This window comes from Sodiomyces alkalinus, assembly GCF_003711515.1.
Source record: "Sodiomyces alkalinus F11 unplaced genomic scaffold SODALscaffold_8, whole genome shotgun sequence".
Taxonomy (NCBI): domain Eukaryota; kingdom Fungi; phylum Ascomycota; class Sordariomycetes; order Glomerellales; family Plectosphaerellaceae; genus Sodiomyces; species Sodiomyces alkalinus.
In genome coordinates, this window is record NW_021167086.1 from 1,951,884 (window position 1) to 2,023,972 (window position 72,089).

The 72,089-nt window shown below is 42.2% G+C and overlaps 3 protein-coding genes across 3 annotated transcripts; all 3 read right to left on the minus strand.

The window, feature by feature from the left end:
• Positions 1 to 6,816: 6,816 nt before the first annotated feature.
• Positions 6,817 to 7,624, minus strand: SODALDRAFT_380523 (Prefoldin; the record flags this gene model as incomplete). Its single annotated transcript, XM_028615112.1, has 3 exons — positions 7,358 to 7,624; positions 7,125 to 7,291; positions 6,817 to 6,982 (listed from the first exon to the last, which is right to left on the minus strand). The coding sequence occupies exons 1-3, from the start codon at positions 7,385 to 7,387 to the stop codon at positions 6,817 to 6,819; spliced, it is 363 nt and encodes a 120-aa protein (XP_028464847.1). The 5' UTR covers positions 7,388 to 7,624.
• A 17,647-nt stretch (positions 7,625 to 25,271) lies between these two features.
• On the minus strand, positions 25,272 to 25,472 carry SODALDRAFT_281511 (hypothetical protein; the record flags this gene model as incomplete). The annotated part of the gene is made up of 1 exon (XM_028608290.1): positions 25,272 to 25,472. A coding segment is annotated over one exon (201 nt), but the record flags the coding sequence as incomplete, so codon positions are not given.
• A 516-nt stretch (positions 25,473 to 25,988) lies between these two features.
• Positions 25,989 to 26,165, minus strand: SODALDRAFT_281668 (hypothetical protein; the record flags this gene model as incomplete). The annotated part of the gene is made up of 1 exon (XM_028608300.1): positions 25,989 to 26,165. A coding segment is annotated over one exon (177 nt), but the record flags the coding sequence as incomplete, so codon positions are not given.
• Positions 26,166 to 72,089: the final 45,924 nt, after the last annotated feature.

Here is a 72,089-nt window from a genome sequence, read left to right on the forward strand (position 1 = left end):
GGTAGCTTATTACCTTAATTAGTAGCTTCCTCTAAAACCGTATAGTCTAGCTATTACTTAATAGTAAAACGGCCCCCCTACGATACCTTTATATAGGTATACCGTAAGGCTCCCCGATCTCCCCTATCCTCTTTATTCTTTATATCTTTACCCTATACGAAGAACTAACAAAGGTCCCTAAAATAACGGTAATAGGCTTCGTCGATAATACGAATATTATTGCCTTTAGTAGGATAAAGGTATAAACACGGTAACGCCTCGCTACCGCGTAGCGGATATATCTAAACTAGGAGATAGCGAGCGGACTATAATTCGAACTAGCTAAGTATATCTATATCCCCTTCATAAAGTCACGCTAACCCTTACCTACCCCGCTCCCCCTTAATACTATTTCGGTGCTAGTAGCGGAGGTAATAAGACTCCTAAGTGTTTAGCTTAATAGGAAGCTTAACTTCCGATAAAATGCTAAAAAGGTAAAAAGCCGTTTAACTACCTAAATATACGCCCTCTTAAGGCTTAGCGCGGTAGCGTAGGGGTATAGCTTTGTAGACGTAAGGAGACTATACCTCGTAGTTATACGACTAGTAATCGCCTATTACGCCTTAACCGTCTATGAGATAGGGGCCGGCCCCCGGTATAGCCTTATAGCGGTACTTATAGCGGTATAAAACCGATACCTCTAACTAATAGCCGGAGCCTATAAAGCTATACCAGTTAGGGTCCTCGAAAAAAAGACCTTTATCCCCCCCCTTAACCTATACCTCTTAAGCCTAAATACCCGAAAGATCCTCCGGATATAAGAAGAAGGGACCGAAGATAAGATATTAGCCGGAGTATATACTGCGGGAAGAGCCCTAATAGTACCGAACTAGTATTATAGGACCTATACCGCCCTCGCGTGGATAGTATAGCTTACTGCCCTAATAACCTAGGCCGGAACCTCGCCCCCGCGGAAGGCCCTTATAAGGGAATAAGGCCGAGCCTAGGCGGAAGTATAGCGGCCCTATACCTATACCGTAATAGTACCAAGCCGCCCCCCGATACAACGCCCCCTCCGGAAATACAAAGGGCTCCTTAAGCTATAAAGCTCTGTACTTACTTAGATTAGATTTGAAAAACTAGGCCTACGGGTATTCCTAGCTAAAATAAGGGTGCTAGGCTTCTTATTACCGCGGTGCCTTTACGGGGATAAAGGGGCGGAAACGGCGGAGTACGTAGTACTTTAGTGCTAGGAGGTAATCGAGGAGGACTATAAGGACCTCTTCGGTGCTATAAGGAGGCCGCTCACGATTAAAGGAGACTTATACGATGCACTAGAATATAATACTAAAGCCGGGGTAGTTATAAGGTGGTTCCTATAACGGAAGAGGCTTAAGGACTTTCGCCTTACCTTAAAGTTATAAAGGCCTACGAAAATAAAGGTAATATTAAAGCAGGACCGGAGCGGAGGTAGTATAATACGGCGGATTAGTCAATTATTAATAGGGGCCCTATAAGCCAGGACCCCAGCGGTATTAGCTTAGCGTTAGGGGGTCTACTAATAGCTATTAGCTATTATCGTATTAGTTATTATCGTCCTTATCGTCCTTAGTAGCGCTAATACTACTCTCGATATATTCTAGGCCCTATTAGGATCGGTTAGCTAACTACCGCTATTATAGTACTATAGGGAGACTAAAAAGGGGCTACTTATAAGGTGCTTTAGAATAAGGTCTATCTTACCCTCTAAATATCTTATCTAATAAGATAAATCCTATACCTCCGCTAGCGCGGTGCCGCCGCGGCCACGACTAAAAGGCAGCGCCCGGTTTAGGGCCCGGCTAAAAGACCGGGACGCTATCCCTAGACGATTCTTAGCCTATAGTTTATTAGCAGGGACTACTTCGGCACCGAAAAGGGATATATATAGTAGCGATACCGTTATTACTAGCGGCCTTTACTACTATATACGCCCTATAAAGATCTATAAGACGCTACTGCTATTTTTTAGTAGCGGGGGGGACCTATAGAAAAATTAGTATATACTACCGCGATACACCTACGGCACTATAACGATATTAGCACGACTTATATTCTTACACGGACGCCGGCTATTAGTATACTAAAAATAAGCTACCCCTATACCCGTGGTATTAGAGTAGGCCTCCACGTTATCCGGGTATATACCTAGGCGCTTACTATAACGAATATAACTACCCTAGGTTAGCCACCGCGGCACCGCCCCGATACTACTAGGGAATATATACGGTATAACTCGGACTAAGCCCTTCTTATACCGGCTATAATTATCATTAGTATTATTATTATTACGAAACGATATCTATGACTATTAGCACGTTACTACTAAGGCACCGCTACGCTACAGGAGAATATATATTATACTATTACTACTAATTAATTATTTATATATATAAATTCATACTATACTACCTAGTTAACCCCACGCTACTACGCTACCGCGGCGTTACCTATAAAGCACTTATAGTTTAATTATAATAGAAAAATAAATCAGGAAAACTAAAGGGTTTTACTATTAGTATAGAGCCGTAACGATAAGCCGGCGGCACTATAAGTGGGAATAGAGTAGGAGGAAACCTATAACGAACTTATTAGTGTTATAGGAGGAAGAGAGAGGGAAAAGAGGTATAAAAACCTTATAGGATATTAACTATCTAATTTTATAATAGGGTAAAGCCTTAATCCCCTTACCTACTACCGGATATAGTAGGAACCTACCTAGGGGAGGCAGGAGGCGCCTACCCCCCCTACTCTCTTTATTAACCGAGTAGAAGGAATAAAAGGCACGATTCTCAGGGATATAGGGAGGTTAAGGCTAAAGGGCCGTAGCCTCTATACCGCGGAGGCGTGGCGGCACCCCCTCGGCCTTTACTCCGTTACTAACGATTAGCTTAGGCTAACCTACCTAACCACTAGCCTGCTATACTTCCCGTTAGCCACTAGCCTAAAGGTATAATCTAGATATAGAGTAGAGATAAACCGGGGCTATATCGGCCCCATAGCGGTATTACTCCACCTAAGAAAGTGTATAGGGGTTTTCCCCGGGTTTTCCCCCCTATAGCTACCCGAGAAGGACCGTATAGCCTAGAAAGGCTCCTATAGATTAGTTAGGATACCGGAGTAAGATTAATAAATAAATAAATAAATAAGGATATATCGGCTCCGTAGCGGTACCGTGTCGAATATATCTTCTGGGGCGTATTCTAGGGGTTCCTAGCTAATTAGTAGTTCTCTAAGTAAATCGACTAGATTATAAGGGTATTATCTCCGGTCCAGAATATAACCGCGTAGGTATCGTAGTAGGCCCGCCACGTCTATATATGTAGCGGGTATCTTTTATAGATATATAGGAGGGTATAGCCTCCTCCCTAGATTAGCCGGTATACCCTTTAGGAGGGGTATACAGGGCTTTTTATAAAGCGGTTAAGGCCGGGTTCCTAAATTACTATTATATCGTACTTAGCGCGGTACCGGAGCGGTAGCTCCCCCCGCGCCTAACTCCTCCCTATATTCCACGAAAAGATATAGATTTTTATTAATTAAAGGGGGGGGGGTTAAGATAATATACCCGGTTTAACCGGGGTTTAGCTTTAGGGTTCCTACTACGGTGCCTTATCGGCCCCGCGGGGGACTATATAGGCGCTTATCGGGCCTAGTATCGGGGAGCCCTCCTATCCCCTAGTCCTTTTCGGGGGCTAACCCCTATCTTTACGGAGGGGTCGGTCCTAGTCCTAGGCGATAATAATCGGGGGGGAAATCTACGGCTACCGCGGGTATACTGCTTTAGTCTAGCGGGTAATATTAAAGTCCCTAGCTTAGTACTTATACCCTTCACGGGTCTTCTCGGTCTCTTTCTTTAGTAATCGGTATAAATCGTTAAAGGTATTATAGTCTCCGGTATAGGCGGCGTAACGGCGGGGGTGCCCTAGTATTATAGCTTTATAATATCCTAGGCCTTAGGGGTACGCTAATTCGGGCTTAGCGTAGTAACGGTATACCCTCTCCGCTATAAGGTAGCTATTCGCTTAGTAGCTAAAGTATAGGTATTTATAGTACTTTAAGTGGCTAAGGTTAGGATTATATAATTTGTAGATATAGCTACCCCCCTTAAAGAGGAGGGTATTCCGGATAAGGCTTATTACCCCTTCCGGCGAAGCCGATTCGATAAGGAGGAGTATTACCCTAGTAGTACTATAACGGGGTACCCGTTATTATACTCGGATAATTTTTACCTTAGAGTTTATATCTTATAGGGATACTAATAAGTCTTTTTCGGATAGGGTATTAAGAACCTCCTAAGGGATAGCCTTAGCTAGTATAGAGTAAGTGCGTACGGCTAGGGTAGCTCCTTTACTAAAGGCCTTCTTAATCTATTATTTCTTATAGGTAGCCTATTATTATACCCTTTCGGTAAAGGTAAGGTAGATATCTCCGCTCTATAATTTCCGTGCCGTTACGGTATCGTGTCGGGTAATTATAGCGTTTATAGCTTAGATAATCTCCTTTAGGGTCTTATCTTTAAGGGGCTAGTCTTCGGGCAGGGTTCTTTAATAGATAATTAATTCCCGGTAATACTTAATACGGATCACTTTAAAGGGTATAGGGTCCCGCGGCGGTGCCGCTATAAGATCCTAGGCTACGATATTAGCCTAGGTCTTTTTCGTGCCGTTTATCCCTTTTCGGAGTTCCTCTCACATAATATAGCGAACGGTAGCGTATAGGTATACTAGCGGTATTATACCGGTATCCTTACGGGCGGTACGTATCGTAATTAGTTCTTTTACTAGCTCTATAACCTACTCGATCGTATTCCTATTAGCTAGTAAGGCCTGAATTTCTGCCTTAATCTTAGTTACTCTTAGTTCCGGGGGGCGTGGTAGTCCCCTTTCGGTCTCCTATTAGTTCCGCGCTATATCCCGCTACGGGTAAGGGGGGGAGCGCTTATATTACGAAAAGTGGGTCCGTTACGAATTCTATATAGACGAGATCGGGCCACTATCCCACGTCTCTTCTAGCTATACCGTAGCACTAGTATTACGGTGCCGCTACGATAGTATCCCGGGAGGGAGGCGGTAGTTATAATCACCGTCTTAGTGGTTTTATCGATTTTACTTCTATTACGTGCCCGTGGTTAATAGGCGTAAAACTGGTTAAGGACGCGATTATTAGATCGACGGATTATAACTATTTAACTATACCTATAAGACTAATCGCTTTAATATACTATTACTTAGTATCTACGGTATTACGCCTTTCCGAAAGTCGTTTTAGGTTACCTACGCTTTCCTAAACGGGGAAAAAGAGGCTTAATATAACTAGTTTTTAGAATACCTTTTCGTATTCTTAGGCGATTCTTACCCTATACCGTGTTATATTATTACGGACTATAAACTCGCCTTAATTAGAGCCTTTCGGAACCACCTAAAGTCGAGTAGTATTAACTTTATTTTATACTATTAGTATATTAACGCTAATATCCTAGCTAAGACTAAAAACGCCTTTCTAAAACTAACTCGAATAACTGACAGCCGGATTAAGCGTTACCCTTAGTTCGTTACTTTCCTTAAGGCCTAGAATACCTTAATTAATAGCACTATAAAGGAGGAGTTTAACCGGTAACTAAGAGAGTTCAAGCGTGATAGCGTTTACCTAAAGAACGCTATTAATTACACGGTGAATACCTGGATTATACTATTGCAAAAGAGGTTTATTATTTACTAGCTAAATAAAGTGCCTTACTTCGGGCACTTTATAATATCTATTATAGAATCTTTATACGTAAGCCTTAAGACCTTCCTATACTATTCGATTACGTATTTAGTCATAGTCTTTTATAAACTAAAGTTATACTAGAGACACTAAGAGGAGGAGATTTTACTTAAGAGGAATAGGCGAATAAATAAGGTAGCGTTTACTATATAAGGCTTTCTCTTTAGCCTAGTTCGCTATTAATTTATCCCCTAGGCTCTTTAGATTCTACGATATAATAAAATCCCTTACCTACCCTAAGAGAGATAAGGTTATAATTAATAGCCTTAAACCTAACCTCTTATAGCTTACTTACTCTACCCTATTTAGTAAACCTATAGCCTATCTTATTATCACGTACTTACCCGCTATATATATAATAATACGCTACTTAAGATCCGGTCTTTTAATCTATATTAGTGGTAGGATCGAGATTAGATTAACGCGTAGGATCGCGATAATAAAGGAAGCACTATTAAAGGCGGAGATACGCCTAGCCCCTCTACGCCTTAATTACCCTTAAATCCTATAATCGTTTATAGAAAAGGCCGCTTAAAAGGCGCTATTATAATATCGAGTTTAAGCTACGCGAGAGGTTATAGCGCGAGTAGCACACGGAGACTGCCCTCTGCTTTCAAGATAGTCTAGGCAGAAGAACGGAATAAGGTAATTACCCCTTTATCCACGGCGCCTCCGGCGCTCCCTACTATTAATACGTACGAGCCCGGGACCGTGGCTCTATATAGGAGCTATCGAATCCACGAAAAGGAGGCCGAGGCAGAGGTAAAGGAGGATACCCTTATTAACTCCCTCGAGCATCCATATATTATGATTTCGGCAGAGTTCAAGGGTTCTATCGATACGCTACTAAGATAGATTAAGGAAAAGGCACTGCAGGAGGCTCTTAAGGAGCTCGCGGAAATAGATTAGCTAGCTGCTTAGGTTATTATTATTATTATATTATCTTAGACATCATTAACGAAAATTGACTATAGTTTAATTAAGGGTGGTTGAATATAACGGTATATAACGGTATATACCTGGTCGTCTTTAGGACGACTGGGCCTTTAACATCCGGTCAATATGCTTCCGGCTGTTTTCGAAAGTCGTCTCCAAGTAGTGCAGACGTTGTCCAAGCTTCCCCACCTCCGCTTCTTTTTCTTTTATCTGCCCCTCGAGCTTCTCAATTAGTCGTGGAGCGGGCAATGACACGAACCTACCACCTGTCAGCTTCGCGATCAGGGGACAGGGTTACAGCTGGAAATTAATAGACACCAGGGGGGCAGGGAGGAGCAATAAAATGTCCTTGGGTCGGGAAATAGTGGGGTGCAAGGGAAGGGCGAGGGGTTGCGCTCTACATCTTGCCTACGCCCTCAAACACATTTGACCCAGCTGGTAAACCTGATATTTCATTCAGCGTTAACCGAAGCATACGCATGTCTCGCTGCTTCGATGTTGTCTGGGCACGGGTCTGTCCGATCTGTTGCTGTGCTGCTATTGCCTGGCCCTCGATCTCCTTCACCAGCTACCCGTGGAATAATTTGATTAGCATGACTACCATACCAACAGTAAGGTTGCATATAAGACATACCTTTTCGAGGGCCTGATTCGGGATCGACATTTTTCGACGCGGTGAGCAGTACCAGTCATAGATAGAATCAAGAACACAATGCTAGCCCGTGAATTGTTGTGTAGTATCTTAGTGAGAAAGCTGCGAGGGTGGACGACATAGGTACAAAAAATGTTGGGAAGGATTACGGCGCCCGGATATTTTACTATCAAGCCCTGAAATGTGGATCTGTCAGCATATAAATAAGGTACGTAAAAGATGTGTGTGTGTATTGAAGAAGAGTAAAAGATACTCTGCGGAAATGTCTAACTATAAAGTAAAAGGAGGGGAAATTGATGTGGATATATCGGTCGGAAGTACCCTATCCGTCTACAGAAATAGCGTAAATCACACCCCGATAAGGTGGCTATAGGCATCTAACACACCCCCTCAGACCTACAGGATTAATCCTAACTATTCTACTTAATTAAAGCCGTAAATCTAGGGTAAAATAGAGGCCTAGATATTAATTCAACGATTGAACGGCTTATTGAAAAGCGCGCTCTTTTTATGCCTAAAAACGTTAAAAACGTGTAAAAACAGGTGGTTAAATTAATCCTATAATAACATTAAAATATTAAAAACGGGTGCCTAAATAATAATGTAAAGGGCACTAAAATAACGGTTAATCTAGGCTATAGATTATAAACTTAGCACTGTGCCTTTTATGAATTGCCTTAAGCCCCCTGGCTTAGGACCTTTATCCCCAACAGATATAGGAACGCCTTATATTTCTGCGGGGAAAGTACTTTAGTCAGCCTATCGCTGATTATCTCTTAGGTCAAGATCCAGGCGATTAGGACCTTCTTCTATTAAATAACTTATCGGATCTAAAGGGCGTGGATATCTAATTACTTTAATCTAGATATAACCTAAGGGCGTGCAGCCTCTAATAGGATCCTTATTTAGTCGTTATCGTAGTATATCGTTAGTAGTTCCTCCTTAAAGGTTAAGGTTAGGTCCTTAATTAAACGCCTTATCGCGATATACTGCCTAGTAGTAGCAGAAAGTGCTATAAGGTCGGCTTTAGTACTAGAGGTTATAACGCTTATGTACTTATTTACCTTCTAATCTATAGGGCCACTAAATAATAGTATAGTATAGCCCTAGGAGCTATACTAAGTCTTACGGTCGTCCCTAAACGCCGCGTCGGAAGTATAGTAAAGTGCGTGCTATAGGTGGTTATCGCGTGGTCTAAAGTAAAGGTATAAGGACTTAGTTAAGGCCAGGTACTTTAAACACCTATCTACGGTATCGTGATACTATTTTAACGGGTTAGTATTAAATTCGGTAAGCCTCGAAGTAGCTTTAGATACGTTAGGCCGGGTCTAATAGGCCGCGTAATTAATAGAACCGACCTTCTATAGATATAGATGGATTAACTCTGTAGAGGCTTATTAGTCGGTAGTAGATAGTTCCAAAACGTTAGGAAAAGGAAGAGGGCTTTTAACCCTACGCCTACTAAAGGGGAAATCTATCCCTAAAGCCTTAATCTTTTCGGTGATATAGTTCTCGAGTAAAAGCTAAAGCCGATAATATTAGCGATCTCGAACCACTTTAATCCCTAGGAACCACCTAAGTAGGCTAAGGTCCCTTACTTAAAAGTGCTACTATATCCGTTATATAAGAGAATTAGTAGTAGATTAATATTCCTTCCTGTAGATTAGAATAAGATCGTCTATATAGAAGAAGACGATTAGTTCCTTGCTTTTAAAGACGTAATCGTCTTCGGTTAGTTACTTTAGGTTATACTTGCCTAAAACGGAAGAGAGCTATTTATGCTATAGCTTAAGGGAACGCCGAAGACTATATAACGCCCTGCGTAGGCGTTATATACCGCGTGAAGGTAGTCGTGATAGCTTTAAAATAGCCTCGAGGTCCTTATCGCTCTTCGTGCCTTTTACTGCTTAAAGTAACGGCTAGCCAGGCGGATCCTTAACGTAGATCTCCTTATTAAGGGTGGCGTTAGTAAAGGCGTTAACGGTATTAAGCTGACGTGTTTCTAGATTAAAATAGGCAGTAATTACTATTAACGACCTAAAAGTCCTTCCTGAAAGGGTAGAGGCGTAGGCGTTAAGGTGGTTTTTAGGCTATTAATCGCCTTATATGTATAACCTCGCCTTAAACTTACTAATATACCCCGATAGGTTAACCTTATACTTAAAGACCTATTTAAGGTCTAAGGCATATTACTCTCCCTAGGGCAGCTCTGCTGCTTTAAAGGTGCCTATTAACCTAAGTGTATCCACCTTTTATACGGCTGCCCTAACCTATTATAGCTTATATAGGCTCTTTAGTATCTAAGACTAATTTAACGGTTTTTTAGATATCTCACGGTGTAATAGCGGCTTTTTTAGCTTCTTAAAGGTGTTGTTATAGTGGGAGACGTAATCGTTGTACCTGGAGGGAGGTCGGCGATTATGAGTAGGCCTCCCTGCGGGGGCAGGCGTTAAAGCTAAAGCAGGCAAACGAGAGGTTAGTTCTTAGGCCGTAATAGTAGTAGTAGTAGTGGTATTAGACTTAGCTGCTTATAGAGTGGATTAAGGAGTAACGATAGTGGTAGTGGCCTCTTTAATAACGGATTAGTTAGGTAATAATAATCCTATTCCGACGGTATCGTCGGTAGCCTCTCCTATAGCCTCCTTTAAGGTGGAGGAAGAACTAGAGGAGGAATTACTGGTATTATTAGATTTCTCTTGATCGCTGCGTTTAACCGCCGTAGCTATAGATATCTGAGGATCGTTAGGAGGTGGCGAAAAGGGCGTATAAATAGGCCTTAACGAGGAAGAAGAGGTTATTGAAGAGGGTAAAATCGATGCCCTTATTGAAGAGGGTGGTAAAATAGTAGTTGAAGAGGAAGAACTAACGGCAGGAATAACGGCAGGCACTATTCCTGCCGCGGCCGTAGTAGCTGTTCCACGTGATGCCTTTTAGTTAGTAACCTATTAGTTTTTAGAGGCGTTTTTAGTGGTTTTTACATTAGTAGTAGTTTTTAATCCTTTACTACTACCGGCTATTACCCCCCTAGATCTCGACGATTAAGGTTATTATTAACGCCTTCTTCCCTTTTATAAAGCCTTTATCGTGGAGTTCTGCTGCGTTACTATAGGTATACCGAAATCGACGATATCGGTTATAACGCTAAAAGGATCGTGGATTTGCCCTTAATTTAACGCTAGATTAAGCTCTTTATATAGCTTTAAAGGTATGTTAGGCTCCTTTCCCCTATTTTTATAAAGGACTAACTCGTCGAATATAACGTCCCTTATACGTAGGATCCTCCTTTATTTTAGCACCTAAATCCGAAAAGTATTAGTGCCTTCGTAACCGATTAAATAACCGATATATACCCTTGGTGCGAGCTTTTTATTCTTATACCTTCCTTATAGGTAGTTAGCAGTTAACGCGTACGCCTTATAACTATACCTTTTTAGGTGTGTAATTAAGGGACTGGTTCCGGCTATGAAGCTAACGATACCCTCTTTTTGCAGCCACGCGTTTAGTGCTCCCTCGGGGGTTTACTAGCCTAGATCCCTGCGTGGAATCCGGTTATACAGGTACGTGGCTACTATAATAATCTCTGGCCATAAATCCTATTAGAAGCCTGATGCCTCTGCTAGTACCCTCGCGATAGTGAAAATTATACCCTTATACCGTTCGGCGTTAGCGTTCTGTGCGGCTATATAAGGAGCCGATCTTTCTAGCAGGATACCACAATCTAAAGACTAGTTATCTAGCTTTTTCTATAGCGCCCTCTCTCCGTTAAGTCTAATTATACTAATAAGTAGTTTATACTGCCTTTATAAGAAGAGTTCGAAGTTAGCTATCGAGGATAGTATATATGTATGCCCTGGTATCGTTCTTATCACATTTTTATGCGTTTAGGAATCGTGGAATAGGGTAATAGTATCGTCGCTATTAGCGGTAGGATCTATAGAAAACAGATCCACGTTAATCCTCTGAAAAGGCCTTATTAGCTTATAGGTAGTTGGATATCGCGATACTATCCTTTTAACCTTACTAATAGCGTAAGCCTCGTAGTCTACCACTAAAGGTGCCGCTCTTCCTTCTTTTAAAGCTATAATGCTTCCTACGTAGCCTTTTAATAACTACGCTAGTGCTTAAGGGTTTGCGTGCCCTAGCCTCTTATGCTATAAACGGGCATCGGCCACGCTTATAGGCTTTGGTTCCCTCGAGCTGTTGAAATAGCTCTGCTGTTACTGCTATAAGCGCTATAGCGTGCTGTCGGTCGGTTTAAGGGTATATTGGCCGTTGACGTTGATTAATGGTAGGCAGATATGTCGGTCTATTACTAAGATATCTTTGCCGGTTATAAAAATAGCGTTCTGATCCTTCTATAACCTGCGCGTTGCTAGTAGCGTTATAGGGTATCTATCTATAAACGCCACGTTTTTTAGTATAAGAGTATAAGGACGTCCTTTTGCATTTTTAACCTGAAGACGTAGGGTACCGTACCCCTTTACTGGATTAGAGGTGCCGCTACCTATCTAAAATCTGACGATAGTGGTAATAGGCTGGAAGTCCTTGAGCAGGTGGCGTTAATTGGTTATATGCCTTAGGGACCCCGAATCGATTAATAACTGATTGAATAGGTTATTGATAACTACCTGTTTAGTCTATAGGAGCGAGAAAACCGATGTCGTCCGCGAGGTTAACGAAGCCATCTTTTTACCTATAAAATTAAAGGTAAGATATATATTATAAGAGCTATCATTAGAATCCTTTTCCTTATTATTAACGAAATTAGATACTTCCTTAGACTAATCTTTCTCTAGTGACTTAGCTTTAGACTCTTTTACTATATATTTAGCCTTATCGATATCCTTTTTAATATACTCCCTGAATTTCTTTTACTTAGAAGCACTCTAGCTCTTAATAACGCGGTCGTAACGTTCTACTACCTCCTTTAAGGGCGTAAAGCCCTTTTAGCGGCACGTCGGATTAATATTCGGGTAGCTACTCCACGGATAGTAGTGGCGTTTAGCTCTTCCTATCTTAACGTAATCGTAGATAAATTCCCTTAACGAAGAATCCTCCTTTTTCTGTTACTGCTAACCTCCCTGATTAGTAGGCTGCTATCTGCTATCTTTATCCTTTCCTAGGAATATCGCCGTATAAAACGATAACGCTATAGGCTTCTTATTAAGCCTATAGGGATGCCTATGGCGTAACTAAACCGTATATTGGTTTATAACCTTTTCGATAGTAGGTTTATCTTCCTTATCTTCCCTTAAAATCTCTGTAAAACGCGCCTCTGACTACTCTAGAGCTATAGTACCAATAGCCCTAAAAGACGCGTTAAGTTAATCCTCTATAGTATTAGAAGATCTAACGCTATAGGTCTTCGAATCTCGGTATAATGATATAAAGTCCTAAAGCTAACGCTTATAGGGTATCCTCCGTATATTTTATATATATTCTTCCTATCTCTTCCTAACTAAGGATTTCTGGGTAGCGTTAGTAGGTTTAAGATAGTCCTTTAAGGCGATTAGGATATCTTTAACCTCCTTCTTCCCTACGTACTAATCTTTAAGGTTAGGATTAACTATCTTCGTGATATAGTCGTGAAGAGTAGCTAGACCTTATTACTATTACTGATATTTATTCTCTTTTACGTTCTATAGCTTAAACTTACGATTCCAGGTATTATCGTCGTTACCTTTTTCTGGAGGTTCCGAGGATTCGAGCTATTAAGGACGTTTAGATTCCTTAAGGTCTGGATTAACGAGGTTAGAGACCTGGTTAGTATAGGCTATCTATATAATAGCCTTAATCTAATAACGCTATTCTTTTAGTGAGGTGAGGATCGTATAGCCTATCGTGGGTAACGCCGTAGTTAAGGCTATCGTCTAACTAACTAGGACTATAGGGAAATAATCTGTCGAAACCGACTATAACGGACCGATTAAATAAGGAGCGTTTGAACGAGATAGGATTAAGCGATTTTATTAACGGAATAACGGAATAACGGTTAAAAATAAAGCAGGCAGACGTAGCTAATAATACTAAGCTAACCGCTATAGACTTGAGGCTATTTTGACAGCCTTAAAGCTGCAGGATCTATCGGAATAGCTTCGTTTGTTAGAACGCCGGGCTTATAACTATTAGTATATAAATAAGGTACGTAAAAGATGTGTGTATGTATTGAAGAAGAGTAAAAGATACTCTGCGGAAATATCTAACTATAAAGTAAAAGGAGGGGAAATTGATGTGGATACATCTGTCGGAAGTACCCCATCCGTCTACAGAAATGACGCAAGTCACACCCCGATAAGGTGGCTGTAGGCATCTGACAGGATCCATGATAATATAAGTCCCCTTATATGCAAACTCCCTATTTTATAGTACTAAAGCGAGGTCCGGCGGGGCTATAGTTGTTGGAGTGTGGTTATATATATATTGATATTAAGCTCCGAGGCTGGGCTAAGGGTTGTCAGATACAGCGTAATTGGAACCGTCAAAATAGGGTTAAAATTCCGGGGTTTCAATCGTAGATTGGTTGAGATAATTTTGTAACCTGCAGGACCGTTAGTGAACTGGTATTGAACGGAATATAGGTTTTACGGTTACGTAAAGGGCACGGACTTGACCGAAAGATTATAACCTTGGTAATCGGGGCGAATAGACAACTATAGATTTTTACTATATATAAAACGGCGGCAGTAGTTCCCTAATAGTCCTGCAACTAGAAACCTCTTAATTAATTAACCCTTTAATTTAACCCCGATTTCAACGGTTCCGGTTATACTATATCTAATAATTAAGAGTTAAACTCTATATAAAAATAATACGCCTACTAACTAGGGGCATATAATAGGAGTGAAATCGACGACACTACTAAGATAACGATTATAACTATCGACTCCTTTCCCGGATACTATTATAGAGGCACCGTAATACTAGCGCTATAGTATAACCGGAAGATTCGATAAATAGCGTTATCCTAACTTCGACTTAATAATTTTTTAATAGACTTAATTTTTATAAAATAGGCGTTCCCCACCTTTTTAGGGCAGAATATTACACGGAACCGATACTGGACTAAAAGGGAACCGCCACGCCCCCTAGACCCGAGGATAGCTAAAGTCAAGGTAGTAATTTAGGACCTATTAGCTAATAAGAATACGATTAAATAGGTTATTAAGCTAGTAAAGGAACTTATCACGCTATATAAACGGTTATTAAATAACCACAGGCGTGCAATAGGAGTAAAATCAATAAAATTACTAAGACAGAGATTATAATTACCGCCTCCCTCCCGGAATACTATTATAGCGGTACCGTAATACCGGCGCTACGGTATAACCGGAAGAATCGATAGATAGCGTCGTCCTAACCTTAACCACACAGAATTCGTAACGGACCCACTTTTCGTAATATAGGCGTTCCCCCCCCCTTAAGATAGGATATAGCGCGGAACCGATATAAGACCGAAAAGGGACTACTACGCCCCCTAGAACTAACAGTAGCTAAGATTAAGGCAGAAATTTAGGCCCTATTAGCTAATAGGAATACAATTAAGTAGGTTATAGAGCTAGTAAAGGAACTAATTATATTATATACCCGGAATACCACCAGTATAATAGTATTCAGATGCTTCGCCTATTAACCACAGGCGCGTAATAGGAGTAAAATCGACAAAACTATTAAGATAGAGATTATAACCACCGCCTCTCTCCCGGGATATTATCGTAGCGGCACCGTAATACTAGCGCTACGGTATAACCGGAAGAAATATAGGATAGCGTCGCCCCGACCTCGACTACGCAGAATTCGTAATAGACCTACTTTTCGTAATATAAGCGCTCTCCCCCCCCCCCCCCGTGGCAGAATGTAGGGCAGAACCGATATAAGACCGAAAAAGGACTATTATACCCCCCGAACCGAGAGTAACTAAGATTAAGGCAGAAATTCAGGCCTTACTAGTTAATAAAAATACGATTAAGTAGGTTATAAAGCTAATAGAGGAACTAATCACGATATATAATACCCGTAAGGGCGCCGGTATAATACCGCTAGTATACCTATACGCTTCCGTTTAATATAGTATCCGAGAGGAACTCCGAAATGGAATAAGCAGTATAAAAAAGACCTAGGCTAATATTATAGGCCGGGCTCCTATAATAGTATTATTATAGGACCCCGCCCCCCCTAAAATAATCCCTATTAGGTACTATCGGGAACTAATTATCCGCCAAAGAACCTTCCCCGAAGACTAGCCCCTTAAAGCCAGGACCCTAAAGGAAATTATCTAAGCTATAAACGCCACGATTACCCAATACGATACCGTAGCGGTATAAAAGCTACCGAGTAAGGATATATACCTTACCGTTACCGAAAGGGTATAATAATAGGCCATATATAAGGAATAATTAATTAAGAAGGCTTTTAGTAAAGGAGCTACCCTAGCCGTACGCACTTACTCTATACTAGCTAAGGCTATACCTTAGGAGGTCCTTAACGCCCTATCCAAAGAAGACCTACTAGTATCCCTATAAAACACGAACCCCGAGGCTAAAATTATCCGAGCACGATAATAAGTACCCCGCCGCGGTACCGGCAGGGTAACGCTTCTCCTTATCGAATCGGCTTCGCCGGAAAGGGTAATAAGCCTTATCCGGAATACCCTCTTCTTTAAGGAGGGTAGCTATATTTATAAGCTATATAATCCTAACCTTAGCCCCCTAAAGTACTATAAATACCTATACTTCGGCTATAAAGTAAACGGCTACCCTATAGCGGAGAGGGTATACCGCTACTATACTAAGCCCGAATCGGCGTACGTATAGGGCCTAGGATACTATAAAGCTACGGCGCCTAAGCGCCCCCGCCGTTACGCCGCCTATACCGGAGATCACGATACCTTTAATAATTTATACCGGTTATTAAAAAAAGAGGCTAAGAAGACCCGTAAAGCGTATAAGTACTAAGCTAAGGACTTCGATATTACCCGCTAGACTAAAGCGGTATACCCGCGGTAGCTATAGATCTTCCCCCCGATTATTATCGTCTAAGACTAGGACTAACCCCTTTATAGGGGTAGGGATTAGCCCCTAAAAAGGACTAAAGGATAAAAGGACTCCTTAATACTAGGCCCGATTATTATTATTATTATCGATCTTACTCCGCTATCCTAACTAATCTATAGGAGCCTCTCTAGACTATACAGTCCTTCTCAGGTCGCTATAGGGGGGAAAACCCGGGTAAAACCCGGGGAAAACCCCTATATACTTCCTTAGGTAGAGTAATACCGTTATGGGGCCGGCGTAGCCCCGGTTCGCCTCTACTATATATCTGGATTATACCTTTAGGCTAATAGCTAACGGGAAGTATAGCAGGCTAGTGGTTAGGTAGGTTAGCAATAGCCGATTATTAGTAACGGAGTAAGGGCTAAGGGGGTACCGCCGCGCCTCCGCGGTGCGGAGGCAACGGCCCTTTAGCCTCGGCCTCCCTACATCCCCGAGGATTATACCTTTTATTCCTTCTACTCGGTTAATAAAGAGAGTAAGGGAGGTAAGCGCCTCCTGCCTCCCCTAAGTAGGTTCCTGCTATATCCGGTGGTAAGTAGGGGGGATAGGGCTTTACCCTATTATAGAATTAGATAGTTAATATCCCTTAAGGTCTTTATGCCGTTTTTCCCTCTCTTTTCCTCCTATAACGCTAACGAGTTTATTATAGGTTTTCTCCCGATCTATTCCTGCTTATAGTACTATAGGCTTATCGTTATAGCTTTATACTAATAGTAAAACCCTTTAGTTTCCCTTATTTATTTTCCTATTATAACTAGACTATAAGTGCTTAGTGGGTAGCGCCGCGGTGGCGTGGTGGCGTGGGGTGAACTAGGTAGTATAGTATTAATTTATATATACGAATAATTAAGCGGTAGTGGCAGTATAATATAAGTTCTCCTAGTAGCGTAGCGGTGCCTCGTTGGTAGTATACTAATAGTTATAGATATCGTCTCCTAATAATAATTCTAATAATAATTATAACCAGTACGAGAAGGGCTTAGTTCGGGTTATACCGTATATATCCCCTAATAGTATCGGGGCGGTACCGCGGTGGCTAACCTAAGGCAGTTATATTCGTTATAGTAAGCCCCTAGGTATATACCCGGATAACGTAAAGGCCTGCTCTAATACTACGGGTATAGGGGCAGTTTATTTTTAGTATACTAATAGCCGGCGTCCGTGTAAGGATATAAGTCGTGTCGATATCGTCGTGGTGCCGTAGGTGTATTATAGTGGTATATACTAATTTTCCTTTAAGTCCCCCCCGCTACTAAAAAATAATAGTAACGTCTTATAAATCTTTATAGGGCGTATATAGTAGTAAAGGCCGTCGGTAATAACGGTATCGCTACTATACGTCTCCCCTTTCGGTGCCGAAATAGTCCCCTACTAATAAGCTATAGGCTAAGGAGCGTCTAGGGAGAGTATCCCGGTCTTTTAGCCGGGCCCTAAACCGGGCGCTACCTTCCGGTTATAGCCGCGACGGCCCCGCGTTAGCGGAGGTATACGAATTATCTTATTAGATAAGACGTCTGGAGGGTAAGATAGACCTTATTCTAGAGCACCTTATAAGTGGCCCCTTTTCGGTCTCCTTATAGTATTATAGTAACGGTGGTTAGCTAACCGGTCTTAGTAAGGCCTAGAATATATTAAGAGTGGTATTAACGCTACTAAGGACGATAAGGATAAAAATAACTAAGCCGATAATAGCTAATAGCTATTAATAGCCCCCCTTAGCGCCGAGCTAATACCGTTAGGGTCCCGGCTTATAGGACTCCTATTAATAATTAATAGATCCGCCGCGTCGTGCTACCTCCGCTCTAGTCCCGCTTCGGTATTACCTCTATTTTCGTAGGCCTTTATAACTTTAAGGGCGAGGCGAAAGTCCTTAAGCCTCTTCCGTTATAGGAACCACCTTATAACTACCCCGGCTTCGGTATTATATTCTAGTGCGTTATATAAGTCTCCTCTAGTCGTGAGCGGCCTCCTTACGATACCGAAAAGGCCCCTATAGTCCTCCGCGGCTACCTCCTAGTATTAGAGTACTATATACTCCGCCGTTTCCGCCCCTCTGTCCCCGTAAGGGCACCGCGGTAAAAAGAAGCCCGGCACCCTCGCTTTAGCTAGGAATACCCGTAGGCCTAGTTTTTCTAATTTAATCTAGGTAAGTACGGAGCTTTATAGTTTAAGGAGCCCTCTATATTTCCGGAGGGAGGGTTATATTAGGGGGCAGCTCGGTGCCGTTACGGTATAGGTATAGGGCCGTTATGCTTCCGCCTAGGCTTAACCTTATTCCCTTATAAGGGCCTTCCGCGGGGGCGAGGTTCCGGCCTAGGCTATTAGGGCGGTAAGCTATACCGTCCACGCGAGGGTGGCGTGGGTCCTATAATACCGGTTTAGTGCCGCTAAGGCTCTCGCCGCGGCGTATACTCCGGCTAATATCTTATCTTCTATCCCTTCTTCTTATATCCGAAGGATCTTTCGGGCACTTAGGCTTAAGAGGTATAGGTTAAGGGGGGGGATAAAGGTCTTTTTTTCGAGGACCCTAACCGGCGTGGTTTTATAGGCTCCGGCTATTAATCGGAGGTATCGGTTTTATACCGCTATAAGTGCCGCTATAGGGCTATACCGGGGGCTAGCCCTTATCTTATAAACGGTTAAGGCGTAATAGGCGATTACTAGTTATATAACTATAAGGTATAGTCTCCTTATATCTACGAAGCTATACCCCCACGCTACCGCGCTAAGCCTTAAGAGGGCGTATATTTAGGTGGCTAGGCGGCTTTTTACCTTTTTAGTATTTCGCCGGAAGTTAAGCTTCCTATTAAGCTAAACGCCTAAGAGCCTTATCGCCTCCGCCGCCAGTACTAAAATAGTATTTAGGGGGAGCGGGGTAAGTAAGGGTTAGCGTGACTTTATAAAGGGGATATAGACGTATTTAGCTAGTTTAAATTATAGTCCGCTCGCTATCTCTTAATTTAAGTATATCCGCTACGCGGTAGCGAGGCGTTACCGTGTTTATACCTCCGTCCTGCTAAAGGCGATAATATTCGTGTTATCGGCGAAGCCTATTATTATCGTTTTAGGAACCCTTTCTAATTCTTTATATAGGGTAAAGATATAAAGGATAAAGAGGATAGGGGAGATCGGGGAGCTTTACGGTACGCCTCTACGGAGGTATTATAGGGGGGCTATTTTGCTATTAAGTAATAACTAGGCTATATAGTCTTTAAGGAAGCTACTAACTAAGGTAGTAAGCTACCGGGGGAAGCCTTTCCTTTTAAGTACCTCGAGGAGGCGAGAATAAAGAATAGTATCAAAAACGCCTTTAAAATCTAGTTAGAGTATCGAAACAGTGCTATTATAGACCTAGCTCGCCTTTACGGCCTCCGTGGCTTTTTATACTACTATGTTCATACTTCGCCCTATCCGGTTATCTATTTATCCCTCTAGGAGGAGCCGATACTCCTCCGCTACGGTCGCGATCCGGTCGGCTAGTATCCCCTTAAGGACCTTACCTATCATGCTAAGGAGTAATATCGGTTATTAGCCCTTTACTATCCCGTAGTCGGCCGGCGGCTAGCCTTCTTTCTTAAGGACTACTATAGTAGTATAGCGGTACCTCTTCGGGTAATAGCTTATTTCGAGGTATACTATAAAGATAGCACTAAGTCTTTAGTATAAGGGGGGTCTATATACTTTTAGGAGCCCTGTTAGGAGGCTGTCGGGGCCTAGTACCGCCTAGGGTTTTATCTTCTTAAAGCGCCCTTGCACGTCCGCTACGGTAACGTCTTAGCGGACGTCTTACCCCGGGGGGAATTCCGCGCCTAAAGGCCTAGGGGCGGTAGGGAGGGGGGGGGGAAGAACTTCCGGTTTAGGACTTCGGCTTTCTCTACGTGTATAGTTACCGGGTAATCGCTATTATCTTAGTGTAGTAGTAGCACTATTAAGGGGTCCGGTAATACGCCCCCTTTAACTTATACCTATTTCTATAGCCACTAGAGAAGGCTATCGTCCTTTCCGGTCGAGTAGAGTAGGTGCTATTAGTATATCCGCTTCGTTACCGCCACGGCCTTATCTCGGCGCCTCTCCGCTTCTTAGAACTTATCCTATCGGTTCCAGGACTTCCTGGATATATATCTACGGTGGAGGCGCCTTATTTCCTAGGTAAAGGCGGTTAGCTCCGCGTTCTATTAGGGGGTGGATAGGCGTCTAGGGGTGCCCCTATAACGGCGCGGCGCGGCCTTATCGGCTATATTCGTGAGGTCTATTATTAGGTTATCTAGTGCTAAGTCGATATCTTCTAGTGATATAAGCGGGCCGGTCTACTATAGCCGCGTAGCGAGCTAGGGGACCTATAAGGGGTCGAAGTCTTTCTAGACCTAGCGGGGCCCGGCTAGGTCCCGCGGTAGTATCGTCGCGGTAGTTGGCGAGGTGTACTAGGCTCGATAAGCGCCTATATAGTCCCCCGTGGGGCTAATAAGGCACCGTAGTAGGAACCCTAAAGCTAGACCCCGGTTATACCGGGTATATTATCTAAACCCCCCTCCTACTAATTAATAGAAATCTATATCCTTTTATAGAATATAGGGAGGAGTTAGGCGTAGCGGGAGCTACCGCTCCGGTACCGCGCCGAGTATAATATAATAGTAATCCAGGAACCCGGCCTTAACCCTTTCACGAAAAGCCCCGCCTACCCCTTTTAAGGGTATACCGGCTAATCTAAGGAGGACGCCGCGCCCTTTTATATATCTATAAAAGATACCTGCTATATATATAAACGTAGCGGGCCTACCACGATACCTATACGGTTATATTCGGGACCGGAGATAGTACCCTTATAATCTAGTTAATTTACTTAGAGAACTACTAGTCAGCTAGGATTACCTAGACTATACTCCTATAAGATATATTCGATATAGCACCGCTACGGGGCCGATACGTCCTCATAAGGGACTTTAACCTATACTACCCCCTATAGTTATAGCCACCACGGTACTACCCCTAGGCCGATACCCTACTTACCCTTATAACCCGGTAAAACCTAGACCTAATAACCCCCCCTAGAATAACTATATAATACCGCTTAGGCCGGCGTGCTAGTACTATTAACCTTATATAGGTAATATAAGGGCTTCGCTATAACTTTAGCGGCCCTAATAAGACTATTATCGGGTTAGACTACTACTTACAGATAGCCTAAATCCTTATAAAGATAGATATCACGCCGATTACCGCGATAACACTACCGCGGGACTAAGTTAAGCCCCGCTAAGTCTAGAAAGACTTTAACCTCTCCTAGGTCCCCTAGCTTGCCGCTATATAACTATAATAGACCGGCCCCTTTATAATATTAGGAGATATTAACTTAGTATTAAATAAACTAATAGAAGACCTTATAACCTTAGCCGATAAAGCCGTACCTCGCCGCCGCGGGGGCACCCCTAAACGCCTACCTACCCTTTAATAAAACGCGGAGCTTACCGCCCTTACTTAGGAAATAAGGCGCCTCTACCGTAGATATATATCCAGGAAGTCCTAGAACTAATAGGATAAGTTCTAGGAAGCGGAGAGGTCCTAAGATAAGGCCGTGGCGGTAACGAAGCGCCTATACTAGCGGCACCTACTTTACTCGACCGGGAAAAACGATAACCTCCTTTAACGGCTATAGAAATAAGTATAACCTAAAAGGGGAATACCGCCGGACCTCCTATTAATATTACTACTATACTAAGACGATAACGATAACCCGGTAACTATACACGTAGAGAAGGCCGAAATCCTTAACCGGAAATTCTTCCCCCCCCCCTTCAGTACCGCCCCTAGGCCCTTAGGCGCGGAATTCCCCCCGGGGTAGAATATCCGCCGCGATATTATTATAGCAGATATATATAGGGGCGCCTTAAAAAGACTAAATCCTAAGCAGTACTAGGACCCGATAGACTCTTAGCAGGACTCCTAAAAGTATATAGACCCCCCTTATACTAAAGACTAAGTACTATCTTTATAGCGTGCCTTAAAATAGGCTATTATACGAAAAGATACCGCCACGCTATTATAGTAGTCCTTAAGAAAGAAAGTCGGCTATTAGCCGACTATAAAATAGTAAAGGGCTAATAACTAATATTACTCTTTGGTATAATAAGTAAGGTCCTTAAAGGGATACTAGCTAACCGGATCGTTACCGTAATAGAGGAGTATCGGCTCCTCCCAAAAGGATAAATAGGTAACCGGATAGGGCGAAGTATAAAGATAATAGTATAAAGAGTTACGGAGGCCGTAAAAGCGAGTTAGGCCTATAACGGCACCGCTTTAATACTCTAACTAGATATTAAAGGAGTATTCGATACTATCCCTTACTCTCGCCTCCTTAAAGTACTTAAAAGGAAAGGTTTCCCTTAGTAACTTACTACCCTAATTAGTAGCTTTCTCTAAGACCGTACGGCCTAGCTTCTACTTAATAGCGAAATAGCCCCCCCGCGGTACCTCCGCGGGGGTATACCGTAAGGCTCCCCGATCTCCCCTATCCTCTTTATCCTCTATATCTCTACCCTTTATAAGGAATTAAAAAAGGTCCTTAAAACGATAGTAGTAGGTTTTACCGATAATACGAATATTATCGCCTTTAGCAGAATAAAGGTATAAATATAATACCGCCTCGCCGCCGCGTAGCGGATATACCTAGACTAGGAGATAGTAAGCGGGCTATAATTTAAACTAGCTAAGTATATCTATATCCCCTTTATAAAGTTATACTAACCCTTACCCACCCCGCTCCCCCTTAACGCTATTTCGGTACCGGTAGCGGAGGCGATAAAGCTCCTGGGCGTCTAGCTTAATAGGAAGCTCGACTTCCGATAATATACTAAAAAGGTAAAGAGCTATCTAGCCACCTAAATATACGCCCTCTTAAGACTTAGCGCGATAGCATAGGGGTATAGCTTTATAGACGTAAAAAGACTATACCTCGTAGTAATACGACTAATAATCGCCTATTACGCCTTAACCGTCTATAAGATAAAGGCCGGCCCCCGGTATAACCCTATAGCGGCACTTATAATAGTATAGAATTAATACCTCCGATTAATAGCCGGAGCCTATAAAGCTACGCCGGTTAGAGTCCTCGAAAAAAAGACCTTTATCCCCCCCCTTAACCTATATCTCTTAGGCCTAAGTGCCTAGAAGGTCCGCCGGATATAAAAGGAGGAGACTAAAGATAAGATATTAGCCGGATTATATACTGTAGCGAGAGCCTTAGCGGTACCGAATCGGCACTATAGGACTTATATAGCCCTCGCGTAGATAGCCTAAATTAACGCCTTAATAACCTAGACCGGAAACACGGCCCCGAGGAAAAACCCTTATAAGGAAATAGGGTTAAACCTAGGTAGAGGCACGGAGGCCCTATACCTATACCGTAGCGGTATTAAGCCGCCCCCTATTATAACGCGCCCTCCGGAAATATAAAGGACTCCTAAAGCTATAGAGTACCGTACATACCTAAATTAGATTAGAAAAGCTAGGCCTATAAGCCTTCCTAGCTAAAATAAGGGTACCGGGATTCCTAATAACGCGGTGCCCCTATAGTAATAGGGGGGCAGAAATAACGGAGCACGTAATACTCTTATACTAGGACATAACTAAGAAAGAGCGTGGGGAGCTCTTCGGTACTATAAGGAGACCACTTATAACTAAAGGGGATCTATATAACGTACTAGATTATAATATAGTAGTAGTAGTAGTAGTATTCTTTAACGTCTGGATATCTCTGGAAAGAGCAAAGGACGCCTAATGCTACTACCTATTATTTTCATACGCTGGATACAGTGTGCCTATAGTGCAGCAGAATAAAAACCAAAACGGAACCAGAAAACTCATACTATGCAATATAGACTTACGGCATATAGAATAAGAGGTAGGGTGATTAGGGAGTATAAGAGAGGGTGTGGTATATGGGGCCACGAGGCGTTAAACACCTACCAGCCTTAATTTCAGGTAACGAGGTCGCTATTGCAGGTATCTATAAGGATATCTCGGTTCTTATTATATTAAGTAAGAGTAAGAGTAAGAGTAAACCTGCCAGGGCTCTATATAGGCCTTCCTTATATAGGGTCCTTTACCCGCCGTAGGGGGGCAGGGAGAGTAAGATTCCTTAAGTGTTATCTACTAGTGGTTCGCGTGGGTCGCGTAATAGCCCTCTAATTGATGAGAGAGGAGATATCTTTTTAGGTGGTTCCCTCTATTTAGAGGGGGAACCGGGTATATATCCGATTAAAGAAATTCGTCGTTATTACTAGTTAGATAAAGGAGGGCTATTCTGGTCCGAGTTATTACGCTATATACTAGCGGCGGCCTAACTATAGGATTATCCGTCCTCGGACTTTCTTGTAGAATAAGAGGTAGGCTAGGGTTTTATTTTTACTATATAAGCAAGTCGTGTATACGTCTTCGTGGTTAAATCGGTTATAGTACTTAGCGAAGTCTCTATAGCCAGATCGGGCTACTAGGAGCTAGTATAATATACGGTATTCTAGTATAAGGAGTTCGCCGGTAGGCTAAAGGGAGGTTTTAAGGGATAGTCCTTTATAGCTATTAGGCTGGTTTTCCCTCTACTAGTTCCTGAACGCCTTTTTCCTGAGTCCGTTAAGCTTCCTGCGGGCGTGGCTATAGGTGGCCGGGGGCTTAAAGTAGGGGACTATCTCGGTCCCGCCCTTCGCGAGTTTATCAGCGAGTTTATTGCCTAGGATTCCTATATATCCTAGGGCCTAGCGTGTGTCCACTCGTATATTAATAAGGTTACTCGAGTGCCTAAAGTCCAGGAATACCTCCCTAGAGGATAGTAGGGTGCTAGGACCGTCGAGTCCCTAGATTACCGTAGTGTTATCGAGGCAGATAGTGATATTCTTTATAGAGGGGGAGGTCCTTACTAGCGCGGCGTTTAGTCCTGCCCTAGCTCCTACGATCTCCGCGTTAAAGACTTCGGCGTTTACGAGGGGTCTTTTACCGGAGTATATAAGAGTAGTGCCCTTATACACTGTATAGCCGAATCCTATCCCGGCGCCTTTTAGGGTGTCGGTCTAGGATTTATCGGTGAAGACGGTGATATCGTCGTGCTATCGGTTACGGTTTTACTAGAGGAAGGTTTTAGTGGCTATCTTCTTATCTAAGAACTATCGTGGGGTTATAGGCGTCCTGCTAAAGTCGGGGGGAGCGAGGGTCGGCCGGGGGAAGGCCGGGGAGAGGTTCCTAGTCTTAACCGGAATAGTAGGCCGGGCAGGGTTTCCTCTATCGTGTAGGGGGCCGTGGCTCTTAATACGGGAGCATGATAGGTGGGTCTTATCTAATATCCCTAGTCTTAGTGCGTGTCTTTATCGCGACGCCTCTAGGAGGAGTTATACGGGGGGCGTGCTAGTTTCCCTAAGTATAGCAGGGATAGGGGTTATCTTCTATACTAGGAGGTAGCCTCTAAGTACGAAGTTAATCGAGATTTAGATCTTCGAGATTTAATCTATAAGTCTAGTTTAGACCCTCGGGTAGCCGCTATTCCTGCGTTTAACGCCGGGGCGTGTTTCCCTTAAGTACTATATCTCCGCGCCGAAAAGGGCTTTAGGGATCACGATTATATAGGTGGCCTTACGTATAGCTACGGGTGGTGCACCGCGGTAAACTCGGTTTAGGCCTCGGATATATCCGGCTATAGATCGGGCTTTTACGGCCCTGTTTTCGATATAGGCTTTAAAGGAGAGGGTTTTATCGAGCTATACGTCTAACCAGCGTATAGACTAGTTAGGGTGTATCTAACGGTCGTCGTGCGAGATCGGGGGGAGGGTAGTCTCCTTTTATTTAGAGAAGTGTATAACCTTAGTCTTACTAGGGTTAAAGGTGACTCCGTTCTAAAGCCCCTATTACACTATCTTATCTAGTAGTGCCTAGGCAGTACTCGAGGTCTCTTCGAGGGAGTCCCATATATAGAGTATACCGTAGTCGTCTGCGTAACCGAACCTGGATAGCTACGGTCCGATTCGGTGAATCGGTTCTATATAAAGGAGGAAAAGGATAGGGGTCTAGTTAGTATTAAATAGGGCCTTACTAGCCAGAACCCCGGCGGTATTAAAGCGTTATCGGGCCGGAGCCCCCCCCCCCCCCTCCCCCCCCCTTCTTTACTCCTCGCTGGTTTTATCCTTACCCCCCTTAAAGGCGCTAATACTACTCTTGATATACTTAAGGTCCTAGAACCGGTTAGCTATACTATTGCTACGGGGGCGCCGTAGCGAAACCGAAAAAAGACTACGTATATAGTTATCTATTAGGATACCCACTATACCCTTTATATAGCGAGTTTGGCGGAGGATATTATACAGGAGCGCCTCTACTAATAAGGTACCGTTATAGCTATAACCAGAAGGTAGCGCCTAAGAGACAGCCCGTCTAAAAGATAAAGCCGCCGTCTTTAGGCGCTCCTTAGCCTGATAGGTTATTAGTATAGCGCTACCGCGATATTAAAAGGAGGCTACTTACCGTAGTAATACTATCGCTATTAATAGCCTTTACCGATAAATAAAGACTATAAACGTCTATAAGATATTATTACTACTTTTTTATAGCGGGGGGGGGACCTATTAACTAATTAGATTACCTTAATATACCGGCGGCACTACTATAGTATAGAGACGGCTTATATTCTTATAGGGATATCGACTCTTAGCGTACTAAAAGCATATAGCGCTAATACCCGTAGTATTAGTATAAGCGGAAACGTTATCGGGGTAGCTACTTAAGCGCTTACTATAATAAAGATAATTACTATAGGTTAGCCGCTATAATACTATACTAGGACTACTAGGGTATATATACGGTATAACTCGAACAGTACCTTATTTATAACGATTATTATTACTAGAAGGAGGTATTTACAGCTATTAGTATACTACTACTATAGCGCCGCCACGATATAGAGATACTTATAATATAACTTCATTTACGGTTAATATTATAATTATTATTACTACTACTATTATACTACCTAGTTAACCCTATACTACTATAACGCTTCCTATAAACCACTACATACTAGATTAATCGGGAAAATTATTAATTAAGAATAGAAAAACTAGAAAATACGATAAATTAGCACGATACCGCGATAGCAGGCCTTTAAGGCTATAAGCGGGAACGTAATAAAGGATACCTATAATATAATCTATAGCGTTATAGGAAGGTAAAAAGGAAAAGGAAAAGGACCTTAATTTCTATTATCTATCTACTATTTTTCGGGTATAGGCAGAGCCTTACCCTTCCTACTTACCGCCGGATATAGAAAGCACCCCCCCCTCCTCCCCTAAGGGAGGCAGGAACGCCTACCTCGCCTTTTCTTTATTAATTAAATAAAAGGAATAATAGGCATAGCCCCGGGGATATAAGGAGGCCGAAGTTAGTATACCGCGGCCGCTATATAGCGGAGACGCCGTGGCACCCTTTCGGCCCCCGCCCCTTACTAATAACCGGCCTAGGCTAACCCGAACTATAGCCTACTACCCTACCCTTCCCGTTAACTACTAGCCTAAAGGTACGATCCAGATATATAGACGGGGCGAACCGGGGCTATATCGGCCCCGTAGCGGCATTACGCTAACTAAGGACGAGTATAGAGGTTTTCCCCGGGATCCCGGGATTTCCCCCCTATAGCTACCCGAGAAGGACCGTATAGTCTAAACTAGGCTCCTATAGATTAGATAGGATAGCGGAGTAAGAATAAGAATAAGAATAATAATTAATATACTTATACGCCTTTATCCGCTAAGTTATTTATAAGGAATACCGAAAAGGTATTAATAATACTAAGGAGATTTAGGTTAATATCGTTACCTAGGCTCCCGGTATTACCGTGTAACCCTGCCCTACCTAAAATAATCCCCGCTAAGTATTACCGAGAACTAATTATCCGCTAAGGAACCTCCCCCGAAAACTAACCTCTTAAAACTAGGACCCTAAAAGAAATTAAGCCGTAAACGCTATAACTATCTAATATAACGCTATAGCGGTATAGAAGCTACTTAGCGGACATATCTGCTTTACTTTTACTAAAGGGGTATAGTAATAGGCTACCTATAAAGAGTAATAGGTTAAGAAAGCCTTTAGTAAAATAGCTACCCTAGCCGTATAAACCTATCCCGCGCTAGCTAAGGCTATCCCCTAAAAGATATTAATCGCCCTATCAGGAAAGGACTTATTAGTATCCCTATAAGAGATAAACTCTAAGGCTAAAATACTCTAAGTATAATTAATAAGCCCAGTCCAGGAAAATCCCTGGCCAGCTAGTACTATTAGACCTAGGGCTTCTAGGGTTTAAAAGGGCGACCTTTACTCCAGTATATAAGGGTAGAATAAAGATATCTTCTACTAAACTAAGGGGGAACCGCGCCGAGGGTATATCCCTTAGCCGGTCCGGTCTAACTATAACCCGAGTATCTATACTACGCTATTCCCGCGCGTGGTCCGGGCGCTATATATTCCCTATCTATATAGATAGTGCCGGAGCTATACGTCCTTTATCCGCGCGGATAGCGCCCGCGCTATCCGCTCTATAGCTAAGCGGATAATACTTACGCTATCCTCGCTAAAGGCGTAGTATATACCCCGGGTAATAAAAGCCTTATATCCCGCGGGCGGTAACCTATATAGAACTTATTAATAGCGTAAGGCGCGTAGACTCTTACGTTTTAGGAAGGCGGCGCCGCCGGGTTATAACTTAGTGACTATAGGCGGTAATAATACTCACGATAGAAAGGAAATAGTGGTTATAGTAATATAATATGTTACGCTAACTACGCTAATTACTACTACTCCGTATAATAAAATACGCGAGGGGGAAAGTAAATCACTAGGTAGCGATAAGGAGTAAACGGGGAGAGTTAAGAGAGAGAAAAAAGTAAATAAGACAAAGTAAGCTAACTAACTAAATATATCTTCTCGGCTCGTCCTTACGCCTATACCTAAACACTTATACTAAACCACTATACTAAAACCCTAGTACTCTAACTGTATACCGAACTTAAAGTACTTTATAACGCCCTATTAGCCGATCGCGGTTTTCCTCTGTTATCTCGCCTTTATTAGACAAATCTCGGTAACCTTTAACGGCTACGGGTTAATATCTAGGAAACCCTAATATAATACCTTATAATTAAGGATAATAGCTATATTATCCTGTCTCTATAAGACTAGCTTCTTCGTCCTCGATTATTAGCTACGCGATTTTATAAAAGACTATAACGCCCTTTTTACTATAGGATTCGTAGTAGCGCGCTACTACTATAGCGCGCCGAATAACTACCTTAGCAAGGTCCGTGTCGTCGATATACCGTTTTACTAAATATTCACGCTCATTATCTTCTAGCACGCCGAGTATATCTAACTTAGCTAGGTATACTAGCTTACCTATATACTAAAAGCCCACGAGTAAGTTTAGCTCGGCGGCGTTCTAGATATCGTGGTTAACTATATACTTATTAATAAACACGGCCGCCTAGATAACGACTAGGAGCGGTAGTATAGTAGTATAGGAGCGCTATTTAATCTTACTAGATATCTAATCTCCGTGCGTAAACTCGGTAAATTATACTAGCTAGGATAGGTTATTTAGGCTAACCGCGAAGCTCTTCGCAGCCTAGGTATATAGCACCTTAAGGCTAGAGCGAGCGAATATTCGTTTAGCTAGAGGCGTCGATATATAACCCTAGTAAGGGCGTTTAGTGGCCGTAATAGGCGAGGGGGTATTAGCGGTACTTAGGATAGCGCCGAGTCGGACCCGGTAAGGATATTAGCTACGCTATAGATCACTAGCGTGGGGGTAGTCTATAACGACTATAGGAAAGCTTAGATCTTAGCCGCCCGAGGTTTAATATTAGCCGGGTAATCGTTTATTTTACCGATAAAATCAGCGCCGCTAATCTTATTACCTTATAGTATTTCTAAGGAGTTAGTTAGTCCGAGGCTTAGGGACGCTAGCTTATAGACTATATATAGGATACGGGCGGGTATTATAGTATTATGTAGCTATAAGGGGGGGGTGCTAGGGATTAGCGTCTAAGCGATCGCCGTGGTGTTACGCGGTAGTAAGGAGCCTAAGTGTATAACTATAAGGCCTAAACGGCGGTTAGTAAGGGGATTAAGGAGGAACTAGCCGTTTACGGCCTTAGGGGCGTTATAATAAGCTATAGCGAGGTACTACTTGAACGTTTAGGAATACTAAGGCTAATTAACGATATTAATATTATTATCTAGTAAAAACTACGGTTAAGGGTATATGGCGACGATTTATCGCGCGACGTCTACGGCGATAGCACGCTTTACTTCCTCGGCTAGGGTAAAGACTATACCGCGGAGGCGACGGTTAAGGGGGTTATCGTATCTAGCGTTAACGGCTTACTAGCGATACCTTATAATAATACTCTTATTATTATATCGCCACTGCTTAAATACGAAACTAGTAGATTATAGCCCTATAATAATACAGTTCTTATTACTAAACAGAGTAAGGGCTCTAAAGTAACCGTCGAATATAAGTCCCTTATCCGATTTTCCTTTAGTAAAGTACCGGGAGAACTCCTACTAGAACTCTTAGTCCTTAGATCGATATATATCGGATAAGTATTCCACGACGTAGTATAGGGGCGTACTAGCTATAAATAAGGGGAGATAAATAAGAAAAGGAGAAAAAAAGCGAAACACGGTATATATATAATACTACGAGAGACTAAAAGAGGAGATAGGGCTTAAACTACGGGCGATTAGTATTATATAAATAAGTTAGGGAAATACGATATAGCCTGGCTTATTCGCGATAGTAAGGGATAGGGAAAGACTAGCTAGGATATTAGGTATAAGAAGAATTTTATAGTCGGTTAGGTAAGCGAGCTAATCTAGCAGAATATCGCCGTTCGTGTTATTTTCAATATTCCGCTCTATTCTTCTTTTATATACCTACTATTCGAAGATTAGATAGTAACCCTTATACCTTCCCTCGCCCGAGTCTAAGGCTATTCGCTATATATAGATAGCGCGTAGTTACCTTAGGGAACTCGGGTAACTCGGGTTCCTTATTTAGTGCCTAAGAAGGCCGCGAGGCTATACTAAAGCCCCTTAAAGGTTCTTTACCCCGGGTATTCTTTAACCTATCTATTCCTTTAATATCCCCTGGCTTTAGGATTTTATACGGCGTTATTCCCTTCGCCGTGGCTTATAGTATCTTTAAGGCCTTTTATCGTGCTTTAAAGGCTTTAACTATTTCCGGTACGTCTATCGCCTACTTCGGTATCTATACGTTTTATTAACTAGGCTATCCTTTCTATTAAACTAAATACTCGGTACGGGGCTTACCCCGGCCTTTTCGAGTAATTCTCTTATCCAGGATAGCGTTAATCTTATAGTGCTTATACGGGTTTTATTATTTATACTATTATTATCCGGGTCGCCGGGGCGAACCGGACTATTATCGACTTCCCGGCCCGGGAATAAATCTAAGCCTAGTTCCTTCGCTAGCTAAAGGTGTGTAATACTAATAACGGCGTGGATATTAAGCGTAGCGGGCAGATCTAGACGATATACTAAAGGTAAGACCTACTCCTTAACCTTAAACGGACCTATTCATTATTAACCGAGTTTAGTAGATAGCTTACCGGGCAGCGAGTATCCTTAGCCGAGCTTTACGAATATAAAATCCCCCGGTATAAACAGGATACTACGGTATATCTTATTATATAAATACTTTATATATATTTAAGCTAATACGATAAGTAACTTAGCGTCTTCCTAAAATAGTTCCTAAGTAAATTACGGGTTAGCGTCTCCGATTATATTAAGGGGGCTATTAGTTCGGATGCTATATAGTAGTAGCTTATTTAGCGAGTAGCCTAGGACTTCGCTAAAGGCGTTATTTAGGTTAAACTATAAGGCGATAATACCCTTTATTTATGGGATATCCGGGTAAGTAGCGAGGAATATACGAATAGCGATCTTAACCGTTTCGTTCTTTTATTCTAATAGCCTACCTATTTACGGGTACTACACTATTAAGAACCTAAGTAGTATACTAGCCTTTTTCTAAAATACCGTTTAGAAGGCTAAAAAACCCTTAGGGTTATAATCCGAGATAATACCTCTAAGAATACCCTAGTTTCTAAGTTAGAGGAATTAGAAGAGAACGTAAGCTTAGTCCTCCGCCGTGTAGGTGCTATAGCTAAGGATAAGAAGGGTAGCCTTCGTAAACTTATCTATTACCGTAAAAGGGAGTCGAATAAAGGGAACCCCTCCTTTTACTAAGGAGAACCGGCTAAGGGCACCTCGGGTAAGCCGATAATAAAGTCTATAATAATAGTATAGAATAGGATAAGGGGAGGTATAATTAGCTATATTTCGCTAAGCGGGCGTTAGCGATTGGTCTAATTAATAGCGTATATTAAGTAGTGAGCGATATTAGATTCGATTTTTTTATAGAGCCTAAGAATAGCGAATCGGCTAACTAACTCGTACTAGGTTCTTTTAATACCAAAGTAGTAGTGTTTATTATAGGCGGCCTAAATAAACTCCTAATATAAGGAGAATAGGATATAGAGATAACGTTTCCTGCTTTATTCTAGGTAGTAAAGGAGGCTATTATCTAACTCGAAGGGGATCTTAACCGGCGAATTATAATTCCGTAGCTAGGTAAGGATAAGTCCTTATTCAGCGTTATTAGCGTAACTATCGGTAATTCTTTATTATAAATCGGCGTTTATCTTAAGCCTAGAGAAATAATAAATAGCCTAATTACGCTAAATCCGTTCTAGCTTACTATTATCTTCCGCTTCTAAAAGGTCCGTTATAAGTAGCCGTAAAAGGGTATCAGCTATAATATTTATTTTACCGGGGATATACTAATAGTCTAACTAAAACTAGCTAAAAAACTCCGAGGAGAGGATAAGCTTTATATTTAGCCGGGTCTTATTAGTGCTAAATAGTATAGTCGACTTAATAATCCCGATAATAATAACGTAATCCGTAAGAATAATAATCGGATTATAATAGGCGGACTAAATAATAGTTCGGGTCTTATAAACGGCCTATACTAGGTAGGCGACCTTTAGTTCGGTCGGCTAGTACCTCTACTTAGTAGCGTTTAGACCTTTACTAATATAGAGTACCGAGCGAATAAGGGTCTTACTAATAGTCCCCTTAGCTAGCTATTTAGCTTTATCGATAAGCTAGAATAGTATAGCTAAGAACCCGTGCTCCTTAAAGGCGTTTAGCTAGATAAAGGGAATCTTCCCTGGGTTATAGTAGAAGAGGTAGATATTAGAGGTAAAAGCGTCCGTGATATCCTTAAATAACGCCGATTCTTCGACTATAAGTTCGAATACCGTATATTTAGTATAGGCCTTACGCGCTTACCCCTTATCCTTACAAAGCTAATAAGCTTCGGCGAGTAAAGTAATCTTTTATTACTAAAAGGAGGCGATTCGGTAGGCGAACCTCGGGATAAGGTGCCGTAACTATCCGGTTATACTAATCTATTACTTAAGCGATTAGAGTGATATTAGTAGGCGGATCTTCTATAGGGCGTTAGTATATTCCTTTATATTAAAGAGGCCTAAAATATCGACCTTAAATCCTAGGAGCTAGACTAATAGGTAGCCGATAAAGGATTTACCCGGGGAGATAAAGATCCGCTTCTAATTAAATAGCGATAGGATAATCTCTAAATACTAGGCGTGTTCCTTTTCCGTATTAGAGGCTACGATAATATGATCGATAAAACCGGCGGCGAATATATTATACGGTTAAAGTAGCTTATCGATATAGCGTTAAATATAGGCTAACGAATTACGGAAGCCTATAAGCGTGACCTGTAAATATTCCTATCCCCGATATAAGATAATAGTAAACCTTTTACGGTACGGATTATATACCGGGAATTAGTAGAAGAAGGCTTAAGCGTCGATAACGGAGATAAACTTCTTCACCCGGAGACAGCGGATTACCTTATCTTTTAACGGTATCGGGTATATATTGGGAATAGTAACTTTATTTAGGGCACAGAGGTTAACTACTATCCGGCCCTTATATTTCCTATTCACGGTTTACTATATGATAAAACTAGGGCTCCGAATAATATAGGCCATATCGGCTACTCTATTCGTCCTTACTTATAGAGTTTATTAAGGGTCTTATCTAAGAACTTTTAGTTTTCGCGACTATAAGGGTATAGCTTCTAGTAAATCTTTTAATTATACTATCTATTAACTAAAAAGACCTTTATATATTCTTCGGGAGGTATATTAATAATACCTTAATTAGTCTAAACCTTCGGATACTTCTTAACGATCCTACTAAACTGGCGTATAAAGTAATCGCTATATCGGTAGATTATTACTCTCTTTTTAATAATCTCTATAAGGGTGTTTAGGCTTTTAGCGATACTTAGCTTACCTTTGGGCGTAATATACCCACGGAAGATATCCCCTTCGCCCTTAGTAGGCGGTTCCTCCTTTATACACCTAAATAGAATATCTTAAGCGTTATCGCGGGCAGTATACTAATAGCCGTCCGCGTAGAATAACTCTATATAGCCTAGCTTAATACCTTATACGACGACTAATAATCGGTTATCGGCGTTAAATATATATATTATAGCTTAGTCGTTAAGGATATAGTTCGGGGAGCCTTCTATATCCGGGAAAAACTCTAAGGAGTTAAGGCTAATATCGGGTTTATTACTCGGTATAAACCTATACGCTTATAGCGGAATAATTAAGCGTTTAGCGGCCTTAGGCTTCTGCTAAATTAAGGAATATTTAACGAATACCCTTATAGGAACCGTTAGGTCTTAGTAGGCGCTAATACGAATAGCTTCCTACGTATTAAGGATATTTAGGCTATTAGGATAGTTAAACTCCTATCCTAGGAGAAGACTAGTATTAAGCTTAGGTATAACCTAAGCCCTAATATATAGGCGGCTAATCTTTATCTTATTACCTACTATATCTTAAACTAGTATAGTAAAGGTAGCCCATCCTAGGGTCTTTATCGATCCTATACCCTATAATATAGCGTATTTAGTAAAATCGATATACATATCGAGAAGTCGACTAAGGAGCTACTAGCTTACTATATAACAGGAGGCTCCTAAGTTAACGTAAATATCGAATAGCGCGCCCGTAAAGGAACTACGGGCTTAGATCCGGGTGTATATATACCCGTAAGGATTATTAAAGGGATCCCTAATTTCCTAGATAGTACCGTTAATTAGTAGCGAGTTCTATCCGTCCTACCTCTTTATTTAATATAGTTAAGAGTAGGTCTTCTTAGATTAGATAGTGTCTGGATTTAATATTATAGGTTGATCGTATTTACTATATTCTCGGCGTACCTAGTAAAGATTAATATACTTAGGTATAAATCCGGGTCTATTAATAACTTAGTATAATTAGTTACCCTGTTTATTTTCCGCGCTATCCTTATCCTCGGACTCTATAAAACCCTTAGAGTCTACCTTAGTATAGTAGTACTTAGTTTCAGGCTCTATATCGGTATTATGTCCGGATATAGATTCGGTAATAGTCTTTTCGGCGGAGGCGTTAACCTAGTCTCGGGGCTAATCCCGGTAATAGTCCTTATACTGATAATTAAACTACTTATTAGCGTTATTAGTTAGGAGTCGCTAACCCTTATTAGTAAAGTAATTAGCGTTTAGCGTTAATAGCGCGCGATTCTCGTTTTAGTAGCGGAATTAGCTTAGTCCCGGGGAGCGATAATTAGGCTAAGGCGTATAGCGACGCATAGGTGTTAGGCTAAAGCGTTAGTCGTAATACCGCGGAGTAGGCTACTTGTCAGATGCCACTACACCCTTATCGGGGTGTGACTTGCGCTTTTTATGTACGTGGATAGAGAGTACTTCCGACCGATGTATCTATATCGATTTCCCCTCCTTTTACCTTATAGTTAGATATTTCCGCAGAGTATCTTTTACTCTTCTTTAATACACATATATATGATTTTGCGTACCATATTTATTATATGCTAACAGTTATAAGCCCGGCATTCTAATAAACAAAGCTATTCCGATAGATCCTGCACCTTTAAGGCAGTTAAAATAGCTTTAAGTCTAGCGGTTAGCTTAGTATTATTAGCTATATCCGCCTACTTTATTATAACCGTTATTCCGTTATTCCGTTATTCCGTTAATAAATCGCTTAATCCCCTCTTATTCTATCTCGTATAATCGCTCCTTATTTAATCGGTCTCTTATAGACGGTTTTAATAGTTTATTTCCCTATAATCCTAGTTAGTTAGACAATAGCCTTAACTACGGCGTTACCTATAATAGGCTATACGATCCTTACCTCACTAAAAGAATAGCGTTATTAGATTAAGGCTATTATACAGATAGCCTACGCTAACCAGGTCTTTAACCGTATTAATCCAGACCTTAAGGAATCTAAACGTCCTTAATAGCTCGAATCCTCGGAACCTCTAGAAGAAGGTGACGACGATATTACCTAGGATCGTAAGTTTAAGCTATAGAACGTAAAAGAGAATAAATATCAGTAATAGTAATAAGGTCTAGCTACTCTTCACGACTATATCGCGAAGATAGTTAATCCTAACCTTGAAGATTAGTATATAGGGAAGAAGGAGGTTAAAGATATCCTAATCGCCTTAAAGGACTATCTTAAACTTACTAACGCTACCTAGAAGTCCTTAGTTAAGAAGAGATAGGAAGAATATATATAAAATATACGGAGGATACCCTACGAGTATTAGCTCTAGGACTTTATATCGTTATACCGAGATTCGAAGACCTATAGCGTTAGATCTTCTAATACTATAAAGGATTAACTTAACGCGCTTTTTAGGGCTATCGGTACTATAGCTTTAAAGAGGTTAGACGCGCATTTTATAGAGATTTTAAGGGAATGTAAGGAAGACTAACCTATTATCGAAGAGGTTATAAACGAATATACGGTTTAGTTACGCTATAGGTATCCCTATAGGCTTAATAAGAAGCCTATCGCGTTATTATTTTATACGGCGATATTCCTAGGAAAGGATAAAGATAGTAGATAGTAGCCTATTAATTAAGGAGGTTAGTAGTAATAAGGAAAGGAGGGTTCTTTAGTACCTCGGGAATATATCCACGATTATATTAAGATAGGAAGAGCTAAACGCTACTATTATCCGTGGAGTAGCTGCCCGAATATTAATCCGACGCGCCGCTAAAAGGGCTTTACGCCCACGAAGGAGGTAGTAGAACGCTTTAACCGCGTTATTAAGAGCTAAAGTGCTTCTAAGTAAAATAGGTTTAGGGAGTATATTAAAAAGGATATCGATAAGGCGAAAAATAGGGTAAAAGAGTCTAAAGCTAAGTTACTAGAGAAAGATTAGTCTAAGGAAGTATCTAATTTCGTTAATAATAGGGAAGAGGATTCTAATAATAGCTTTTACAATATATATTTTACCTCTAATTTTATAGAAGAAGTAATAGCCTTATTATCGGTTTTCTCGCTCCTATAGACTAAATAGGTGGTTAGTAACGACCTTTTTAATTAGTTATTAATCGATTCGGGGTCCTTAAAATATATAACTAATTAACGCCACCTACTCGAGGACTTCTAGCCTATTACTATCATCGTTAGATTTTAGACAGGTAGCGGCACCTTTAATCCAGTAAAGGGGTATAGTACCCTACGTCTTTAGGTTAAAGATACTAAAGGACGTCCTTATACCCTTATACTAAAGAGCGTGGCGTTTATAGATAGATATCCTATAACGCTACTAGCGACGCGCAGGTTATAGAAGGATTAGAACGCTGTTTTTATAACCGGTAAAGATATCTTAGTAATAGACCGATATACCTGCCTACCGTTAATTAACGTTAACGGCTAATATACTCTTAAACCGACTAAGGGTATACTATAACGCTTATAGCAGTAATGCAGAGCTATTTTAATAGCTTAAGGGAACTAAAGCCTATAAGCGTGGCCGACGCCCGTTTATAGTATAAGAGACTAAGGCATATAAACCCTTAAGCACTGGCGTAGTTATTAAAAGGCTACGTAGGAGGTATCGTGGCTTTAAAAGGAAGAGCGGCACCTTTAGTGGTAGACTACGAGGCTTACGCTATTAGTAAGGTAAAAAGGATAGTATCGTGATATCCACCCACTTATAGGCTAATAAGGCCTTTTAGAGGATTAACATAGATCTCTTTTCTATAGATCCTGCCACTAATAGCGATAATACTATTACTCTATTCCACGATCCCTGTACGTATAAAAATATAACTAGAACGATACCAGGGCATAAATATATACTATCCTTAATAGCTAACTTCGAACTCTTCTTATAAAGGTAGTATAGGCTATTTATTAGTGTAATTAGACTAAACGGAGAGAGGGCGCTATAAAAAAAGCTGGATAACTAGTCTTTAGATCGTGGTATCCTGCTAAAAAGATCGGCTCCTTATATAGCCGTACAGAACGCTAACACCGAACGGTATAAGGGTATTATCTTCGCTATTATAAGGGTATTAGCAGATACTTTAGGCTTCTAATAGGATATATAGCTAGAGAGTATATAGTAGCTACTTACCTATATAACCGAATTCCACGTAGGGATCTAGGCTAGTAAACCCCCAAGGACTCGAGTATTAAACGCGTGGTTACGAAAAGAGGGTATCGTTAGCTTTATAACTATTAATCCCTTAATTACGCACCTAAAAAGGTATAGTTATAAGGCGTACGCGTTAACTGCTAACTACCTATAAGGAAGGTATAAGAACGAAAAGCTCGCGCCGAGGGTATATATCGGTTATTTAATCGGGTATAAGGGCACTAATATTTTTCGGATTTTAGTTCCTTAATTAGGGGATAGAAACCTGCGAATAAGGGATATTACCTTTAACGAGTTAGTCCTTTATAAGAATAAAGGGAAAGAGCCTAATATACCTATACCTATATAGCTTTTTAAGGAGCTTAATCTGCTATTAGATTAAGGTATTCACGATCCTGTTAGCGTTATAACCGATATCGTCGGTTTCGGTATACCTATAGTAATATAGCAGAACTCTATAATAGAGGCGTTAATAATAGCCTTAATCGTTAAGATCTAGGGGGGTGGCCGGCGGTGGTGGTAAAGGATTAAAAACCACTACTAAAGTAAAAACCACCGAAAACGCCTCTAAAAACTAATAGGCTACTAACTAAGAGGTATTACGTAGAATGGCTGCCAAGGCCGCGGTAGGTATAGTGCCTGCCGTTATACCTGCCGTTAGTTCTTCCTCTTTCACTACTATTTTCCTACCCTCTTTAATAACGGCACTAATTTTACCCTCTTAATAACCTCTTCTTCTTTAAGGCCTGCTTATACGCCCTTTTCACTACCTCCTAACAATCCTCTACTTAAACGTAACGATTAAGAGGAATCTAATAATAATAGCGGTTCTTCCTCCACCTCTAGATCTTCCTCTACTTTAAAGGAGGCTATAAGCGAGGCCTCCGATAATATACCGTCGGAATAGGATTATTATCACCTAACTAATCCGTTATTAAAGAGGCTACTACCACTGCCGCTACTCCTTAAATGACTAATCTATAAGTAATAACCCTATCTTTAGTAGGAAAGTCTAATCCTACTACTACTACTACTACTATTATAGCCTAATAACTAACCTCTTATTCGCCTGCTTTAGCTTTAACGCCTACCCCTATAGGGAGGCCTTCTCGTAACCGCTAACCACCCTCTAGATATAATAATTATATCTCCTACTATAATAACACCTTCGAGAAGCCGACAAAGCCGCTATTACGCCGCGAGATACCTAAGGAACCGTTAAACTAGTCTTAGATACTAAAGAGTCCCTATAAGCTATAATAGCTTAGGGCAGCCGTATAAGAGGTAGATACACTTAGGTTAATAGGCACCTTTAAAGTAGCAGAGCTACCCTAGGGTAGGTAATATGCCTTAGACCTTAAATAGGTCTTTAAGTATAAGGTTAACCCGTCAGGGTATATTAGTAAGTTTAAGGCGAGGTTATATATATATGGCGATTAATAGCCTAAAAACCACTTTAACGCCTATGCCTCCACCCTCGTAAAAAGAACCTTTAGGTCGTTAATAGCTATTACTACCTATTTTAACCTAAAGATATATTAGCTTAATACCGTCAACGCCTTTACTAACGCCACCCTTAACGAGGAGGTCTATATTAAGGATCCACCTGGCTAGCCGCTGCTTTAAGCAGTAAAGGGCACGAAGAGCGATAAGGACCTCGACGCTCTTTTAGAGCTATCGCGACTACCCTTACGTGGTATATAACGCCTACGTAGGGCGTTATATAGCCTACGTCGCTCCCCTAAGCTATAGCACGAATAGCTCTCTTCCGTTTCAGATAAGTACGACCTAAAGTAACTAACTAAAGACGATTATATCTTTAAAAGTAAGGAACTAATCGTCTTCTTCTAGGTAGACGATATTATTCTAATCTATAGGAAAGAATATTAATCTACTATTAATTCCCATATATAATAGATATAGTAGTACTTTTAAGTAAGGGACCTCGGCCTACTTAAGTGGTTCCTAGGGATTAAAGTGGTTCGAGATCGCTAATAATATCGGCTTTAGCTTTCGCTCGAGAACTATATTATCGAAAAGATTAAGGTATTAGGGATAGATTTCCCCTTTAATAGGCGTAGGGTTAAAAGCCCTTTTCCTTTTTCTAATATTTTAGAACTAACTACTACCGACTAATAAGCCTCTATAGAATTAATCCACCTATATATACGGAAGGTCGGTTCTATTAATTACGCCGCCTATTAGACCCGGCCTAATATATCTAAGGCCGCTTCCAGGCTTACCGAATATAATACTAACCCGATAAAATAGTATTATAATACCGTAGATAAGTGTTTAAAGTACCTCGCCTCTACTAAATCCTTATACCTTTACTTTAGGCTATATAATAACCACCTATATAGCACGCACTTTACTATACTTCTAACACGGCCTTTAGGGATAACCGTAAGACTTATTATAGCTCCTAAGGCTATACTATATTATTATTCGGTGGCCCTATAGACTAGAAGATAAATAAGTATATAAGCGTTATAACCTTTAGTATTAAAGCTAAGCTTATAGCACTTTCTACTACTACTAGGTAGTATATCGCGATTAGGCGTTTAATTAAGGACTTAACCTTAACCTTTAAAAATAAGCCTTTAACGATATACTACGATAACGACTAAACGAGGATGCTTTTAAAGGCTCCACGCCCTTAGGTTATATCTAGATTAAAGTATATAGATATCTACGCCTTTTAGATCCGATAGGTTATTTAACAGAAAAAGGTCTTAATCGCCTAGATCTTAACCTAAGAGATAATTAGCGATAGGCTAACTAAGGTACTTCCCCCGCAGAAATCTAAGTCGTTTATATATCTGTTAGGGATAGAGGTCCTAAGCTAAGGGGCTTACGGCGATTTATAAGAGGCGCGATGCTAAGTTTAAAATCTATAGCCTAGATTAACCGTTGTTTTAGTGCCCTCTAGATTATTATATCGGCACCCGCTTTTAACGTGGTTATAGGGCTTATTTAACCACCTGTTTTTACCCGTTTTTGACGTTTTCGGGCATAAAAAGAGCGCGCTTTTTAATAAGCCGTTCTTTAACCGTTAGATTAATATCTAGGCCTCTATTTTACCCTAGATTTACGGCTTTAATTAAGCAGAATAGTCAGAATTAATCCTGCAGTTCTGGGGGGGTATATTAGATACTACTATACACTTATCGGGGTATGACTTACGCTATTTAGGTACTCGGATAGAGTACTTCCGACCGATATATCTATATCAGAACACAAATAAGGTACGCGGAAATATATATGTATTTATCTATGTAAAGTTTATAATACTTCACGGGGATATCTAACTATACGGACAAAGCAGGGGAAATAAGGGTGGATACATAGGAGCGAGGTACTCCACACGTCTAACACAATATGGTTTATCACACCCCGATAAGGTGGCTATAGTATCTGACACACCCCCCCAGAACTGCAGGATTAATCCTGACTATTCTGCTCAATTTAAAGCCGTAAATCTAGGGTAAAATAGGCCTAGATATCAATCAACGGTGTTGAAGGCGTTAAAGCCAAAAAGCAGTCAAAAAGTATCAAAAGCAGTACCCAAATAACAGTCTCTAGGGGCACAAAAACACTCAAAATAACGGTCCAATTAACCGTTTTCCTTTAATTAAAACGCAACAGAAGATCGTCGTCTCAATTAATTACTTTAATCCTATTTCAGCGGGACCTCTATACTAAGCATATATATAAACGCCCTATATTTCTACGGGGGTAATACCTTTATAGGGCTATCGCTGACTATATCGTTAATGGCGATCTAATTAATCGCGACGGTCCCCTTTTAAACGGTTTATCGGATCTAAAGGGCGTGGATATCGAGATACTTTAATTTCGAGGTGACCTACGGCCTCGGGGATTCTAGTAGCTGCTTAGTCTATTAATTATCGTAGTATACTATTAGTGGTTCCTCCTTAAAGGTTAACGTTAGGTCCTTTATTAAACACCTTATCGCGATATACTACCTAATAGCAGTAAAAAGTGCTATAAGCTCGGCTTTAGTACTAGAGGTCACGACGCTTATTTACTTATTTGCCTTCTAGTCTATAGGACCCCCGAAAAGGAGGGTTATATAACCTTATAAGCTATACCTAGTCTTACGATTATCCGCGAAGGCGGCGTCGGAGGCATAGAAGAGTATAGGTTTTTAGTGGTCTTTACGTGGTCCGAAGTAAAGGCATAGGGTCTTTATCGAGCCGAGATACTTTAGGCACCTATCGGCAGCTTCGTAATACTATTTTAAAGGGTTAGTACTAAATTCGGCAAGCCTCGAAGCGGCTTTAAAGACGTCAGGCCGGGTCTAATAGGCGGCGTAGTTAATAGAACCGACCTTCCGAAGATATAGATATATTAAGTCTTCGGAGGCTTATTAGTCGGTAAAGGGTTCTAAGACGTCAGGATAAGGAAGAGGGCTTTTAACCCTACGACCTCTATAATCCACCTATAACGCCTTTATCTTATCGGTGATATAGTTATTAAGCGATAACCACAGCTTATATTATTAACGATCGCGTCCTACGCGGATTCTAAGGAACCACTTAAGTAGTCCTAGATCCCTGACTTAGAAGCTCTTCTGTATCTGCTATACTAGGTTATTAGCAGCAGATTAATATTCCTTACGGTAGATCAGGACAATATCGTTAACGTAGAAGAAAGCAACCAGGACCTCATTCTTAAAGACGCAATCGTCTTCGGTCAATTACTTTAAACCGCCCTTACCTAGTACGGAAGAGAGCTATTGGTGCCATAGCTGAGGGGAACGCCGTAGGCTATATAATACCCGGCGTAGCCGTTAAATCCCTCTACATTATATAGGAGGGCGTTACTTTAAAAGGTCCTTAAGCTATTCGTGGGCTTTAAGGCCTATAGCCGACTAGAGTAACTACTAACCAGGAGGATCCTTAATTCATTCTAATTTATAGGGACTCTTTAGTATTTAAGACTAGTTTAGAGGTTCCTTAGGCATATCGCGGCGTAGTAGCGGCTTCTTCGGTATCTTAATCTGGTTATAGAAGGTATAAAAGGAAGGAGGGGTATAACGGTCGGTTAAACGCCTACTATAAGTAGGCCTTTCGGCAGTGGCCGTTAGAACGATAGGAGGGCGGTTTCTTCTACTTATAAAAGCAGGTTAGTTAGCTATAGCAGTAGAAGAAGAGGTTTAAGGAGACTCAGCTATAGTAGGTGGCTTTTCCGTAGCAGGAGCCGTAAATACCGGATTAACGGCGGTAGCAGCAGTGGTTAATTCCTCGTTAAGAACCGATTAGTTAGGGGATAATAATCCTATCGCGACGGCATCGCCGGTTATAGCCGTATTATCGGCAGATTAATCTTCGGTATCGTTAGGCCGTTTAAAAATAGGCGGCAGATCCGTAGTTCCGGTTAGTAGTATAGGAGGACCGTTTATAGTTATTAGAGGAGGGAAAATAAGTGCCATTAAAGGCACAATTATAGGTGCAATTATAGAAAACGTTAAAGCAGGTGCCGCCGGAGGCGTTGAAGGCGTTATAGGGCTTATTTACCCTATTCCACGTGCCTCTTAATTAGGTGCCTCCTACTATTCCTGCTATTATTATTCTTCTACAGATTCTATAGTGGTTATTAAACCTACACCTCTATCCACCCCCCTAGAAGCACTAGCAGCAGTAGCAGTCATAGCCTCCCTTATAGTATTCTATTCTAGTAGCGTTTAAGGGTGCAAATCGACCATATTAGTAGTAATACCCAGAGGATCGTGGAGTTAATAATCTATAGGCAGATTAAGCTACTCGAAAACCTTAATTAACACCTCAGGTTCGTGGTTATAATCTTTATACAGCTATTGTTCGTTAAAGGTAATATCTCTCGTACGCAGGATCCTCCTTAATTTCGGCACCTAAATTCGATATATATTAGTGCTCTTATAGCCGATTAAATAGCCGATATATACTCTCTCCGCGAGCTTAGCGTTACGGTTACGACCTCGTTAATAGTCGGCGGTTAGTGGATATACCCTATAACTATACCTTTTTAAATAGCTAACGATAGGCTTTATCAGGATCTTCATTAGGCCTTATTTATTAATCTAATCCTCTATCTACCCTTAAGGGGTCTTCCACTAGAGGTCCTTCCGAGGGATAAGGTTATATAGATATACTATAGCAGCCACTAGTTCTAGCTATATATCCTATTAGATACCTAAGGCCGTGGCGAGGGTCCTCGCGATAACAAAAATAACGCCGCCGTGGCGTTCTGCCTTCGGATTCTATACGGCTATATATAGCGATAACCTCTCAAGCAAAATCCCTCTCTTATCGGCCTATGTATCGAAGCCTTTCTAAAGGGATCTTTCTCTATCCAGGCGGATTACTATAATTATATAGTGGTAGTAGCCTCTAAAGGAAGAACTCAAAATTCACTAATATAGGCAAGGCTAATTTATAGTCACGCAGGAACCGCATAACAGCTTAACGAGTACAGGGATCGTACAAAAGTATCACGACCTTTATACCGTTATAGGCCTCGTTCAGGCTAAAAAGGTCAACCTCCACCCTATACCACGGTATCGTCGTTTAGTGGTTAGGGGACTATCTGGATACTACCTTCTTCGCCTTACTAAGGGCAAAGGCCTTACAATCCACTATAAGAGGGCCTCTTTAACGTCCTTTAATCACGCCTCTAATAAGGGCATCGTCAATTTTATTAAGAGCAGCAGCGCCGGCGTGCCCTAGCCTCTTATACTATAAGCGAGCGTCCGCTACGCTTATAGTAGGCATTACAGAGCTATTAAAGAAGCTGCTTAGTAGGTACTATTAACGATCCGTTAGAATAAGAGCGTATTAATCGTTAACGTTATTTAGAGGTAGGGCTACTAAGCCCTTTACCTTTAGCACTTGGAGGCCGGAATTAAAAACGATACCCTATTCCTTTAATCTTCTAGTTACGATTAAGGTTATTAGGTAATCTTATATAAAAGCAACGCGATTTAGCACTAAAACGAAGGGATTACTATATTCGTCGTCTACCTCTAATTATATCCTACTATAACCCTTAACTAGCTTAGTCTCTCTACTACCCGTTTAAAAATAACGCTCTTTAATAGCAGGTTGGAAGTCCTATAATAGGTGTTGTCACGTAGACGATATAGTAATACTAAGCCCTGGAAGCTTATCCGTAAGGACACGCCTATCGACCACGGGCGCGTAGTAGGAGTAAAATCGATAAAACTATTAAGACGGCGATTATAACCACCGTCTCCCTCCCGGGATACTATTATAGCGGCACCGTAATACCGGCGCTACGGTATAGCTAGAAAAGATATAGGATAGTAGCCCGATCTCGTCTATACAGAATTCGTAACGGACTTACTTTTTATAATATAAGCGTTCCCCCCCTCGCTTATAGCGGGACGTAGCGCGGAACCGATAGGAGACCGAAAGGGGACTACCCCGCCCCCCGGAACCGAGAGTAACTAAGATTAAGGCAGAAATTTAGGCCTTACTAGCTAATAGGAATATAATCGAGTAGGTCGTGGAGCTAGTAAAGGAACTAATTATAATACGCACCGCCCGTAAGGACACCGGCGCGATACCGTTAGTATACCTATACGCTACCGTTTATTATATTATCCGAGAGGAACTCCGAAAAGGGATAAACGGTATAAAAAAGACTTAGACTAATATCGTAACCCGGGCTCTAGTAGCGGTACCGCTATAGGACCCCGTACCCCTTAAAATAATCCTTACTAGGTATTACCGGGAACTAAATATCCGCTAAAGAACCCTCCCCGAAGACTAGCCCCTTAAAGATAGGACCCTAAAGGAGATTATCTAAGCTATAAACGCTATAACTACCCGATACGATACTATAACGGTATAGAAGCTACTAAGCGGAGATATCTACCTTACCTTTACCGAAGGGGTATAGTAGTAGGCCACCTATAAGGGATAATAGATTAAGAAGGCCTTTAGTAAAGGAGCTACCCTAGCCGTACGCACTTACCCTACGCTAACTAAAGCTATCCCTTAGGAGGTCCTTAACGCCTTATCCGAAAAAGACCTGTTAGTATCCCTATAAGATATAAACTCTAAGGTAAAAATTATCCGAGTACAATAGCGGGTACCCCGCTATAGTATTAGTAGGGTAGCGCTCCTCCTTATCGAATCGGCTTCGCCGGAAAGGGTAGCGAGCCTTATCTAGAATACCCTCCTCTTTGAGGGGGGTAGCTATATTTATAAACTATACGATCCTAACCTTAGCCCCCTAAGGTGCTATAAGTGCCTATACTTTAGCTACTAAGCGAACGGCTACCCTACAGCGGAGAGGGTATACTATTACTATACTAAGCCTAAATCGGCGTACCCCTAAGGCCTAGGATATTATAAAGCTACGGCGCTAAGGCGCCCCCGCCGCTACGCCGCCTATACCGGAGACTATAATACCTTCGATAATTTATACCGACTACTAAAGAAAAAGGTTAAGAAGAGCCGCGAAACGTATAAGTACTAAGCTAGGGACCTCGATATTACCCGCTAGACCGAAGCGGTATACCCGCGGCAGCTATAGGTCTTCCCCTTAATTATTATCGCCCAGGACTAGGACTAACCTCTTTATAAAGGTAGGGGTGGGCCCCCGAAAAGGATTAGGGGATAGAAGGGCTCCCCGATACTAGGCCCGATAAGCGCCTATATAGTCCCCCGCGGGGCCGATAAGGCACCGTAGTAGGAACCCTAGAGCTAGACCCCGGTTATACCGGGTATATTATCTTAACCCCCCCCCCCTTTAATTAATAGAAATCCACGTCCTTTCGTGGAATATAGGGAGGAGTTAAGCGTAGCGGGAGTTACCGCTCCGGTGCCGCGCCGAGTACGATATAATAGTAATATAGGAGCCCGGCCTTAACCGTTTCACGAAAAGCCCCGTATACCCCTCCTAAGGGGTATACCGGCTAATCTAGGGAGGAGGCTATACCCTCCTATATATCTATAAGAGATACCCGCTATATATATAGACGTGGCGGGCCTACCGCGATACCTATACGGTTATATTCGGGACCGGAGACGATACCCTTATAATCTAGTTAATCTACTTAAAGAACTACTAGTTAGCTAGGATCCCCTAGAATACGCCCCTATAAGACATATTTAATACGGTACCGCTACGGGGCCGATACGTCCTTATAGGGGACTTTAACCTATATTACCCCTTATAGTTATAGCTACCGCGGTACTACCCCTAAGCTAATACCCTGCTTACCCTTATAACCCGGTAGAACCTCGATTTAGTAACCCCCCCCCCCCCGGAATAACTATATAGCACCGCCTAGGCCGGCGTACTAGTGTTATCGACCTTATATAGGTAATATAAAGGCTCCGCTACGACTTTAGCGGCCCGGATAAGACCGTTATCGGGTCTAACCACTACTTATAGACGGTCCGAATCCTTATAGAGATAGACACCTCGCTAACCACCGCGACAATACTACTATAATACTTAGCTAGGCCCCGCTAGGTCTAGAAAGACTTTAACCCCTTATAAGTCCCTTAGCTTACTACTATACGGCTATAGTAGACCGGCCCCCCTATCTTACTAGAAGATATCGACTTAGTATTAGATAACCTAATAGTAGACCTTATAACTATAGCCGATAAGGCCGCGCCGCGCCGCTATAAGGGCACCTCTAGACGCCTATCTACCCCTTAGTAAAACGCGGAGCTAACCGCCCTTACCTAAGAAGTAAGGCGCCTCTACTATAGATATATATCTAGGAAGTCCCGGAACCGATAGGACGAGTTTTAGGAAGCGGAGAGGCGCCGAGATAAGGCTATAGCGGTAGCGAAGCGGATATATTAATAGTACCTACTTTACTCGACTAGGAAGGATAATAGCCTTCTTTAGCGGCTATAGAAATAGGTATAAACTAAAGAGGGCGTATTACTAAACCCCTTATCGGTACTACTACTATACCGAGACGATAACGACCACCCGGTAACTATACACATAGAGAAGGCCGAAGTCCTAAACCGGAAGTTCTTCTCCCCCTCCCTCCTTACCGCCCTTAGGCCTTTAGGCGCGGAATCCCCCCCGGGGTAGGATATCCGCTAAGACAATACCGTAGCGGATATATAAGGGCGCCTGAAGAAGATAAAACCCTAGGCGGTATTAGGTCCTAACGGACTCTTAGTAAGGCTCCTAAAAGTATATAGACCCCCCCTATACTAAAGACTTAGTGCTATCTTTATAGCGTGCCTTAAAGCGAGCTATTACCCGAAAAGGTACCGCTACGCTACCGTGGTAGTCCTTAAGAAGGACGGCCGGCCGCTAGCCGACTATAGGATAGTAAAGGGCTAATAACCGATATTACTCCTTAGTATAATAGGTACGGTCCTTAAGGGGATATTAGCCGACCGGATCACGACTATAATAGAGGAGTATCGGCTCCTCCCGGAGGGATAGATAGGTAACCGGATAGGGCGAAGTATAAAGATAGTAGTATAAAGAGTTATAGAGGCCGTAAAGGCGAGCTAGGCCTATAGCGGCACCGTTTCGATACTCTAACTAGATATTAAAGGCGCCTTTAATACTATCCCCTATTCTCGCCTTATAAAGGTGCTTAAAAGGAAAAGCTACCCCTAATAGCTTATTACCCTAATCAGTAGCTTTTTTTAGGACTATATAGCCTAGCTATTACTTAATAGCGAAATAGCCCCCCTATAGCACCTCTATAAGGGTATACTATAGGGCTCCCCGATCTCCTTTATCCTCTTTATCCTTTATATCTCCACTCTATATAAAGAGCTAGAAAGGGTCTTTAAAACGATAGTAGTAGGTTTTACTAATAACACGAATATTATCGCTTTTAGTAGGATAGAGGTATAGACACGGTAACGCCTCGCTACCGTATAGCGGATATACCTAGAATAGGATATAGTAAGCGGATTATAGTTCGAACTAGCTAACTGTATTGATATCCCCTTCACGAAGTCACGCTAACCCTTACCCACCCTACTCCCCCTTAATACTATTTCGGTACCGGTAATAAAGGTAATAAAGTTCTTAGGCGTTTAGCTTAATAGGAAGCTCGATTTCCGATAAAATACTAAAAAGGTAAAAAGCCGTCTAACTACCTAAATATACGCCCTCTTCAGGCTTAGCGCGGTAGGGTAGGGGTATAACTTCGCGGACGTAAGAAGACTATGCCTTATAGTACTATAACTAGTAATTACCTACTACGCCTTAACTATCTATAAGATAGGGGCCGGCCCCCGGTAAGGCCCTGTAGTAGCACTTATAACGGTATAGAACCGGTACCTCTAATTAGTGGCCGGAGCCTATAAAGCTATACCGGTTAGGGTCCTTGAAAAAAAGACCTTTATCCCCCCCCTTAACCTATACCTTTTAATCCTTAGTGCCCGGAAGGTCCGCCGGATATAAAAGGAGGGAACCGAAGATAAGATATTAGCCGGAGTATACGCCGTAGCGAGAGCCTTAGCGGCACCGAATCGGCACTATAGGACCTATATAGCCCTCGCGTGGATAGCCTAACTTAACGCCCTAATAACCTAGGCCGGGAACGCGGCCCCTAGGAAAGCCCTTATAAGGGATTAGGCTCGAACCTAGGCAGAGTCACGGAGGCTATACACTTACGCCGTAGCGGTACTAAGCCGCCCTTAATATAATACTCCCTCCGGAAATATAAAGGACTCCTAAAGCTATAAAGCGCCGTACTTACCTAAATTAGATTAGAAAAGCTAAGCCTATAAGCTTTCTTAGTAATAGCGAAGGTACCGGGATTTCTAATAATATAGTGCCCCTATAATAATAAGGGGGCAGAAATAGCGGAGTATATAATACTCTAATACTAGGATATCACTAAGGAAAAGCGTAAGGAGCTTTTCGGGGCTATAGGGAGACTACTTATAATTAAAGGGGATCTATATAACGCACTAAACTATAACACGGAAGCCGGGGTAGTTTTATATAAGGTGGTTCCTATAACGGAAAAGGCTTAAGGACTTCCGCCTTGCCCTTAAAGTTATAGAGGCCTACGAAGATACCCGCGATACTAAAAGGGGACTATATCGGGGATAAGGTAGCACGACGACTAATTAATTATTAGGATAAAGGCCCTATAAGCTAGGACCTTAGCGATATCGACGTAGTACTATTATAATAACGATTAGCTCTTATCGTTATTACCTCCCTCGGAGGTATTAACACCGCTTTTAATATACTTAAGACCCTATTAGTCTAGTTAGCTAATACTATTAGGGAGCCGCTGCGGGACCGGGGGGGGGGAGGCACTTATAAGGTCTTCCAGGATAAAGTCTATCTTACCCTCTAAACGTCTTATCTAATACGATAACTCCTATACCTTTACTAACGCGGTGCCGCCGTGACCGCGACCGGAAGGTAACGCCTGGTTTAGGGCCCGGCTAAAAGACCGGGACGCCGTCCTTAGGCGCTCCTTAGCCTATAACTCGTTAGCGTAGAACCGCTATAGTATTAAAGGGGAATACCTATAATAATAATACCCGCGCTACTAGCGGCCTTTACCGCTGTATATACCTAATAGATATCTATAAGGCGTTACTACTACTTCTTAGTAGCGGAGGGGATTTATCGAATTATTAGCTATATTTACCCTAATATATATATATAATACTACTACGGTATTAAGGCGACTTATATCCTTATATAGACGGCGACTATTAGTATACTAGTAATAGGCTATACCTATTCCTATAGTATTAGCGTAGGCTTTTATATTACCGGGGTAAATACCTAAACGCTTACTATAACGAATATAACTACCCTATATTAACGCTATAATACTACTCCGATACTACTAAGGGCTATATACGGTATAATATAAACTATACCGCGCTTATAGCGGCGGTTATTATTACTAGTATTATTATTATTAGGAGATAATATCTACGACTATTAGTACGCTACTACTAAGGCACTACTACGCCACAAAAAGAACTTATATTATACTACTACTTTAGAGTACTTATTTATATATATAAATCGCTATTATACTACCTACTTAATACCACGCCACTACGCTACCGCGACGCTACCTATAAAATACCTATAATTAAAACATAATAGGAATATAATAAGAAAACTAAAGGGGTATACTAATTAGTATAGGCCGTAATAATATACTTATAAGACTATAAGCGGGAATAGATTAGGGAAAACGTATAAGCGGGAATAGATTAGGGAAAACCTATAATAAACTTATTAGCGTTATAGGAGGACGAGGGAGGATTAAGGTATAAAAGCCTTAGGGGATATTAACTATCTAATTTCTATAATAGGGTAAGGCCTTGTTCCCCCTACTTACCGCCGGATATAGTAGGAACCTACCTAAGGGAGGTAGGAGGCGCCTGCCTCCCTTACTCTCTTTATTAACCGAACAGAAGGAATAAAGGTATAACCCTTAAGGGATATAGGGAGCCCGAGGAGGAAGAGCCGTAGCTCCCGTATAGCGGAAACGCGGTAGCGCCCCCTCGGCCCCCGTCCTACCGATAAAGATTAGCCTAGGCTAACCCACCTAACTATTAGCCTACTATACTTCCCGTTAGCTACCGGCCTAGAGGTAAGATCTAGATACGTAATAGGGACGAACCAGGGCTATATCGGCCCCGTAGCGGCATCTCTCCACCTAAGGAAGTGTATAGAGGTTTTCCCCGGGTTTTACCTAGGTTTTCCCCTCTATAGCCACCTGAGAAGGACCGTATAGTCTAGAAAGGCTCCTATAGATTAGTTAGGATAGCGGAGTAAGATTAATAATAATAATAATAATAATAGGTGTTATTAGTTAGTAATATACCTTAAGGTACCGGTGTCGATTAGTAGTTAATTAAAGAGATTACTACTAATATTACCGTTAAGCTATAGAAGTGAATATGGCCTATAGGATTCCTTATCGGAATCTCGTCCTAGTTATCCACGAAGTTAGATACGTCCTTTAACGATTCTTTCGGCTATAACCTCTAAGAGTCGTTTTTAGCACCCGTTTTCAGGCTTTTAGCGTCCTTTTCGATATTCTCCCGGAATCTCTTTTAATGTTCGTTATCCTAGGTCTTAATAATCCGGTCGCAGCGTTCTAAGATCTCTTTTAAAGGTATATATCCCTTCTTCCTATATGCCTCGTTTACGTTTAGGCACTTCTATAAAGGTTCATAGTTATATTTACTCCTCTTCTAATTACGATAGTCGTATAACCACTCCTTTTTCTGTTATTGTCAGATACCACCACACACTTATCGGGGTGAGACTTGCGCCATTCATGCACTCGGATGGAGTACTTCCGACCGATGTATCCACATCGATTCCCCCTCCTTTTACCTTATAGTTAGACATTTCCGCAGAGTATTTTTTACTCTTCTTCAATGCATACACATATCTTTTGCGTACCTTAATTGTGTGCTGACAGTTATAGAGGAGAGGACTACTAGTTATCCTGCTATCCCGATTATACCCGCTAATCCTTACTTTCTTTATCCTTACCTAGGAAGGTTACTATATAAAAGCATACTACGGCAGGCTTCTTATCGAGTCGGTACGGGTAGCGGCGATCAAGCTATATCGTATATTCCTTTATAATAGATTAAATCGAGGGTAGGTCTTACTCTTCTAACCGGATAAGCTATGTAAAACGTCCTTCTAACCACTCTAGTACTACGCTACCGATAGCGTTAAAGAAGCCGTCTATCTATTACTCCTTAGTATCGTATTCTCGGACTTTATACGTCTTAGCGTCGCGGCATAGCTTTATAAAGTCTTCTAGCTAGCGCTTATAGGGTATACGCCTAACGTTTTAGAGGTATTCGTCCTACTACCTCTTAATTAGTGACTTCTAGGCCGTGTTCGTTAGCTTAAGGTGCGTCTTAAGGGCATACAGGATATCCTTATCTCCCTTTTTACCGGCGTACTAATCCTTTAAAGCAGGGCTAACCGTCTTCGCGATATAGTCGTGGAGTGCTTAAATCCCCCTCTTTTTAGCCTTATACCGATCCTCTTCCACCTGCTAGATCTTAAACAGTATATCCTAATTAGTAGCGTTATATTCTTCGGCTATAGCAGGAGGTTACGGTGGATCGGTTCGAATACGGCGATTAGGGCGTTTAGCCACTTTAAGATCGGGATTAATACGGGCGGCGATATCGTGGGAGTGCGCGATAGTCATCACGGCTTTAATCCAAGGCCTCTAGTCTTTCGGAGAGGTAAGCGTTACGAGGCCTATTACGGGCACTACTACTATGGAAGCTATCGTTATACTAATAAAAAGTAGTGGAATAGGATGAACGAAAAGGTTGATTAACTATACTAAACGCTTTAAATAATAGTACGATAGAAACGATAAAACGATTGAATAAAACTAAAGCAGGCGGACGTTACTAATAATACTAAACTACCCGCTATAGACTTAAGGCTGATTTAATAGCCTAGAAGCTATAGGCTCGATCGGAATAGCTTCGTTTATTAGAACGCCGGGCTTATAACTATCAGAATATAAATAAGGTACGCGGAATTATATATATATTCATCTAAGTGAAGTTTATAATACTCACGGGGATATCTAACTATACGGAAAAAGCAGGGGAAATAAGGGTGGATATATAGGAGCGAGGTACTCCACACGTCTAACATAATATGGTTTATCACACCCCGATAAGGTGGCTATAGCATCTAATAATCTATATCGATTTCCCCTCCTTTTACCTTATAGTTAGATAGTTCCGTAGAGTATCTTTTAGTCTTCTTTAATACACCCATATATCATTTTGCGTACCTTATTTATGTGCTAACACTACTAAACCACTATAACTGGTAGCGGAGTATTATATATTCCGCTATTAGTCTTAGTAAGGTTATATAGGTTAATAAGCTAGTATTAGATTCTATACATATAATTCTAGTACTATCCGGGTATCAGATTAACTAGGTTATCTATAAAGTTAGCCTACTTTATATCGGGTCCTAGATAAACTATTATTATAGCTATATTAGCGTTTAGCTTATCCTAGATAATAGATAGGTACTTCCCCTTAGGTTTATCGGCTACCCTAGCTAGTTAGACTACTCTATTAGCGAATACACGGAGGTTATAGCTATTAATAATATCTTCTAAGGTATACTTGTCTCGGCGTAGCTTATATTTAGCCTTTTTACGCGGGAGTTAGAACCGTCTTTTAAGGATATCCTTCTAGTCTTTAGGGTAGCTTATTAGTTATAGAATATACGGTTACTGTTACCTAGACTTATAAACTATTTAGAGGCCTTACCTAAAAGGTATTAAGCGATACCGCGCGGAAAGGCCTTATAATACCCGGCGCTTAGGCTAGTATACTACTCTGTAGTGTCCGTGAAATAAAACACGTCTAGGAAAATAAGCTTAGTCCTTTTTAGTATAGATATCCTAGCTTATAGTAAAGTATATTAGCGGGTCGAAATATCTAAGGTTATCCACCTTAAAGCGATACTAGAGCTATTATAGCTACGCCCCGCGCTAAAGCTCCCCGATAATAATAAGTAAGTCGGATTAGTATATATATATCTAATATCTGCCCGTAAAGGACGGCTAGGTTAGCGGCTATATCGGCGGTGGCGGAGGAGGAGTCGTTTTATCCTACTATTCGCCGTTATAATAAGTATTTTATTAGCGAGGTCCGGGTACGCCTATACTAGATACTATACCCTCGGAGTTAACCGGATAATCGGCTAAAAAAGTATAGCTAGGGGTATTATATATTTAGCGTTTTATAGCGATTAAATACTAGGTAATAGTCTTAATAGAAGATATATAGGATATAGGCGATTAGTATAAGGAGGATTTACTTCAGGAGTATATTAGTTCCTCCTTCCTAATTACCGGTTCTTTATCCGTTATCTTTATAGTAGGACGGATTAAAAGTATAATAGGTTGTATCGTAGTATATAACGGTTCCCTTAGCTCCCCCGTAATCTTAAGGCGACGTAGACTACCTAGCTCTTATATCCTAAGCCTTATTATAGTAAGCTAGGTAAAACTAAGCCTAAAAAAGCCCTCTCCGATATAGCTAAGTTTAATTAGGTTAGCCTTAACATTAGGTTTATTAGTTTAAGGAGTAGAATTAGCGGTAAATAATTAGATAAGCTATTTCCCCTTAAGGTCACGGGGTTCTCCTATCTTCGTTATGATCTCCCTATAAGTAGGTTCTTTATTAAGCTATTTTTCGAACGCGTCCACGATATTATTCGGTATTCGGATCTATTTCTTTAGGTAGGATATATCGGACACGGACTCTAATCGCGAAATTCTTCCTCTTAAGGTTAAGCCGCTTACGCCGGCGGTTCCCGGAGCGTATATAGCCCTCCTAGCTATATTAAGCAGAGCTATATCTTTAGCCATAATAAGATTAGCGATAAGCTCCGGGTAGTTATCTAAGAACTTAATAAGGTTTTTCGCGCTTTTAGCGCTTCGCGGATAAAGGGAATCGTTAAGGAGGTTTATATTAGTTATAATAATAGAGCTTAGGTTTTATAGTAGATTCTTATTAATAAGGTTAGTATAATCGCTAGGCCTATATACGAGTTATAAACTATAATCCTTATATACTCCACGCCTTAGTCTAATAAAGGAGAGGCGTTTTTGCCTAGCACGTTAACGGTTATAATAGTTCTATTAGTATACTATATATCTATTAGTCTTAGTATATATAGTTCGCGCTATTAAGGGTGGCCACGCTTAGCACCCTAGCGTTCGCTTAGTAAACTATAAACCTATTTAGTCTTAGTATATATTATTCGTGACCGCTAGTATACTATATACCTATTTAGTCTTAGTATATATAATCCGCGCCGGGCGGCGGTACGCGAACCTTACTTAAAAGCTTAGTTACTACTATTTAGTAAGCCCTATTATCCTTCTTACAACTCACGTAGGGGGACCTACGTTTTACGCGCAAACGCCCTAAACCACTCGAAACCTATATTAATCGATAGCTCTTTTCAAGCTCTATACGCCTATCTATAGCCCTGTATCGCGCAGGCGCTAATTTAAGCGTATTATAAGTGCGAAAATGCCTGGAAATAGGCTTATAGCTCCCCCGCATACGGGGGAAAAGTCTAACGTGGCCCGTGCGCCCACGCTGATAAAGCAGTAAGCCTAGCCGCGCAGAGCCGCACCCCCGACCTCCACCCAGCCCTAACGCCATAAACAATAACCCACTAGCCATAACACTAGCTATAATAACGCCCCTAACACCTCTAACGCCCCTAACGGCCCTAATACCCCCTTAACGCCCCTATAACTATAGAGGGCCTAGGGGAGGTAGATATAGGTAATACCTCTAAAAATACAGAGGATTTAACCCTCGCTACGCCTCCAAATTCGAAGAGGCACCTTAGCCCTTCCACAACTACCCCTAGACGCTTTTCTAGGACCCGAATCGAATCCCCCTCGGACGCGGAAGCCGAAGGCGCTTTCGAAACGCCCTCTAGGGCCCCCCTGCTTCTAGGGCCCCCCCTGCTGAAAAATCGATCCTTTTAGGCTCTAAATAGGCTAAAAGGGCGCCTAGAATAGCTAAAGCCCCCGGAGAAACCTCGGCTAAGCCCTAGAAGTCGACTAGTTGGGCTAGTAAGGTATAGGCTAAGGAACTACTCTAAGAGGCTCTTTAGCTGCTTTAATAGGCCTATACCCTCGACCCTGCCCCCTAGATTAAGGCTCTATCCGTAGGGCTTAAATCCATTATCGACGGAGTACTAGAAGCCTCCTAGCCCCCTATACTCGAATAGAAGGTCTACGAGCTAGCCTAGGCAGGTTGTAGGCTTATAGAATAGCAGCCTAAACCCCTTTATAGCGAGGCTTTAAAGGGGAAAAAAGGCTTTATAGCTCCCTAGGCCTCTATTTCAGGGGCCCTACCACCTTCGGCCTAGACCCCCCCGGCACCCCTCCTAATAGACCCTAAAAAGGACCCTAAGGTTATTCTTTAACCCACGGCAGGGGCCTAGATTCCCCGGGAAGACTTTAATCACCTTGAGCTCCGAAACAGGCTAAATAAGGACTTAAAAACCCCTGCAGTTACGGCTATTAGCCTATTAACTAACGGGAACCTTATTTTAACCTCGGGGCCGAAATATAGCGTTTAATAGCTCCTAGACCCGTAGAACCAGTGGTTTAAAGAGCTAAACCTCCCTCTCTAGCCCCCCTAGCCTATAGGCGACTAGTTAAAGCTTATTATTAAATAGGTGCTTTCTAAAGTCTTTAGGGGCAGGGGAGACAATACCCCTATACCCGACCCTTCTAAGCCGCCGTAAAAGGCCCTAAACCGAAGCCTAAAACAAGGCCTAGGTTTATAGAACCTAGCTACTAAAATCGGCAGCTTTAACCCTATTAGGGTAGGAGGAAAGCCTCGGTGGCTAGGGGCTCAAAACGCGTTTTACGGTATAGCAGTTATTTCTGTGCCCTCTACCGAATAACAGAAGTACTGCCTGAAACAGGGGCTCTATATAGCCGGCTAGCGGCTAAAGGTCTATAAATATAGGCCTATAACCCCTAGAACCTAGTGCTCTAACTACTAGAAATTCGGGTATACCCGGGGGACCTATACAGGCCTAGTTACCTGCCCTATCTATGCCGTTAAAGGCTATAGGGAGAAATACCACCACTATAACGAGTGTGAAGAATACGGAGACTACGAGTATAAGACCTATAAGTGCTGTAACTGCGAGGGAGATCACCCCCCCCTTTAGCAGGGACTACGAGGTCTTTCGAGCTATAAAACCCTAAATTCTATTAATAAAGGGCCTTTTAGTTCGAAAGATATCCGCTTTATTTAATATAACGTCGATAAAGAGGCCCCGGCGTAAAAGGCTATTCTAGAATAGGCTTTAGAAGCTTCGGCTAATATAGTCCTTATTTAGTAACCAGCCTGCGTCTCGAAACTAGAAGGGTGGTTTATTCGGAACCACCCTGCTTTCTATACTGTTATATCTATATCCTGAAAAACTTAGTTCTTCCCTATTAAGCCTAGGGTCCTTACTTATATAAGAAAGGGCTCTAGTATCGATTTTTCACACCGCGATACCCTTCTAGACGATATAAACGCGTAGATTATAGATGTTTATTATCTATAGACCTTTTATATTCTACACGTTTAGAATTAGATAGAATAGGACCCCGAAACGATAGGCCGAGAGCGGCCCCCTAGCCCTAGCCCTTCTACCTCTTCCACTTCTTCTTCTTCTTTCCCCTCCTTTTTAGGCCCTAGAAGCCGGCCCTAGACCGAGGATCGAGTGCTTTAGGACCTATAAGTCCCTAGGCCTACCCTTTATTATAGGGGACTTTAATAGAAGCTACTAGTAATGGAACGGAGCTACTACTAACCAGGCTTCTATTAGGGCCTAGGCCCTAGTAGACTAGTTAGATAACCTCGGAGTTATATATTTATTGGATTCTGAAGAAGTTAACCTAAATAGGGGGACCTTTTTTAGGTCTAATCTTTATTAAGAGTCGGTTATAAACCTAGCCTTTTACACGCCCGGCTTTAATTGTCTCCGCTTCGACAAGTAGGAATATATCGAAAACACTACCTCCCTATACCGCGCTATCTTACTTTCCACCTCCGTTTTAGGCTCTAAAGGTCCTATAAATAAGTCACTTCCGCCGGCTTATAACTAGTTATAAGCTAGCAGATTAGGACCTATTTTCTAGCACCTTAAAGGGCCTAGAACCTAGTCTTAACCGGTAGCTTTAATAGGCTATTATAGCCTCGGACTAGGACTTTATAGGTCGCTGCCTCTCGGATACTATTACCTTAGCGCTTAAGGCTTTAGTGTCTAAGGTAAAGGTAGTAGAGTATTCGAAACCGTGGTGGACTAAAAAGCTAAAGGCCCTACGAAAGTTAGCGAATAGGGCCTTTAGGGTTTTTAGCAAGGCTAAAAAGGGGGCCTTAATTACCCGGCTAGCGTCTCTAGAAGCCTCCTGGAAAGAAGCTCGAAACGCCTATTATAGGATAGTAAAAATAGCGAAAAACGACTAGTAGGAGGCCTTCCTAGCCTACGCCGAAGGCCCCGAGATTTTTAAGGCCTATAACTATACGAAGAGCTGCCTTAACGCAACAATCCTACCGATCCAGACGTCTACGAAGCAGAAGGCCTACGCCTTCGAAGATAAATACGACGCCCTTCTTTAGACCCTTTTTCTAGCACCCTCCGCCACTAACGCCCCCGAAGCCCCTGTATTTATAGGCCCTTCGGGGGGCCTAGGCCCCTCTTACCTTTCTAACGGCCCCTAGAGCGTGACTAGATTACGTAGTAAGGGCCTTAGAAGACCGTGGGAGTGGCCTAGCCTATAGGATATAAAGCTCTAACGCGCGATTTTTAGAGCCGTTAAAGGGAATGCCCTTAAATCTAGTAGGTGTCAGGTGTCTGCAGCAGTGGTTATAATAGGACCCTAGTATAAACCCACAGGGGTCCAGGCGTGCCTAGTCTAAGACCCATCGAGGCATAAATAAAGCAGTTATTATATATAGTAAACAGAATAGTCCCTTAAAGTAAATAAGGTAGCCCTCGAGGAAGCAAATAAGCAGTCCTTAAGGGGCAGCGGAACGTAGTCTTAAGGAGCGGAGGAGCCTTCCCTTTAAAGAGGGAGGCTAGCGATTAATCTAACTCTTTAGCTACACCCACGTTCTGACTATATTATGATCCTATTATAATTATACCTGGTTCCTTACTTAACCCTACCTTTTCACTCTTTACGACTACCTATTTAACATTCTAATCGCTCTGCCCTCTAAGGGCGCGAAGACCGTTAAGGAGAGTCGCTAAGATATCTAACTATCACGAAATAAACGATCCCACCTTCGATTTTAATAAGGCTGCTAGTTAGTTTAAGCGGTAGCTCCGCGATAACGAGACCGCCTTTATAGATAACGCCTACGACCCCGCTAACGAGGAACACGATTGGAATATACCGCGAACTAATACTACTCCCGTACCCACCACCGCACCGGCACTTATCCCTGTCTCTACCACCGGTTCTATCCCTATCGCTAGCACTACCTCTACCACTACCTCTACCACTACCTCTACCCCTATCACCGTCCCCGTTCCTCCTATAACCACGACGGGATAGGCGTATAACCCTAATCTACCCCCTTATATAAACGTTAACCCAGCTATACTAACGGATAAATAACTAGACGAACGCGTTAAATAGATAAAGGCATAGAACCACCGTAAGCGTAAGCTCGCGTACCTTACTAAGCTAGAGGCGGATACTACCGCCGCCACTACTACCGCCGCCGCCGCTATTAATCCTAACCCGGCCGATATTACCAACCGTTATATAGCTAAACCTCGATATCGTATTATCGTAACCCTAACAGGATCCTAGTATACCCGCGATATATCCATAATATCTTCTATACACGGATCCGCTATATAGGCTAAGTTTAATTTCCCCTTACCTAAATAGGATAGCTTATCCTAGGCTAAGTATCGCACGTTTATCTAGGACACGAATCAGCGGTTTAACCTAGATTCCTAGTCCTTCCCCACGGACACTACGAAGAACTACTTCGTTATATTATATCTCCCCTATCACCTTAAGGAACGCTGGCAGGCTACCCTACGATATAAGTACGATAGCGACTATAACAGGGTTAGCTAGGCCGCCCTATAAGCCTGGCTATCCCGCTAGGTTAATAATAACGATACCCGCCTATAAGAAGTAGCGGTATAGATCTAAAGCGAGTCTATCTCGTCCTAAAGAGAGGGAGAGTCCTATGCTAAGTTTATATAACGGTAGGAAGCCCTAGAGTCGGAATTACCGGGAGAGCTCCTAGACTAATAGAGGATTTAGATAGTACTAATAAGGGTCCTCCTACCTATTCAGGACTATATAGTATCTATAGGGGTTCCTAATGACTATTAGGACCTAGCCCCGGCCTATCGTAGGGCTAAGGCTTTAACTATTACCGACGGTCTGGCCGTCGGTCGGGCAGACTTCTAGTCCGCTGCCTAACGATATCGTTTCCGCTCGCGTGCCCCTGCCCCTGCTTATACTCCCGTACCTATCCCTACGTCTACCCCTATACCTATACTAGCCTTTACTCCTAGCTACCCTATACGCCCTAGACCGTTATCGCACCTTAATTCTATTACCTGCTATAACTATAACTAAAAGGGGCACTATACTACTATATCCCTTAGCCCTCGTGCCGAGCAACGCTTAAGTAATAGTAACCCGAATACCTAACCGGTATCCACCTCTCGCCCTATAGTCGGCCGTGTCACGGGCGAGGTGCCCTAGGAACTATACCCGCCTCGGATTACCCCTACTACTACACTAGTAAAGGCACGCGTATCCCTTCGCCGAGGTAGGGAATAGGTGTAGACGTCGGCTCTCGTTAACGGAGGCGCCGATATCAACGTTTTAGATCGGTCCCTCCTAGGACCTAATTAGGTTCCTAAGGGGTCCCCGGTCCCGGTATCCTAGATTACGGAAGGTTAAATAAAAATAACTTTAGGATCCCTCCACAGGATTATCACTACCACCGACTATTAGGGTTAGAAAAGAGTATAGCGCGCCGAGTTCCACGTGATATACCTAGATCCCTAGGGCGCCCGTATAATCCTAGGAAGGCCGTGGCTTATAGCCGTTAACTATAACGTTAATTAGCAGTGCAGTATATAGACCTACCCCCTAACCTACGTAGAGCTTAGTGTAGTTATATCCCTAAGAGAGCTACGTAGGGTAGCTAGATAAGCTAAGTCTATCCTTACTCTAACCTATATAGGTTCTACGCGGGGCTTATATATCGGCCACGTCGGCCTAGCAGAAAACCCTTTAGTAGGATATGGAGATAAATTCTTAGAAGCCGCGGCACCCGCTACTACGCTACCGGAATAGTATTAAGATTTCGCTAACGTTTTTAACGTCGAAAACGCTGGGAGGGTGCCGACGCACTAGTAGTAGGACCAAGCTATTAAGATCGAGGAAGGGAAGAAGCCTCCCTACGGTCCTATTTACCCCCTCGCCGTATAAAAGCTTGAGATACTACGCTAGTATCTATAGGACGCTATTACGAAAGGCTAGATCAGAGTATCTACTAGTCTAGCCGGTGCCCCTATCCTATTTATCCCTAAAAGGGTAGTAAGCTACGTCTTTATATTAACTATAGGGGATTAAATAAGTGACTATTAAGGATCGCACCCCCCTCCCCCTTATCCACGAAATCTTAGATCGGTTATTATCGGCGTAGTACTACACTAAGCTGGATCTTAAGGACGTATACTATCGGCTTCGTATACGGGTAGGTAATAAATAGAAGACGGCGTTCCGCACGAAATACGGCCACTACGAATACCTTATTATGCTATTCGGTCTTACTAATACGCTAGCGAGCTTCTAACGCTATATTAATTAAGCGTTAACGGGTCTTATCGATACTATCTATATAGTGTACCTCGATAATATTCTTATCTATAGTAAAGACCTAGCCACCCACCGTGTATACGTCCGCGAGGTCCTTACTAGGCTTAGGTAGTGGTCCCTATATACTAACCCCGATAAGTATAAGTTTAAGACTAGAGACGTGGAATTCCTCGGGTTTATCTATAGCCTAGATAGGGTACGTATAGACCTATCCCGCGTTAAGGCTATCCGCGACTAGGAGCTCCCTAACAGTATTAAGAAGATACAGGTCTTCCTAGGCTTTACGGGGTTTTATAGACGTTTTATTCGGAACTACTCTAAGGTCGCCGCCCCTCTTATAGACTATTTAAAAGGGGGCTACGCAGGGGTCCTTATACTTTCCTAGCAGGCTTAGTCTGCGTTTAAGAAGATAAAGCTGCTATTCTAGAAAGCGCCCGTTTTACGGTATTTTAACCCTGCTCTGCCGATACGTATTAAGCCAGATACTTCTGCTTTTGCTATTAGCGCTATTATTAGCTAACTCGACGATAGCGTATAGCGCCCTATAGCGTTTATATTCTATAAGCTACGCGGGGCTAAGCTTAATTATAGTACGCCCGATTCCGAGCTTATAGCTATTATCGAGTCTTCTCGGACGTGGCGCCACTACGTGGCCTATAGTTAAAGCCCTATAGTCGTTTTAACGGACTACCTAAACTATCATTATCTACTAGATAAGCCGAAGCTTAAGGGCTAGTACGCACGGTAGCTTTAGGAGCTCGCCCTGTTTAATTTTAAGATTCGGCACCGTCTAGGGATATTAAACCCCGCGGATAGATTATTAAGGAAGCCCTAATATACGCCCTATAAGCGCGCCCTGGTTGCTGACCGGGCTAAGGCGGTAGAGTCTTTTTCGAAGCGTTTTATTATAGGCTATATCGGGAACTAGGGTGGTTCCCGTAATAGCCCCGGTTATAATTTTCCTGCTCCTCCTATCTTACCGAAGATAGTCGAGACGTAAGCGGATAACCTTTTTTTAGAGCCCGCTCCTCCTATCTTAGTAGGTAAGACGTAAGCGGATAACCTTTCTTCCTCTATAGAGTCTGTTTCGAAGCGTTCTGCCTTAGGCCTATATAGGACCTAGTATAATACCCGCGCTATTCCCGCTCCTCCTATCTTACCGGAAAAGGTGGTCGAGATATAAGCGGATAATCTTTCTTTAGAGCCCTTATCGAGGCGTTTTGTTTTAGGCCTTATCGGGAATTAGCGTGGTTCCCGTACTACCCCCGAGTTTAACCCCGATTTTCCCGCTCTTAATTCCCCTACCTTACTAGAAGAGGTGGTAGAGGCGTAAGCGGATAACCCTTTTTATACTAAATAGCGTGAAGCCCAAGGTAATAAAGCTATATACGGATACTAGTCTAGGAGTGGTAGTATCCTGTATTTTAAGAATCGCGTTTTTATGCTAGACTACTCTAGCCTCCGTTAAAAGGTCCTATAGTGTTTCTATAACGGACCTAGCGTGGGTTACTATAGGGTTATAAGGACTATTAAGAGGGTTTCGGATTTTTACTTTTAGGACTATCTCCTACAGGATATACGTTAATTTATACCCACCTACGGCGTGTATTAACGAACTAAGCCGCGGCACTATAAGCTATATAGCGAGCTAGCGAGTCTTCTAATACCTTAGCGCCCCTATATAAAGATATCTATTAACTTTATCACGGGCCTGCCGCCGGTTTATAGCGTGGCTATAGATAGGAAACGGGATACTATCCTTATAGTGGTGTGCCGCCTAATAAAGTACTCGATTTATATCCCCTTAAGTAGTGGCCTGATAATAGAAGGACTTACTAAGTCATTATAGTATTATATTTTCCGTACTTTCGGCCTACTTAACGGTATTATCTCGGACTAAGGCTCGCTATTTATAAGCCGTTCTTAGGTAACCTTATATCGGTGCCTCGGCACCGTATAACGCCTATTTATAGCGTGGTACCCGTAGACGGATAGATAGACGGAGCGATAGAATTAGAACCTTGAGTATTACCTACGTGTATTCTGTTCGCAGGAATAGGATAACTGGGTTAACTGGTTACCGTTAGCAGATTTCACCTATAATATAGCGTGGTATTCTGCGATACGTTATACCCTATCCGATGCCCTGATAGGCTATAACCTAAGGGGACCTGATAAAGTATAGCTTCTAAGGGTAGGCGAGGTCCGCGCCGCCGAAGCCGAGACCCGGGCGGAATACCTTATAGCCTAGCGCCGTTCTATTTTAGACCTTATTAAGAGGGTATAGGCCTCCTACGAACGATACTATAATAACGGCTATACTTAGCGGAGGTTTAGAGTGGACGAGTACGTCTTACTATCCACGAAGAATATCCGATAGAAGAGGCCCTCTAAGAAGCTTAGCGATACGTTTATCGAGCCGAATAAGGTAGCTAAGATCATCGGCACGTATAGCCTAGCCTACTAATTAGAACTGCTAAAAGGTATAAGGATTTATAACGTCTTCCCGGTTTCCTTGCTAGAACTGTAGAGGTCCCGCGATAGGTTATAGCCGGAGCCACCCGTAGTCGACGTCGAACCGGATTCGGATAAGTATAAGGTCGAAGCTATCCTGGATTATCGATATTAGGGAAAACGGCGCTATGTACCTAATTAAATAGGCCGGCTATAGCGACGAAGAAAACACCTAGAAGCCGAAGCGGAATATCCCCGATAAACTCGTCGACGCCTGCTTGAAGGCGAGACTATTAGGGAACTAGACGGGTTCATATACTATTCCTATAGGAGACCTTATAGACACGATATAAGGACGTTATTCTATCCTTCCCCCTCCTTACGGATAACGAGACTTACTAGGGACTAAACGGGCTTATATACGATCCCCGTAACGGCTATAGTAACCTAGAAAACCATTCGGTGGGCCGTGGAGATAAATTCTTAGGCAGGGACCCCCCCTTATCTTAGACGGGGACTATATAGGCGTTATCACCTTGGTTTCTGTTTTCTTCCTTTTAAGCGTTCTGCTCTTAACCTCTATTCTTCCTTTCTAGGCGTACTGCTTCAGACCCCGTTCTTATTCCTTTAGTATAATAGCTTATCGCCCTTAAAGTCTATTTTCCTCTACTATTCCTTTAATTGACTGTTATAATAGAGACACGATTATATTATAATAGAAGTATGGTTAGGACTGTTAGGGCTATGATGGGAATACCCTAAAGCTGGTTGAAAAAAAAAGAAGGAAAAACCTAACCCGAAGGCTAGTAAAAAACCTAACAAAACAATAACCGTTCCTCTATATATATACTATCCCGTTACGCCCCTAAAAGGATATCCTTAAACTCTACTAACTCGTTATCTAGAGGGGTAGGCTCGCGCCTAACCGCCTTATTATCCTTTATATATATCTGGCTCTGCCCTATAGTAGTAGCCGTTACCCCCTTTTACCTACTACCCGCGGACGGCGTTAAAGGATATAAAGATAGCGGCGTCTTCGCCTTCTACTATTTCTTCTTCTTCTTCCCTGATAAAGGTATTAAGGGCGTTAGAGCCTTCTTCCCTGATAAAGGTATTAAGGGCGTTAGAGCCTTCTTCCCCTTACCCTTCTTCACTAATAAGGTCGGCACTATATTATTATCGTCGGGCACTTCGTAAGGATCCGGGGGACCCTAAGGACCTTACGGCATAAAGCCTTAAGGTTACGTAGGGCTACTATCACTAAATATATATCGTCACCTATAACGCTAACCCCTATAGGGGCTAAGGCAGACCCTGAGGGTATAGGTATATTACCTTCTACGGCCTAAGCCTAGGCTAGGTTAAGGACAGCTATCTGCTTAAAAGCGGCGGCCGTACGTTCCTGGGCTATAAGGTCGCGCTAGTGTAATATTAGGCGTTACTACTCGATATCGAGCCGCTACTACTTAACGGTAAGGCGCTACTGCTATAACCCGACGAATTACTTAAGGAGCGACTCTATACTATCGAGCCTTTTATGGATATCTTCCGCCGTTTTCTAGCGGGCGTCGGTAACCTCCTTAGCCTAACACCGAGTAGCTATAGCTTCCTCGGTAGATAACCGGTTAACCTTTAGCGTCGCTTAACCTAAAGCCTCTTTAAGAATAACGTGGTATCGAACTGCTATAGCCTAGTATTATAAAGGATTAGTAAGGGTACTATATAGGGTTAATAAGGGGATATAGTTAGTAATACTTATACGACGACTCTTATTTAGGCTACCTTTCTCGATAGCGATACCTAAAACCTTCCATAGCTGCTTAGCAGCGTTCTTACCGGCGATAAGGAGCTATTATATATATCAGAAAACGGGACTATAGAGTAGTCTATAAAGGGAGGGACTATAGTTATAGGGATACTAAAGATATATAAAGGAAGATAAAGAAGTGTAGGGATACTAAAGATATATAACTTGCCACGCGGTATTTAAGGCTATTATACTCGGAGTAGTAGTGGCACTTATTAGTACGCCAACTATTATCGGCATAGCGGCACGTCACGGCCTTAATAGTATACGTTGTTTCCTTAAAGTCAATCGCCACTAACTTACCCGTATAACGTATATAGGGGGCCCTTAGATCCCCGCCTATACCGATATCCACTACCCTTTAGCGTAGAGCGACTAACGGCGTAGTAGTCAACGACGACCGACGTAGCTGTAATAGGAGTAGGAGGCTCTAGCGTAGCTAGGGCGATAACCTACGATAAGGTAGGCTATACGACCGACTACGGGGCTAACTGCCCGGCGGACTACGAGGATAACGCCGTAGCCGTGGTCTTAAGCCTCTTAGAGGCTCGTATTACACTCACGGGAGTAGCGACACGCTTATTATTATTATTATTATTTCTTTCCTAAGAAGGTATAATAACTAAACTAGACGTGTAGTTAGCTAGTATCGTGGACTAGAACGTGTAGGAGCACTTATAAGATAGTAGTTAATTAATAGAAGACTATAAGGCGTTAGTACGCGATATCTTAGATTAGGCAGAACTTATTAGGCATAGCACGATCGAAAAAATTAAGTATAAAAGAGGAAGAAAAGAATAGGAAGAGGAATAATGGTAGGGATTACGAGATACCCCCCTAATAGCAGTTATATAGGCACCTATTTTTAGTATAAAGAAGGAAGCTACGAATACGCGGAAAGAGCACCGTTCAAGCCCCACGTAATACCGGCGTCGGGAGTCTTTATAGATAGATTAAAGGGATAACCCAGGCGGATAAAGGGGCAGATCCGTAGGCCCGGGAGGGGACTACCCTAGAACCTATTAGGGTCCCGACGGGGACATTGGCTTTAGTAGTTTAGTCGACGGAACGCCCCCGGGTTAGAGCCACGGCCGAGGAAGGCTCTGTGTGGGAACTAGGCGGGGACCCGTCGGGGTCCTATTATGGAAGGCTCTGGTTCGGGGTATCGGGGAATTTAGGGACGGACTCGGAGGCTAGGTTTAGAGGAGCCGAGAGACCGGCACGGATAGGGCGCTGCTAAGGACAGGAGTATCCGGGGGAGGTCGCTATATTAGGTGCCTATAGCAGTGGTTATAATAGGACCCTAGTATAAACCTATAGTGGTCCAGGCGTGCCTAGTCTAAGACCCCTTAAGGTATAAATAAAGCAGTTACTATATATAGTAAATAGAATAGTCCCTCGAAGCAAATAAGGCAGCCCTCGAGGAAGTAAATAAGTAGTCCTCGAGGGGTAGCGGAATATAGTCTTAAGGAGCGGAGGAGCCTCCCCTTTAAAGAGGGAGGCTAGCGATTAATCTGACTCTTTAGCTATACCTATATTCTGACTATATTATGATTCTATTATGATTACACCTGGTTCCTTGCTTGACCCTACCTTTTTACTCTTTACGACTACCTATTTAATAGTAGGATAGGCTTAAAACCGTTATAATAGGCCCATAAGGCTATTCCCGGGTCCTTTTTATAGGCCTACTTAGCGCTCTTTTCCGTAGGGTATTACCCTATATACTAGAAAGAAGCCCTCGGGGTTATTCTGCCGAAGCCAGGGAAGAAGGACTATTTAGATCCTAAGTCTTATAGGATTATAGCCCTTCTAAACTACCTAGGCAAAGTACTCGAACGGCTAATAGCTACTAGGCTTAGCTTTTTAGCTAACACTCGCGACGACCTTCTACACCCTAGTTAATAAATCAGGGGTAAAAAATACTACTCTGCTATCGATACGGCCCTTTTCCTCCTCCATTATATCGAAAGATAGCGTAAATCACGTAAAAATCCTATAATCTCTACGCTATTTTTAAATATTAAAAGAGTCTTCGATTATATCGCCCGTCCCTAGCTACTTAGGACCCTTTAAGACCTCTAACTACCCCCGAACCTAGTTAAATAGGTAGCCTCTTTTACAGAAAATAGGCGTATCTAACTAGCCTTCGAGGGGCAGGTCTAGCAGCCTACCCCCCTTAATATAGTAGACTGATACTGGAAGGCCCTGTAAAGCTATAGGCCTTAACGTAAGGACCGCTGCCGAAGTCGCGGACGCTGAATTACACGCTATTATTCAGGCCCTTCACGCTGCCCTTAAGCAGACGCCTAGGCCCCTAGAGTGCTATATTTTTAGCGATTCTTAGGCGGCTATTCTAAAGCTTTAGCGCAATTTATAGTGGGCTATAGAAGCTAAATCTCTTATCTCACGCCTTAAATAGCTATGTATTTCGGTTTCCGTCTAGTAGTGCCCCTTGTACGTGGGGATAGAAGGGAATAAACTAGCGGATAAGGTGGCTAAAGGGGCGTTAAACCCCGAAAAAGCTACTAAATCCGTTAGCTTGGTTACCCTTAGCCACCTAAAACGCCGGGTAAATAAAGCCCTTATTTAAGACTAGAAGGCCCTATAGAATAACGAAGAGGAGGCGGAAAGAAGAGGTAAATCGGTTCGGTTAGGCCGTCTATATAGGCGCCTAGTCCGCGATAACCTCCGTTTCTCCTAAAAACCACTACTAATATAAGGCCCTAGGTAGGTAAAATCGGCTTTTATGTAGTTAAAAACCGGCTTCGGTTACCTGAAAACCTACTAAAAAAGGGTCTAAAACTACGTTAACGACCGCTATTCCTGTCCCGGCTCCCCTATATAGGATATAGCACACCTTATTATTTCCTGCCCTTTTTATAAAAATAAACGAAAAGCCATACGGGAAGCCCTAACAGGCCTACCGCTATCTCTACCGCTATTATTCGATACTAAAAGAGGAATACAGGCCTTATAGGCCTATCTTTTAGCTACTACAATAGCCTCGGCGGAGTGGTATAGGGCGTAAACCACGATTCCTGCGGTCTAGCTATTTTGCTTTGGTTTTTTGTCTATTGGGTTTATTAGGCAGATTATAACGGAGGATTTCCTTTATTTATTAGTACGCTTTATTTTACGGTACCTAGCTTCTAATAGCCTTTAGCCCTTAGGGCGACAGGCGCCGCGCCATAGCTTTAGGGCTGCATACGCGTAATAAATCAAAACAAAATAAAATAAAATACCTAGTTATCGATATAGTATATTACCTCCCCTATTCCCGGGAGTCGTAGCGTCACGGCTAGTCCGCGGGTAGCTCCCGTTACCTCTTTATTAAATCCTACCGTATTACGGAGGTAGCCTTAGCCCGATATAACCTCCTATCTATCTTGCCAGATAGAGTATACCCACGTCGCGCTCTAACCTTTCTATAAGCCGTTAAAGTAGACCACTATATAGTATAGTAGTAGGTAGTTCACCTATTCTATAAAGGCGGCTACGGCCTCTTCCTTTAGGCGGTTATCGAATATCTTCTTATAGTGCGCCTTACCGGTAAAGCGGGGACGTACTATAGGGTGTTTTAGCGGGTTTATATTTACTAGCTTACGGGTCCGGAGTATCCGTGATTTCCGGGTTAGGGCCTTAGTCCTCCTCGCGTCCCCTTTAGTAATCGTTATTACTACTTAGATAACAGGGTAGTTAATCTTTAGTCCTATAAGGCGTATCGCGTATCGCTAGCGGAGGTATTCAGTATATTCCTCTATAATATTATTATTATTTATTACTCTGCTCTCGCTAGCTAAGCTAGGCTAGCCACCTAGGCAACAGTCCTTCTCTAATTCTTAAGGGGAAACCGTTAATAGATAAAAACCCCTACACTCTTACTATATAAATAGTTTTATCATACATGGCCGCTATAGTATCGCTCCGCGGCCCCGTTTTTATCGCTATTCGAAAACCGGATCTTACCTCCGGGCTAATAGCTAATAGGGGTTAGCTGGTTAGTTTATTAGGTGCTATATCGGGTTATACGCGCCCTCGGTATACTATCGCCACGGTCCCTCACCGCCATCCTTTCCTTTATTCCGGATCCGGCAAGGTTATTCTCCCCTAGTAGGCAGGCACCTATTTAATAATAAGCTTAAACTAGTCGCCTATAGGTTAGGGGGGCTGAAAAGGCAGGTTTAGCTCCTTAAACCACTGACCCTGCGAGTCTAGGAGCTGCTGAACGCTGTATTTCGGGCCCGGGATCAGAATAAGGTTCCTATTAGTTAACAGGCTAATAGCCGCGACAGCAGGGACTTTTAGGGCCTTATTTAGCCTATTCCGGAGCTTAAGGGG